Source organism: Dioscorea cayenensis, chromosome 8, assembly GCF_009730915.1.
Source record: "Dioscorea cayenensis subsp. rotundata cultivar TDr96_F1 chromosome 8, TDr96_F1_v2_PseudoChromosome.rev07_lg8_w22 25.fasta, whole genome shotgun sequence".
Taxonomy (NCBI): Eukaryota; Viridiplantae; Streptophyta; class Magnoliopsida; order Dioscoreales; family Dioscoreaceae; genus Dioscorea; species Dioscorea cayenensis.
Genome location: NC_052478.1, coordinates 22,032,136 through 22,086,263, shown reverse-complemented (window position 1 = coordinate 22,086,263; position 54,128 = coordinate 22,032,136). Strand labels below are relative to the sequence as shown.

Genomic DNA, 54,128 nt, shown 5'->3' with positions numbered 1-54,128 from the left:
ATGTGAATGATGATAAACTTGACCCAAGGGCAATGAAATGCATATTTCTAGGGTATGTTGCTAGAGTAATGGGATATAGATTATAATGTACTGAAAAAAATAGATCTCCAAAATTTATTATTAGCATAGATGTTACTTTTGATGAATCTACTATGTTTAGCCAGAGAAAGGAGCTTGATAATGTTGCAGGTAATAAAGATCATGGTGCTAACTAGAAGGTGGATTTTGAGATTGAAGCTCAAAAAGGAATAGAAGAAACTGTTGAATTACATAGTATAGCAAGGAGACCAAGAAGGGAAATTGGAAAGCTTCTAAGGTATGCAGATTGTGTCAATATTGTTAATACTAACTCTATTGCTTATACCTTGGCAGTAGGAGAATATATTGATTCTGATAAATCGAGATCATATAAAGAGGCAGTGCAAAGTAAAGAAGCATCAGAATGGTTGATTGCCATGAATGAAGAGATACAATCTCTAGCAAAGAATGGAACCTGGGAACTAGTTCCATTACCAAAGGGTGTAAAACCAGTGGGATGCAAATGGGTGTTCAAGAAGAAAGAAGGGATTCCGGAGTTGATTCCAGCAAGGTTCAAAGCAAGGCTTGTGGTAAAGGGTTTCTTACAGAAGGAGAGAAGTAATTATCATAAAGTATTCTTACCAATTGTGAAGCACAAAACAATTCGGGTTCTTCTAGCCATTGTAAGTGCTTTTGATTTGGAGTTAGAACAACTTGATGTCAAAACAACTTTTTTACATGGGAATCTAGAGGAACATATTTATATGTCACAACCAGAGGGATTTCTTGTTTTTGGAAAGGAAGACTGTGTATGTTTGTTGAAAAGATCTCTGTATGCGTTGAAGCAGTCCCCAAGGCAGTGGTATAAAAGGTTTGATGCATTCATGGTTTCTCATGATTTTGTGTGTAATGAGTATGATAATTGTGTTTACTCTAGAAAGCTTCTAGATGGTTCCTTTATATATCTGTTGCTATACATGGATGACATGTTGATTGCAGCTAAGAATAAAATTGAAATTGATAGTTTGAAGGCATTATTGAGCAATGAGTTTGAAATGAAAAATTTAGGTGCAGCCAAAAAGATTTTGGGCATGGAGATTTGGAGAGACAAGAAAACAGGGCTGTTATATGTTTCACAATATAAGTACATTGAAAAGTTGTTGCAGGCTTTTCATATTGAACACTCAAAGTCGGTTAGCACTCCTTTGGCAGCACACTTTAAATTTGATGCTAGTACCTTACCTAGTATAAATGATGAGAGGGATTACATGAGTAAAGTCCCTTATTCGAATGTTGTTGGTAGCTTGATGTATGGAATGGTATGTACTAGGACAGATTTGGCTCATGAAGTCAGTGTGGTAAGTAGGTTTATGAGTAATCCAGGGAAGGCTCATTGGGAGGCAATTAAATGGATTATGCGATATGTGAAAGGTATGAGTGATATTTGCTTGGTTTATGGTATTGATAATTGTACTGGTGGTCTTGTTGGTTATACAGATTCTGACTATGGCGGAGACCTTATTAAGAGGAGATATTTTACTTGCTATATCTTTACCCAATTTGGGTGTGCCATAAGTTGGAAAGCAACACTTCAGTCTACAGTTGCTTTTGTTTACCACTGAAGCAGAATGCATGTCAGTGACAGAAGGGGTGAAGGAAGACATGTGGGTGCATGGTCTTGTTGATAGTTTGGGCTTGAATGTGCAAAGACCAATTATTTATTGTGATAGTCAGAGTGCATTAAGCTTGGTGAAGAATCCAGTCTATCATGAAAGATCAAAGCATATTGATGTCAGATTGAATTTCATTCGGGATGTTATTAAAGACAAACAGCTCTCCATAGGGAAAATAGCCACAACAAACAATCTAGCAGATATGTTGACGAAACCTTTATCTACAGAAAAGTTCAAGCATAGCTTGGACTTGGTAAATATCCGCACAGCATGAAGCCCTTCGGGCCGCGCGGATGACCAGAGGATGTTCTTGGTTTTTGATGCATGGGAAAATTCAAGTCAAGGTGGAGATTTGTTGTGATGCATTGAATTTAATTGTGGTGGTAACCCTATCCAAATTATGACTTGACCCGAATTTAGGGAGTTAATAATGTCTATATATATATATGTATCAATTAATGGTGTTTATACACACACATACATACATATGAGGCTGGTGGTAGAAACACCCCCTCCTTTTTACTTTTCTCTCTCTCTCATTTTTATTTATAGTTTTTTAAAAATATCAATCTTTTTTTCCAAACTAATACTATAGTCTAAAATATAATATTTTAAAAAATATTTACAAAAACTTTATTATTTGATCTATTAATATTTTACAAAGTAGTTTATCTAGTAAATTTTATTTTTTCAAAAATCTATTATTTATCCCCTTTATTTTTTTACAAATTAATTTATGCAGTATAAAAAATATATTTTTTAAAAAATTTTGTTAAAATTTATTATTTGGTCCTGACTTTTGTAACTATGATATAACATATAAAAATATTTTTTGAAAAATATTATTAAAATATATTGTTTATTTTTTTTTTTACTTGAGCAATCTTAAAAAAAATTATAACTATCTTTATAGTCTTTATAGCCCTCACTTTTTTTTTTTAAATTGGATGAATCAAACAGTAATGACATGTCATGTGATTAATCTACAATATTATTTATATATATATATTGATTTTTTTTTATAAGAAACATTCAAAAGTTGTTTTTAGTTTTTTGAGTCAAGCACCCCCTTCATATTCCTTCTAGTTCTTCTACTGGATGTATGGCACAGATCCTAGGAAGATGGTCAAAACAATTACTATGTATTTTCATCCATTTTGAATGTTTATTATTTTACACTTTGACATATTGGCTCCTTTGTTCACAGAGGCCAAATTGTTAAGCATGTTGATCGGGCATCCTCTGGCATGATTATGAGGAATGACTATTTGAGCATGTTCGAGTGGGATCATCGTAATAAGCCTATGAAGGACAACCCTGGTTTGTGGTTCAAGTATAAGAGTTACCTATTCTGCCTCATTTTTGGCGCCCCAGCTGCATCTTGAAGCTATTGATTGACTTGAGTGTTGGCTTCGATGTACAAGGTCACCGAATCAAAGTCCAAAGGCCAATTATGTGATTGCAATGGGTTTACTGAATGGACAACTAATCTAGGACAACACCTCTGCAAAGCACGATATATGAAGAAAAGTCACCATGCCAGTAGAGTTGCAAATGAACCAAGCAGCTTGCAAGCTACTCGAAGCTCAACTCGGAGAAAGCTCGTTGATTAAGTAAATGAGCCAAGTTCAAGCTTAACATTTGAGCTCAAATTATTAACATTTGGCCCCAATTTTAATTGACATAGATTTTCTTTGATGACATGTATTAAAAACTAACAATTGGAGGTCCACCTCAGCAGATGACATGTCAAAACTCTCGCCACATCATTATTCTAGTGACCATGTTAATTTATTCCAATTAAAAATGCGCGGGTGCCCTCCCGCTAAACAGAAATTATAGTGTGGTATCTAAGAAGAAACAAATTGAAATGTTATATCTATTTTGAAATATGAGTATAGTTCATTACCCAAACAAGATTATTACCCATTTTGTTCCCTTCCACTTCTTAAAGATGTTTTATTTTTAGCAATTTTTTCGTTCCAACTTTAATTTGATTGCCTTGTGTTGCCAATTTTTTCTTCTTTAATAAATTATGATTTAATTATTTTTCTTTTCAAAAATTTTGGTATATATTAAAGTCTTTGCAAGTTTGCGTGGGATAGATTTTCTAAAAAAGAACATGGGTATAAAAAAATTTAATAATATTTTAGTCATAAAAATATATCTCATGCACATGCAAGTTATTTATCCAAAAAATAATTAAAATACAAAGATAATTTTAGATTTTTAATGTCATGTAAAAAAGAAACAAGTGAGATTTTATAAATATTATTTCTATAATTCTTTTTTAACATATTTTAAGCATTTTGCATATTCAACTGCCGCTCGTTATCTAACTGCATAGTCTGCATCAAAGAAAAGGGCCAAACAAAATTACTAATTAGCAATTGATTTAATAACAGTCACAAAAATAAAATAAACAAAAGAGGAAATAGTAATAATAGTAATAACAACAATAATAAACACTTTTTTTTATTTTATTAACAAAGAAAAAAGAAAAAAATAATAAACAGTGCTGAAGTAGGAAACTTTCCGCTTTGCCTCCATCTCCAGTTTTGTTAATCTATCCAACTTCTCTCCTGCGCTGGTAATCCTTCGTCTCTCCCACTGTTCAAATTTCTTCTTCAAGGTGAGAGTTCTATTCATTAACTTGCTCAATAGTTCTGTCTGTTCGGATTTAACTTCTTTTCACTTTAAATCGAGCAACACTTGTTGATGTAATCGGTGCTAGTTGATGTTTACTTTGTATTGATTTTGACATCCCTCGAGGACCTAATCGTTCCTGATCACTTCACAGTAATTAGTGCGTTTTGCAAGACACTCACTCTCATCTAAAGAGCAGGAGGGTGAATGTTTAAGGAAATGCTTTGAAATCTGAGAATTCAGGTAAAGGGATTTAAACTTCTGTTTGGTCCCTTTTATCAATTTTACGGACATAATAAAATCTTGTTTACTCACCAAGCTGAACATATCTAAATAAATATATTTTTATGTGTTTTTACTTCCATGCCATTTCAGGACAATACAACTTTTAAGTAACCAAGTGATAACATTTGCTAGTTTATTCCATTCATACTTAGGATGCAATCAATAGTAAATTGAAGAGAATGGATAGCAGACTTATGTTGGATAATTAGAGTTTTACTCAAATAGCCTCCTGAAAAGTCTACAATTACTCACAAGCGAATTATCATGAGTTTGGCCTGGTCATTGTTTAAATCATCTAGGTAAAACGAAAGCTCTGAATATATTTTCTCTTGCAACTGGACAGCAAACTTGGAAGAATGTAAATTTGAGATGCTAGTAGGGAATTTATTCTCCAACAATTTGTCATTGGCAACTGCTAATGATTGATTCTTGGCGAATATGGTCAACATACACTATTTGTTTGTGATGAATTTCTGATTAACTAACTACCTTGCTGACTTGTTTTGCTGGATTGTTGGAGTATAATGGAACATGCACAATTTCTGATAGTTTTCTTCCTGTCTGAGCCAAAATAATAATAATAACAAATAAAATAAAATAATTACATTTTTTAATTAGTCCCTATGAATTAGCATTGTCCACAAGCGTAGAGCTTCACATTGGTATATATGCTTGGTTTGTTTGTGTTTTGCATGATTAACTTTTCAACTGGCATTTCAATCATTAATATAGTTGGGTTGGAGTTCATATTAATTACATTTGTAGTCTAAATTTTGAAGATATCATCATGGCTATGCTTATCAATCAGCTTAAGATTCCGAACCTCATGCTATCAGTTACTTAGATCTGCATTAGATGCAAAAATATTGATAGGTAAACTCTTCTCCCTTTCTATGTTATCTAGTCCCTTCTCAGCTGTGATCCCATGTCTGCAAGCCATTTGCTGGAAGAACTAAACTTTCTATGCTTTCACCTGTGGCAACAGATGATGATTGTTTTAAATACAAACTACTCCTTATCCTAGGGTCATGAGTCACCCTACTTATTCCATCTTGTATCATTTTCCTTTGTCTGACTCTTTTTAAATGGTGAAAATCCAGTTTGACCAATTTTGTTAAAGGATACTACGTTCTTGTCCATTATTCTGCAATGACAGTACCACTGGAAAGGCTTTCCTATCAAAGTATCAAATGTAATGGTTCAAAATAAGGGTGAAACTGATGATTCCTCAATAAGTTTGATCTGGTAAATGATAAATGAATCTTAGTTTACCTTCTGCGCTGAGAGCAATTAATTGTTAATCATGCAGCTGTTTGGAGAGCTGGAATATGAGGTTTCCAATTATATGATAAAGCCAGGCAACATTTGAAGGCAACCTTTACCAGTGCAACTTTGAATTACAGCTAGCAAAAGACTGTTATCCATTTTCTTCATTAATTTATTAGAATGGAATAATGTTTAATTATTTGTTCATATAATGCTGCTCTAACATTATAATGCTTGATTTTTCCTTATCAAATGATAATATCTTCTTAGCTATTAGACAGTCTTCTTGGCATCCAATTTATACATTAACAGCTTGTGTAGTGCCACATTAATATAGAAAAAAAAAGAGGAAAAAAGGGAAGAGTTTATGTTGACCATCTCCGACTTCAAAATTACCTAGAGCACTGATAAAGGTCATCTCATCTATTTTTTGAAGAGATTACTCTTGCTCATTTATCTTGTCTTATATAAAATAAGGTGGTGTAAGGAACATGGATATGATAATGCCTTGTAATACACCAAGTCAGGCCATAGTTAAAGGCGCCACATACCACGAGATGTTGTATTTTATATTATGTACTTCTACACAAGCATACCACATTCAAGAATTAAAAGATATGTATCACACCAGGCCAATGCTTGGTTAGGATAATGGAGCAGGGTTAGTAGTTTTCATTGGATTGAGCAATTGCTATACTGTTTTTTCCTGCTTAAGGCACAGAATGTGTAAGATTCTTCAATTCCATATGTGTGGCAGATTTAAATTTTTGAATTTGTTATGTGACAAGAAGGCAGTGTTAGTGACTAATTGCACAACCTTCTATTTTTATTTTAAATTTTTATTTTTTTATTTTTTAAATGTCAGACTTCTCACATCACCTGCTTTGCCCGAATCTTTTGGTGCTGCACCATTCCTAGTTGAAATACTTGTGAAGGAGAGAGCATGATTAACAATTTCTAAACCTTCTAAATTTGCTAACTGCTCAATGCATTATTGGTACCATTATTTAAAGAAACCAAATATCTGATAATTGTTTCAATTTAAAGAATGAAGGGGACTTGATGTTAGCTTGTTCTGTGATAATTGGCAGAGGATGTGAAATGATGAATATGTTTCTTATTGGTTTAGCCGGAAAATAATTATGATGCTATAATTGATTCTCTGTGGTCTAAGAGAATTAACTCGGAGAGTGCTTGACTAACACGTGGAATAAAGCTGCATTTTCTGAGGCTGTGAGACAAAAGAGTCCGATGGGCTTCTTCTGGCTGCTGAACTTCTACCCTGTGGAACGGAACATTCCAAGTGTCACTTGGATTTGTTATAGGAGAGAGAGAAAATGAAACCGTAGGTAAGAAGAAGCAGGAAAACAGGAAAAACACCTTCCCAGTAGATCAATCACGTGGTCAGGTAGGCTTAATCTGCAGTAGCTGTAGGTACATAATGGATTGTTGATTGGTTTTCTGTTTACTTCCCTTTGAAAAATTTACCTGAGCCACGGTATTCGTACGTGATTTCCATGGTCTGCGCCTTATTTTCTACTTTGCCAAGTTACCTAACAGAATCGTTATTGGATTCTCGCTCACCACTGGCACTACCAGGATAATGGTTATGTTGGGAGGGACCCATACGAACCATCAAATGGCAAGCGGACTTAATGGACTTCCTTACAATTGGCATGGAGGTGGCGGTGGTGGTGGTGAAGGTGATCGTGAAAGGAGGTCACGGTTCTTCCAACGGAGCCCAGTAGGAAGATCACTAGTGGCTTCATTGTTGCTGCCTTCTCTTCCTATTTGCTTGTTGTGCCAATGCCACCAGTGGTATACAAATTATGGCGCGATAATGCCTTTTCTTTTTCAATATGTATATATATATATATAATATCTCGAAGTTGACGGATGAAGTCAGTTTCTGTCTACAGCGGGCTTGAGGTTGTTGATTGCTGTTGGTGGTGCTTTGGAGTTTGGACTACCTACCATAGGAGGTAACTCCTGTGAATCTTCATTCTGTCTGCTTATTTTATCTCTTAAAAGGCCAGCTTTTTTTGCAGGAAACCCATTGCATTAGTGAATGTCAAGCTTTGGTCCTGTTTTGCTTGCATAGAAGCTGCTTCTGTTTGATAATCATGTCAGAGTTTGTGTTGTTGTTGCCAAGAGAGGCTAAAGTGTCCCCTTTGCATGCTTTTTTCAAGTTTGCAAGGTATATATACTGCAGACTTGAGCCATTATCAACCCATGGTCATTTAAAATGAACTTTGGCTGAATCATATAGCTGATTGATTTACTCTTTCATGAGTTGGATGTTCACAGGCATGCACTCGACATGGATGAGTTGGGTCTAGAGATTGTGCAGATTGCATTTCCAGCTGCGTTGGCTTTAACAGCTGACCCTCTTGCCTCTTTGATTGATACTGCATTTATCGGACAGATAGGTTTGGCCTTTTCTGTTTTCCTGGAAATGATTCATATTAGCCTCTCTCTAATGACATTATATGTGCAGTTGTCACTCACATTTTACATAAAATTTGTGTCTATCACTATGGATTGTTTATGAATAAACCAAGTAATTTTTGGCACTTCTACATCCAACCCACCTTCTCAAATCAAATGATAGGCTTTAATCAAAATACGACAGCTATTCTAATTGCAGCATTGGAGCTGCTAAATGGTATTCTATGAGATAAAAGGGGCCTTGGTGGACATGATTGTGGATTTGACCAGGCTTCTATTTTTTGCATCTAATAAGGAAACCTTTAGTTGGGCTTCTTATTTGCTAACATAATCGATCTTATAAGACTGGTAGAAATTGCAGCAATACAAACAAAGTCCTAATAGACTGGGTAAACTGTCTGCAAGAGTCAAACTAATTATGTGAACTTGTTTAATTGCATTAAGTACATCTTTCCTACCTCTTAGTTATTGTGTAAATTATTCTTATTGTTTTATTGGTCACAGGTTCTGTAGAGCTTGCTGCCGTAGGTGTATCAATTGCAATCTTTACTCAAGTATCAAAAGTTGCTATCTTCCCCCTTGTTAGTGTAACAACATCCTTTGTTGCTGAAGAAGATGCTGCTTGCAGAATGACCACTGAGGAACCAGAAAAAGGAGATTCAGGAAGTATATCTATTAGAGATGACATGAAGTTAGTTTCTCATGGTGGTATGCCTATGCTAAGTGCTAGTGCATTTTAAGATTATCTTCTCTATCTAAAATCTATATTTTTTGAAAGTTTCCAAACATGAATTTCGTTCGGATATTGTGGTCATTTCAGAAATTTACATTATCTCCATGTTTTGTCATTGTTTATCAGCTTCTGATAAGACTTGGAATGGCTTGTCCTTTTGGACTGGTGTGCGTGTAAAAATGGACAAGTTTGAACGCAAACATATCCCATCAGTTTCATTAGCACTGTTGACAAGTGGAATTCTTGGACTTCTCCAAGCTATTATATTCATTCTAGGAGCAAATCCAATCTTGAATTTCATGGGCTTAACACATGTAAGTACTTTATGTCAATATGCTACTAAGAAAGGTAAATCACATTTCCAACAAAAACTAAGGTGAAATCATGTTTGTGTGTCATATATAATGTATGCATTTTAATGCATGCAGACGCAAAGAACTTGTGCCACATCATGTATTTAGGGGACATTGTGTTGAGAATGATGATTATGCCAGTTTGTAATGCAGGGATCAATATCTTGGCTTTACTCCACTTCTAGAACTTTTTAATTAATTTACAGAAAACTTGACCTTAAGCCCCCTTTGCAAGTGCAGTGGTTAACTATTTCCATCTAAATTAAAATCATACAGGGATAATCTTCATTGAGAACATTGGATCATAAGCTGAGTTCTCAGCTCTCACTGTTCTCTTTCTTAGACACCTTACAAGACCACCTTGAACTGAGCCGCTTGAGGTGCATATAGTTGGGTGCAGATCAGATGCATCTTACTGCTTGCCTATGCAAGGCTTGTGACCAAATTTGAAGTGGTGGCATTGATTAGTTGCAAAGTGTTGACTTGAAAGCCTACTCTAATAGGCTATATATGCTCTTCTTGGATTCTAAAAAATTTTCCTGACAATATGTGCATCTGCATACTTTATTTACCATGTTCAGACCTTTGATACAAAATACTTAAATAATTTGTCTTGTCTCAGGATTCTCCTATGCTCACCCCAGCACGTCAATATTTGAGGTTGAGATCTATTGGTGCTCCTGCTGTTCTCTTATCTTTGGCAATGCAAGGAATTTTTCGAGGATTCAAGGACACGAAAACTCCATTTTATGCTACTGGTGGGCCCAGATATGACTTCTTCTTTCTACTGTACATTTAATTTAGTCGAATGTTTTATAAACTCTTGAAATTTGTCCAATCAAATGAATTAAAGGCTCTGATTTCATCTATTATTATCATCATCTTAGCAACTGTGCAGCACATTCAGTTTCCCAAACATTTTTCCTGCTCATTTGGTGTTTTTGTGTGTCTTGTTATATTCCTAAAAGAAAAATCAGATATCCTTTGCAACAATGTCTAAAGCTTGGGTTAGATATGTGTGTGTGTGTGTTTTTGAAATTTTCTCTTCGCAATCATATGTTTGTTACACTCTGTCATGGTGAGCATTTTCCCTATTAGCTCTCTGATGCCATCCAACACTGGAATTGGTGATATTTTTCTTCTTCACTGAGTCATAATTTTTTTATTTGTATTGCTAGTATTTTTTTTCCGTTCTGTTCATATACGTGCTTTCTTTTTTTTTTTAATGAACTTTGATATACTTTCATTGCTGAATCTAGATTAATAAATTGTAGTCTTTTATTTCAAATTCTTTCGTTTTTTCTGAGCATGAATGCTTTAACCATATCTTGATGCATTTTGCACTCTCTCACGAATTGACTGCTGTAATATGACATACGCGATGTGGTACTCTTATGCTGTTTGGTATTTCTCCTGTGTCAAAATTAATTAGGCACATTGATGCTTTATATCTAAATTTTTTAACTAGTATGTTCATAGCTTTATGTTACCTGATCTAAAGTCAATGGAAAATATTTGAGGCCTTTTTTTGGGTTAATTGTGGAATATAACAAATGCTTAACTTGCGTATATGTCTTATTTTTCAACAATATATCTGTCTGCAGAAAATACTTGCTAAATCTTCTGTCTTATGGTAAAGCAGTGGCTGGAGATGCAACCAACATAATTTTAGATCCAATTTTGATGTTTGTATTCCATCTAGGCATTAGTGGCGCAGCACTTGCCCATGCTATTTCCCAGTAAGTATTCCCTTCATTTTCCTTCTTGATTTTCTCCATTCCTGATAATTCCTATCCTTAAATTTTCATCACATGTAACTATTATCAGGTTGTGGTTTGTTGTAGGTATTTGACTGCATCAATAATGCTATGGAGATTAATTGGAAAAGTTGATCTATTGCCTCCAAGTATCAAAACTTTGCAGTTCCACCGATTTCTTAAAATGGGTAGACAATTCCATACTTTATCATCATTATTCTTGCTGTGTGTTACTCAGTACAATTCTCTATGTTTATTGTTTAATCACATCACAATATTAAATGAGGTATAAAAAACTGTTGCATGCATGCTTTTTAAAAATTTAACAATATTAGGAAACCCTTTTTTGTCAAAGAATTAAAAAAAAACTTAGAGAGTCCTATTTGTGGCCCTTCAAGCGACCTGTTGATCTGTCTCATATCAACCATTTGAGATTCACCTGATCAGAGAATGTTTCTTTGTCATAAAGGTCGGCTCTAAAATGAGCTTTAAATTTTTTATGTATGTCTACTTGCTGAGCCCCTTGAAAAAGAAATCTAATATAGATGAAGAATCTTTGAATACAGTAAAATACTTGAGGAAACAAGATAGTAATGGGGATCAAATTTGGTGGCTGTTTTGTGACATCAAATAAGAGTATTTGCTATATAATTCTATCATTTGCTCTAAAAAAATTTGCCAAATATACTTGCCATGTATTTTTCATCGTGAAATTATCATTCAAATACAAACCAGGCCACTTTCTAGTTTCTACTAAGAACATGTCTTCTGCAAAAATTCACACACATTCAATAGGAATAAACTTCAAAAATTCCTATGGAGTATGGAGTAAAAAAATGGTGGGAATAGAGGAAGATGTAAACACACATTGAATGTGACGTTGCATTCATCCCATGATTGTAGAGACCAAATCAGTAAAATATGATGCTTTCAGCCATTCGAAGGCTTAGAGTGTTAAATGCTTGTTGCTTCATGCTCTAGAATTTTCTCAAAACCCCAAAACCCTCATTGTTTTTATTATTGCTTTGCCATTTCATTCGAATTAAGTGACTGTTGTTTCAGGCTTGTTTTTACTTGTGAGAGGAATTGCTCTGACGTGCTGTATGACACTGGCAACATCAATGGCTGCCCAACAGGGATCAATTCCTATGGCTGCATTTCAGATCTGCTTGCAGATTTGGTTAGCCACATCACTTCTTGCTGATGGATTGGCTATTGCTGGCCAGGTAAGAAAGCCCTCCATAAATTCCATCCTTCTACTCCTTGAAATACTTCTAAAAAAGGGTTACCCACAGAGGAAATTTTTCTGAAAATTAGCCTGAATGCATTTGTGCGATAACAAGTTGTAGATTATAATTAGGTGAGTATATCTCCTGGTTATGTTCTAGTATATGCTTCAACTTATGTAGTACTAATAATTCTGTGTCCATGATAATTGTTAGATTTTATATTTTGCTACTAGTGGGCCCTTATATGGGCTTTATATGGGCTTAGGGGTTTTACACCAAAAAGTCTCAAGACTTAGTGGCTTAACCTCTATACCTATATATAAACCCATAACACTCTATTACACAACCGATGCTAGTACTATATTTCCAACACTCTCCCTTAAGCTCAACTCGGTCGAACTCTGCATGCACTTGTACACCGGAGGTCCTGTTTACATGGACTTGTACACTACTTGTGTCTCAGAGGTCCCTACACACATGGAGGTCATACACACATGGACTTGTATCACATCGGTGGCTCCACTATATTGCTCTGATACCATGTTAGATTTTATATTTTGCTACTAGTGGGCCCTTATATGGGCTTTATATGGGCTTAGGGGTTTTACATCAAAAAGTCTCAAGACTTAGTGGCTTAACCTCTATACCTATATATAAACCCATAACACTTCTATTACACAACCGATGTGGTACTATATTTCCAACAATAATGATCTGACATTCTGACTTCTGAGATTAGTTGATCATGATGCTCATAGTATTCGAAAATGTGAAATTGTAGATTTTACCTTAAAGAGTTAGCAGTATATTGGCCAGGACAACTAATTTACTTGGGATTCATGACTGGTGCCTTCAACTTCATGCAAAATTTGTTGCCAATTCTATTCAGAGAATCATATTAAGATCAAGAATCCAGACTACATACACTGGCCTACATTGCTAAAATCTCCTCCTTGCAACTTTTTTGATTGAGAAGCCAGTGTTTTCTCATTCTGACTAGTAAGAGAATAGCCAATTAGTCTATCATGCTAACTTCTTGAAAGATGTGGTATCTTTCTTTTGTACGCAGAGGACTTGGATGTCAACCTCGTTCTCGTTCTATAAAGTAAAGTCTCCAAATCCTGAGCTCACCTGAATCTAGTGTTTGGTTACCATGATAACACCATAGAATCAATTTCAAAAATCAAATCTTACTTTTGCCTGAAGAGTTGGGATTATCCAAATCTAGGCTAAGTTGAACTCTTGCATTTCCACATTCCTTGGGTAACCCAATACCTCCAACCAAACACCATAGTGTATATCATGCAAGACTTGAATAATAATAGATAAGGTGTGCTGGATTTGCTGATACATGTTTAACTAAACCCAATGTTTTCGGGGGTCTAGGCAATTCTTGCCAGTGCTTTTGCCAGGGGAGATTATTACAAGGCATCAGCTGCTGCATCTCGTGTTTTACAGGTATTGTCCTCTTTCTTGCAGTCAACATCCTAATAATTTACTATGGAGGATATTTTTTTTTTATCAACTTCTGATGAATAAATTTGAATATATCATGCAGTTGGGCGTCATTTTGGGGTTGTTCCTTGCTGTAATCCTTGGAGTTTGCTTGCAGTTCATCTCAAGATTGTTTACTGAAGATGGTTTAGTGCTTCAGTTCATTCAGACTGGGATTCCGGTATTGGTTACTGTAAATTTGAATAAGTAAAATTAAGGAAAAGTTTGCAATGTTTGTTTATATGGGTGGTTACTGTTGGGCAAGTACTCACCCATCTAAAGAAACTTATGATTTTTATTTCTAATGCATGATAGTGACCATAATCAACAGTTTTTATGCTGGCCAATTACATTGATGATAAACTTGACTTTAATTTTGTATTAAATCAGTTTGTGGCTGGTACTCAACCTATAAATGCCTTGGCCTTTGTTTTTGATGGCATCAACTATGGAGCTTCAGATTTTGCATATTCTGCATATTCGATGGTAAATGAAATATAATCCTATGTCTACAAACTGAAGTTTTCAGACACTACTTTGTTTTTTGGTCTCTTTTTATTACATTGCCCTCTATCACCTTTTGAATGAAAATTATATTTTAATGATGATTTTCTGCAGTTTCTGGTGGCCATGGTTAGTGCCCTATGTTTGGTTATACTTGCTACAAGTCATGGTTTTGTTGGAATTTGGATTGCTCTAACAATCTACATGAGTCTACGAATGGTTGCTGGCTTCTGGAGGTCAGTTATGGTTGTTTTTACTGCATTTATCTTTCAAGATAATCTATTTGTGGTACCAAATGTTGACTTTAGCATTGGATTTAAAAGAATTTGCTCTCATGCCACAATTAGTTTTAGCTAAACAAACACAAACTACCAATTGTTTGCCTAAAACTATCATTTTGTCTGCGGATGCCCTTGTGCTAAATGGCCTTATAATTTGTGCAAATTGCCTTCTAGTTGCTGCAAACTGTTTCAGATACATAAAAATATACTTTCTATTTTTTGTTTCAAATATCATTTGGTATGAGGAAGATTCCCTGTCAGTTGGAAAAATGGTGAATAGAAAGACGAAGAGGTCATGCATTCTATATTTCTACCTTTGTGTTTTTTATACTAAACTTCTCTGGGAAAGAATGGGCTTTAGTTGCACAAGAATCAGCCTTCATTTTGTTGCAGATGTGATATGGCGATAATATTTCAGCATTCAAACTGCTTAGTTTCAAAGGTTTATTGTAGTAGGTCCTGACTCCTGACCCCTTGCCTTTGCCCAAGCAACAAAGTACTATCCAGTGAGTTGAAAACAGAAAATGGACACCACCTTCTAGATTTGCTTGTAAAGTTCTTCATCCATTATGGATGCCACAGTGGGTGTGCATTTCATGACACTGACTGCTCTTCCACAAGGACCACAACTGTGATATTGTAAATTTTTTTTTTCTTTTCATTACTTTGTTCTTTTTTCCCCCATTATTTCAGCAAAATACTGTAGGGTTCCAGCAACTATATTTATCATGGGCGATTCATCCTCATCTATAAAGGACTCCAAAAATGTTAAAACCCTATTATATTTCTCATGTGCACAGGATAGGAAGCACATGGGGGCCATGGAGCTCCCTCAGGGTCTGATTGTATACCTGTTCTGTTAGAAGATGAGATCCAATTTGCTTCAGTATTTCATCAGTGTGGTTGCAGTTCACATATCACTATACAAAAAGTCTCTTCAGCATTTTTGGGATTGTACTTGTAACAACCCTAAACTACTTTCTGGAGGTCCAAATGCTTGCTTGTGCTATTTGTCTCTGGAAGGCAACTGAAGCCAATGAGCCACAATTGTGATTTGTAAGACTAGACATATGTATATGAAAGTGAAATTTTTATGCTTATTATCAGCCTACTGAGAGCAGAGGGGAGACTGTATTCCCATTTTGAGTCAGTTGCATAAGCGGTGTTAATTTCTTGCATGTGCCATTTTTGCCTAGATCTGATTAAAGCATTTACCTTAGGTGACTGAACTGAAATTAGGGAGGTCTTTTGTCATGATTTTTGTGGCAAAGAAGTCAAAGAAATGGAAAGGATAAAATGGTAGTATGTTCAGCACCATCTTCTATAAATTCATTCATGGTGCATAAATATAGTCCTTAATCCTTTATGCAATTGTATAGCATGCCCCTTTCTTCATGTTGGAGTTCAACATTAAATAATACAAACTATAAACTGGAGCGTTTTTTGTGGTGTCTTTGTTCTTGCTGGAAGATGACAAGTTTACTTGCCAGTGACAAACAAGTTTTTGCTAAGAAATATCAAATTCAATGATTACAGAAAACTCACTACTTGCAGATTTTTGTATTTTGCCAGAATTGTTGTGCGTCCATCAGGATGCCCTTCTAACATTTTTTTTTTGTTTTTGGTTTATTATTTCTGACCATTTGACTTAATTTTTTTTAGTATAAGCATCTAGAAATGATAGGTTGGATGATGCAGATAAATGTGTGGCTCGTGGATCACCATGTACTTACTGAGTGACCTACCAATGCCACTGTGGATCCCGTGGATCACTACTATGTACTTATTGAATGGTCGTCGACATTATGTAACTAGAGGATCACGATGCGCTCCACGGAATGATCTACGGCATTTTACTTGCAGAAATGCTTTTTGATTCTGTTAACCTGACCATACTAAGTTGGTTTGGTACTGGTAATGGTGTTGGAATGAGTGTCTTGTCTGTCAGCCAATTTATGATATCATTTGGCGTGGCGTGGCCACGGGGGAAATGATACAAGGGAATATCCATAGAGTATTATTCCATGTCGATACCTCCTTATTCTTTAAATATACCGAGTACCAACCATTTGCATCATGATGTCCTGAGGAGTTTGCAAATTGGGAATTGGGATAACTTGCTTCACGGGAGATGAATTTTCTACTTGCTTCTTGTGGAAAAATTCATTCTGTATTCCACAATAATGCTTGGTAATCGATACCAACATCCAAAGGTGTATAACTCTATATATATATATATGAAATATTCGCGGTTGCGGACTACTTACTACAATGCATATATCTATATATTTGAAGTTTTGAACACCCGAACCAAACCCAGACCTCACTCGGTTCAGATTTTGTTGTGCCTGTGGGCAAAACAGTAATTTTATTGAATTGGATCCTGGCATATCCTTGGGGATGTGCTGTTCATCTTTCCATTGCTTAGCCTGTATAAAATTATATATAAAAGCCGTTTCTTCGGGAGGACTAGTAGTACTGACGGCTTCCTTTCTTTAGTTTTTTGTTTTTTGTTTTTTCTTCTTGTTGTTGGCCTTCTAGTCATCATCATCTTCTTCTTCCTCCCCTCGTCCGTGTTCTTGGTATCTCTTGGCGGTGATTGCAATGGGTGACATTGGTACGTGCCAGTCTCTCTCTCTCTCTCTCTCTCTCTCTCTCTCTCTCTCTGTGCTAGATCTCAAGAAGCTTGTTTTGTTATTTTGTTTTCACGACAAATAAATCTGATCGAAAATAAATAAATAAATAAACTCATTCTTTTTTTTCTTTTTTTTTGGACTTGTGGCGAATTTTAGATTCTCTCGCAGAATTCCTGGCCGTTGCCGTTGACGCCGCCAAGAGCGCAGGAGAAGTTCGATTCACAAACTTTTTGTAATTTTTTCTTTCTTTTTTCGTTTACAAAGCAATCTTATTCCTTTTTAACCTCAGATTATTCGCCAAGGGTTCCACCAGAAGAAGAATGTCGAGCACAAAGGCCAGGTTCCCTTTCTGTTTTTCTTCTTGGAAGCTTTCTTGATTTTTGCGGCTTTTACATACTTATATTATACCGGATGCTTGCTTGGGCGTCTTCACCTCATCTTTTCCTTGAAATGTGCGGTTGTGGAAAACATATTTTAGATCTCCCTGACATTCTTTCTTTGTACCGGATGTTAAAGAGCAAGTTTTTTTTTATTTGTTTTCTTTTTCCAATTGTGGATTGTTTTGACCTATTTATGTCCCAATCCTGTTCAACGATGGGCATCCATGACTTCTATATGGACACAATGATCTTGGATTTTCTGCTAAAAAAATTGATAATTGGTAAACCATGATACGTTAATTAGTTTAAATGGTTTATTTCAATCCTTTCATTTGATATGTAGGTGGACTTGGTGACAGAAACAGACAAGGCATGTGAACGCCTCATCTTCGACCACCTTAAGAAACACTACCCTGAGCATAAGGTGAATTCTGCCTCACAAAATTCATTTATCAGACACTTTGAAGTTCATAACTTCACAATTCTTAATATTTAATCCTTTGGTTTTCTTCTGTGGCAGTTCATTGGTGAAGAAACATCTGCTGTATATGGAACTGATGAGCTGACTGATGATCCCACATGGATTGTCGACCCTCTTGATGGAACCACTAATTTTGTTCATGGGTAACTGAAGCTCCTCTTTCAGAGAAAACACAAAATAAAATAAGTAAAAGAAAAGGAAAGAAAGAAAAGAAAAAAATCTTGCTGCCTTCCTCTTGTCACATTTCTTTCTTTCTCAGCTAGTAATCCAAGTATCTTGCAGATTTCCTTTTGTTTGTGTGTCCATTGGTCTTACAATCGGAAAGGTTCCTTCTGTTGGCGTTGTTTACAATCCAATAATTGATGAGGTATTTCGAGTTTTCTTTGCCGCTATCAAGTTCATGGTTTTCCTGTCTATATACAGCTAATAATGTCTGAAAATGTAAAATGCCTAGTTTAAATTAAGCTCATTCATTCTTCAACTTTTAGCTCTTCACCGGAGTTCATGGACAAGGTGCTTACCTCAATGGAAATCCCATAAAAGGTAAGAGTAAATTCCCATTTTTATTTTTAATTATCATTCATCTTTTTATATTTGAAACTATATTTTCCAGTCTAGATAAGAGGAAAATGTCTCCCCCTAGTCCATATGTAGATTGCGGGGTCTAGTTTTCTATATTTGCTCTCTACAAACCCCTTGGCTATGTAAGCCTTGTGTATCAGGATATCATCTACCATTTTTTTCGATATCTTCTGTTGTAACATGTTCAGCTCAAGTCACTGATGTTTGATATGGATATTGTATCAGCATCTTCTCAAACCGAACTGGTGAAGTCCCTTCTCGCAACAGAGGTGAGTGCACAGTCTTTATTGAACCTGCTGCATGCATTGTTGTATGGCATGAACTATAATTGATTTATTGTAACTCTAGCGCCCTTATATATACACTTCATATGAAGTAGCTTATGTTATAATTGATTACATATTGAACTATCCCTGCCCCTACCCCCACAAAAAAAACAAAGGGATCTACTGCTGGTTGAGTGGTTGAGTCAGAATTATATATTTGAGAAAACACTCCAAATCAACAGTGCCTTCACCCATTAGTTCACTCCACCATCCATCCGTGGCACACCTACACACTGGCTCTTCAGCAACTGACAAACCACTTGCCTTTACCCATAGTCTGTTATTCTCATTAGCAATTTCGCCACTTTCTTTCTCAATGAATTCATGATATCATTCTTCTTCCCTTTTGCATATTATTTCTTAAAAGTGGCTGCTTAAGGTTTTTCTGAGGATAAAGATCAGCTTATCACTCTAACTGATTTCACAATAAATGGCCTAGTGGAACATCCTTATATAGGAAGGTTGCCATAATCTGAGAGTGTTTCCTTCATCATGCTCTCTCTTTCCCCTTTGTTGTTCCTACTTTCTAGTTTCTACTTTGCTGCAAATATAATACGAGGAACATGTTCGGTTGGATCATGTCCAACCATGCATGTGCAAAATGCTCTTGCTTCTTGTATCTATCAATCTATATGATAAAGCGTTTCCAATACTCCATCAACAACCCAGGTAATCATTTCTAGAAGCTTGAGGGGTAGAGTATGTGAACTTTCTAAAATCTCTCATTGCATTCCAAATAATAAACCTGCTGTTGTCCTACCACCTTTGCGATGCTAGTTCATGCCTTCAATGGATTGTTTTTTTATTTGAAGAACAAGTTTTAAAACCTCTTGCAGTTGCACTATCATGCTGCAGACCACATAGTTCATCTTCCTGCTTGAGGTTCTATTATAGTGAGAACTTCTGCATGGAACTTTCTAAAAAATCTCCAGTCACAGAAGTCCACCCATCGCCATTTAATCTGTATTTTGTTCAACTTTGATTTCTAAACATCAATTTTCTTTCCATGCCCTCCTACAGTTAGGAGATTGGCAATCATATCCTTTCATGGAGCATCAATTCCTTGTCCAATTATATCTCTACTCTCTAGCACCTTACTTGATAGATCCTCGTCTCCTTTGCACCGGTAGTCTATTCAAAGAAAAATGGTTTTTTTCTTTAGTAGAAGGGATATGGTAACCCAGATGAGTGACATTTGATCAGGTGGGGACTAAGCGTGATGCATTGACAGTAAATACTACCACCAACAGAATTAACAGCCTCCTGTTCAAGGTAAACACTTATTTTTCTGGAATTGTGGCTTGGATCAGACATTGATGAATTTTGTTAGTTTTTACCAACAGGTGAGATCTCTTAGGATGAGTGGCTCCTGTGCTTTGAACCTTTGTGGCATTGCTTGTGGTAGGCTTGATATCTGCTATGAGATTGGATTTGGTGGGCCTTGGTAGGTTTATAAAGCGTTTCATTCTATTTTAGACTTACGTGACAAGAAATTGTTTCCAGAACTATGTGATTAATTTAATGCGCTTAGGGATGTTGCTGCTGGGGCTGTGATTGTTAGGGAAGCTGGAGGTCTTGTGTTTGACCCGTGAGTACTTGAAATATATGAACTATGTGGAATATGGGCATGCGATACAGGGCAATTGCTATGCAATGTTAACTTAGAATTCTTGATCAGAATATGATATTTTTGTTCATTAGGTATGGAGGTGATTTTGACATCATGTCCCAGAGGGTGGCAGCATCAAATGGCCATTTGAAGGAGAGGTTCTCACTTGCGCTGAGGGAGACTATGGAAGAGCATCAATCCTGATTCCTGAAAGAAGGGAACAACTTTGTGAATCTGGGGCTTTGAGTTGAATATGGAGTATTTAATCAGTTAGCTTGTTATTAATTTATAGGTCATGTTCTCATAATATTCTGGCAAGAACTACCTGAAAACATAGTTTTGGGAGAGCCTTGATATGGTGGTATTTATTTTATTTTATTTTTTTGGGGGGGAGAGCCACCATGGACCATGGTATCTATTTATTAAGAGAAGAACGCTATCAGGTTATGTGGTCATGTGATTGGTTTGCCAGAATGCTATCTGTTTGTGAGAGAACTCTGTGGGAAATGGCAGGGCTATCTTATTGTCCCTTGCAGTGTGAGTTGTATAAGTCATTTTTGGGAATGTCTCTTATTCGGAGGGCTATAGAAGGGCTGAGTTTGATCTAAATTTATAGATTTAATTTACAACTAAAAAGTTCATAGCGTGATTTTTATTTTTAAAAATAAATTATATAAATTATATGGTATTTTCAAAATAATAATAAATTATATTATGAATATATATATATATATAACGGTATAATGTATTTATATATTTTGGGCTATTGATTGGCTTGATTTGAGCTTAGCTAAATACCAAAGCTTGGGCTGCTTATAAATAACTTGATTTGTACTTTTTTTTTAAAAATAAAAAATGACAAGGCCAAATAAATCTTTGTATTATAAACTCTGTTGGCAGAAATTTCTTTTTTTGTGTTTTTTGGTTATCTTAATTCCAAGTTTCCAAATTCAAACCAATGTAGAAGGTGATGAAGAGGTTTTCCACCCAAGACTAGAGGCAAATATGTTCTTTTGAATATAATTAAGCATTGATTTTTGAATAATAAAGACATCATCAGCTTCTAAAGCCTAAAGGTGCAGGTGAACATGATATGCGAATAATGTTCAAATATACAATCTCTTAACTTGAATTTTATTTTAGATGGTAAGGTAGTTATTGAATTATTATTAATATCAGCCGGCTGGGATTCATATAGAATTTGGGAATAAATAAAAAATAAAAAATAAAAATATAATTAAAAAATAAAAAATAATGTGGGACCTCAAATTTGGGTTTTGTTAGAGTATTCTACACCATATGGTGTAGAATACTCTAACCCACACTCAAATCTTACTCCAAATTTGGGGTTGTAATAGTGTGACCACATTATTTTTTATTTTTTAATTATATTTTTTATTTTTATATTTTTTTATTATTGTAATGGAAAATATAAAATTATTAATCAATTAATATAATTATAAGTAGTTATTTATAATATTAATTTGTGTGTAATTAATTAATAATCAATAATAATTATTTTTTAATTAATAAATAACATTGTTAATTATTAATATATATTTAATTAATAAATTTAAAAATATAGTTGTACAATTTTTTAAGTTATATTTTTTAATAAATTATTTATAAATTGTAATTAATGTTTAATTAATTTATGTTAACATGATTAATTTTAAATATCTTTATTAAATAATAATAAAATAATATATGAAAAGAATATTATAAGAATATTTTGTTTTTGGGGGTAAAATTTGAGATTTGTGGTTGGAGTAAAATTTTTTGTAGGAAGACCAAATTTGAGATTCGGGATTGTGGGTTGGAGATTGTCTAAATAGCTGACAGGAGAACCTATTTTGGTATTTTTGGGTCTTTTTTATTAACTTGCAACGAGGGAATGCGATTCGCTTGTTCCCTGGGGTTCTTCGCTGGTATCAATTGGTTCGATCGCGTGGGGGCGTTGTCCAGTAGTCAATCCTGAGAAGGAGAAGGAGAAGGAGAAGGAGAGGGATTGGTGTTTGAAGGAGAAGGAGAAGAAGAAAGAGAGGGATTGGTGTTTGGATGGGCTCCATAAGCATGCTATCGCCTTCACCTTGTGGCAACCCTTGCCGTCGTCGTCAGCTCGTTATGAAGCAGAACAATTGTTGCTTGTTTGGTCAAGCATCTCTAGGACTGAGAGGGAGGAGAGGATCACCGCATCATCATCATCATCAGCAGCAGCATCATCATCATACATCTTCCATGTGTAGAGCTCTGAACACGCACGACTTTCCTGACTGGTCTGATAGAAGCAGCCCCCTCCAGGTAACTGCATCATCATCCATCACCGTCAGTATCATCATGTCTCTCGTATCACTATTCTATTTCAGTAGAGTGGAGATCGTGATGGCGCCAGCCACTCATTTCACTGTAATTCATTCACTCATCCTCTTGTAATACTGATACATAACAAGGTGAGGAAGGAGATTGAGAGATGCTACCAACTGATTCACAGGTTGGGGCGTGGGGCCGTTTACTTGGGTTCTTCCAGAGTAAACACTGGCCATCCTCATTACTTACAAGCACTTGAATTGGCAAGGGAGGTCAGTCTCTTATCACCTCATATCTACCTACCTCCAGGCTCCAGCCACCAACTCTCTCTTTTATCATCATGATCATGCTTTGTGACTCTAACCCTGTAACCCACCAGCTGATGTCAATGCTCTCTGTATAAGCTGGTGATTGATTTGATCTGAACCATTGTCAAATTTTCTAAATGAAAACATTATGCTCTGCAGAGAACTCATGTTTACCTCTTCTTGCGAATTTTTGACATGTCATGGATATATGGCCTGTGTTATCTGATGCTTGATGGGTAATTTGATTCATTCTAACTTTCATGTTTTGCTTTTGGATACATATTCATCTTCAATTTCTTGAACTGCTTCTAGCTCTTAATTGTTGCAAGTATGCTATAAAAAGGACTATATCATTCACTAGAAAAGTTAAGATACTGTTAGACTTCATGGTTCAGCTGTATGTGTATCCAAGACACACACCAAATGCCACATTGTTTTTGCCCAATGGAGAGGTAAATTTTAAGATTACACTAGTAGCAAATTCATTATGCCCGTCACTAGAATGCAGTGCGAACATCTCCATGAAAATACACATGCTATTATAAATATTCTACTTGCTTTCTGAATTGAAACTTGTGGTGTTATTATTGAAGATTGCAAAACTACTGAACTGCACCACATGGACAGGAGTAGGTCCTGGTCTCATGGACGCGGCTGTCAAGGGAGCTCTTGAAGCAAAGAAGCCAGTTGGTGGATTCAAAATAGCAAAAGAGGCGGGTGAATGGACAACCTCTAATTTCCACCCTTACCTTCCTCCTGAAACATATCTTACATGCAGGTAAATAGCTACTGAGTGATCCATGGCAAAACTACTGCATGATGAAACTCACAGATCTCCGTAATGTGAAACATAAATAACAGATTCTTCTCAGCAAGGAAGCATGGGTTGGTGGATGCTGCGGTAAGGAATAAACCATCAGATATGACAGCTGTGGTTGCTTTTCCAGGTGGGATTGGCACATTGGATGAGATATTTGAGATCCTGGCCTTGATTCAGCTGGAAAGGATAGGCTCCAACCTACCTGTGCCATTCCTTCTTTTGAATTATGATTCATTTTATTCGAAGCTGCTAGATTTTTTCGATGATTGTGAGAAGTGGGGAACAGTTGCACGAGGAGAGGTTGCATCATTGTGGAAGGTGTGTGATGGAAATTTGGAGGCGTTGGAGTACTTGGCTGACTTCTATAGCCTTCCCCAAAGCAAAAGGGACTTCAATATTGGAGATAGCGTGCAACCTGGGATGGCATCATAGTATTTTGGATGCATAGTCTTCATTCCTTGCAGCCCACCTGCCAACTGATTGATTCCCCAGGAAAGAGAAATCACTCCCCCAAGTTCTTTTTCCCAATATATGCAGTCCTGTGTGACTAATTTGCAGAAACAATTCTTCCGTCTTGAATAGTTGATTTTCACTGATGAGGTGATGAACAGTGTATTGCATGATTACATCCTTTATGTTGGCTCTTGCAAGTCAGCATTTTCAATTTCTAGGTGTATTGACAGATACTGTGTTTTTGAGTTGGTGCTGTTATGTGGGATCTTGAAATTAACAATGGGCAGGCGGTGTGGTTTTGTTCTATTTTGTTTTCTTCTCTCTGATGATTGTCATGCATGGGATTCTTCTGTTTGTATGGAAACAGACCAGTTGATGAGAGACACTTCTGTTATAGTAGGTACTCAGAGAGGTTTAGGTTTGGTCATTTGGACAAGCCTTCTTAATCAGCCTGCAGCAGCTGTTTACAATAAGCAAACGTAATGCCAAATGAAGATCTCTCTAATTCTAGCAAAAGTAGCAGTCACAAGCAAGCTAAGTGGCATACATTTGTTGGATATTATTTTCTCCACAATGCATTGAAAGTACCCTAGTTTATTTTTCTCACAAAAGGAGGTTCTGATGAGTGTTCAGAGGTAGATGGGCTGATAATAAACACATTCTACAGTGTATATATAACTAATATTCACATCGGCATGTCAGTTACCATGTTTCCATTCATAAATGGCACGCACCTGCTCCAGTTGCTAGCAAATCATTCTGAAAGTGGAGCTCAGATAGGCACTTCAACGACTTGTATTCCTCTGGCTTCTTTATGTCGCCGACATATCCAGGCAATATGTCCAGTATCAGTGTATCTCACCCTCCACAACCCAAACCTCTGTGCTATGTCTTTCCCAGTAGCAATCTTTTGATCTTTCAGGAAATCCACGAGCCACTGCTGAGCAGCTTTGATGTCCTGAGAAATATTCCTGCTGTTTATTGAACTCTCTGGGTTCAGCGAACCTCTGCTTTGGGTTCCTCTTGCCCTTCCAAGTGCTGCAGCTCCTCCCACAGCCCCTGCGGCTATGGCTGCTGTTCCATAAAGGAAGGATGAATCAATTAGATGAGCTACTTCCCTGCTCAAATCAGGTATCATCTCTCCCATGCCGGCGGCTAAATGTACCCCAATCTTCAGAGCAAATGTTAACAGTTTCATAAATTTGCTCATGTAAGGGAGCAAGCACTTGAGTGCCTGATTGTCTACTTGCATCAGTTCACAACCCATTTGGTCATCCACCACATGCATTTCTCTCCGGTATTCACACAGCATGTGCAGCCGCAGAGCTGTCATGCCAGAAAACAATTTTGTCACTAGCCTCTTGGTATAATTCTGTACCTGGACGAAATAGAAAAACTGAGGCACCTTTCTCTCTTCCAGCTGGATGTTGTAGTTCACCAAGTAGTCCAACTTCCTGTGAAGCTCAATCACAAGGCGATGCTCATAGTACCTGAGCCCTTGTATTTCCTGCTTCAGATCCTTGATACCCTGCTCTATAATCTTCAATCTCTGTAAAATAGTTTCTACACCCTGGGCAATGCCTGAAAGAGAGGGCTCAACCATGTGATCAGCAGCTGCTGTGGGCGCCTCCTGGTTCTCAGATGGTGCCAGTGGTACTGCCACTTCTCTAGCAAGATGGTGCAGGTCATAATACCGCCGATGCAGCACCTCTCGAAAGTCTTCATCCGAAAGAAGATTCCGGGCATAATCAAATCCTGATCGTAAAATGGTTCTGGTTCCATCCATTAGTGAGACCCAGGTATGCTGATAGTCGTACATGCTATCTGCGGGCATGGAGAGCAGTGCCTGTTTTAGTCGCTGCAGAGGGACGCACTGTGTTCTCCTTAAGCTGGATGGTAGAAGGTATTTGACACAATCTGGTCTAAGAATGCTCTCAGTTACTGTGATGCCTGGGCACAGACTATGGATTGTGGGTATTATGAGTTGGTGAAAGAGCCTCAACATTTCATTGATGTTCTGAGTCTTAGCAGAGCAACCCAGAATGTCTATGTAGTAGTAGCTGAGTTGCTCTCCAAGCTCTACCCTCACGTGGATTCCGTTAATCTCTATTAATATTAGGTTTTTCTCTAAGCTGTAGATTGCGCCTTGCTGGTTCTTTAATCTGAAAATTTTGTTGTGGAGATGCACCTGCAGTTTTTCAGTACAAGTATGGTAAATTATGAGATACTTGGAAATGTTAGATTGGATTGGAATCGTAATTCCCTTGATATCAAAAGTGGGGAACAGAAAGATGGCAATGGCAAATTAAGTGAGTACGATATTGAGTCATGATTAAATTCCTCCATCATCATTTTTCACTCTCAGATGTAGTTGTTAGTTAAGTTATCAAGATACTGTTATTACAAAAAGGGGGAAAGGATAAAATAATACCTGTAGTCTTGGAAAGAAGCCTGCCGTCAGAAACATTTGCCTTGAGTTGTCAAATTCCAAACGCCTTCCTACATAAACACATTCAGGTGTGTTCAGTTGCCATTTCTGAGACTTCCCTCTCCCTTCTTCAAGAAGGCCTGGGATCAGTAGCATGGTATTTGGATTGCCCGGATCTTGCTCATAGCACAGTTCTAGTTGGAGCATCATCTTAATGAGATCACCAGCCTCCAAATTGTCAAATACTTTGGAGCCCATCCCAGGAATTTGATTCTGCAGTCGCCCTCTTAATATCTTCTCCAGTTCTTTCTTGCTTATGAACCCATTGCCTTCTGTTGTACTGTTCTTGGTAGCATTTAACTTTGCCAATTGGCCAAGTACTTCACCACAGAACCAGCCACAGTCCAAAATCAGAAATCCAAGCTCCTCAAAGAAAATGACCTCACCAACATGTTGCAAAGAAGTTGCCACAGCTCGTCTTCGCATGTCCACCGACCCCATATTATCACGCCTTGATCGGATTCTCAAGGCTGGGATGTTAAGCTGGCACAACTCACAAAACTGGCTCCATCTCATGACTGGTCTGTTGAAGTTTTGTGACCTCCATTCTGCTATTAGTTTTATCAAGTCATTGCACAGTTGGTAAACTTGTGGAGCTTTTTGCACTACTGTCCGGCTGGTCATTCTAAGGTGATGCGTGAGTTTGCTTACGGAAACAGATGATCTTGCGTCTACAGTGAATACTGTTGGATAGAAATCCGTGGAATCTTGGAATCTCTCCCTGAGTCTCTGAACAGAACTAGCAATTGTTTGCAAATGCCCTGACTGCTGCTGGGACACCTTATCATAGTGGGTGAGAACTATGGTTATATGTGGTAGCTTGGATCTCGTATCTGCTCTTCTCGAGTTTGAGACTATGAATCTTAACCAGTAAAGGAGATCGGCTTCAACCTCTTCTGGGGTTTTGGGCTCTCTGTTTGCAGGTTTTCTAAACATGCTGGATACTATAAGAAAAAACGAGGGGCTTCCATGGCCCGGAAACATGAGATCGTGCAATGCAAAGTTCTCATGTTGGCCAGCAAGATTCCAGATTGAAATTTTGATGTCACCATCCTGGGAAGTCTTTATTTTGATATCTGAAGATCTTACAATCTGCTCAACTGGATTCACCAAAGTTCTCAATGCATCTGTGTAAGTTAACCTCGAAGAGTCGAGATTATGCAATATGGAGTTGCAGAGAGAGTTTTTACCTACATGACCATACAAATCATTTTTCACCAGGTCTTGAGTGAAAATTAAGTTAAGATTTTAATGGAGAGAAAGAATTAGCAGATTCAACGGTTGCTGTTCTGATGGAGTTAGTTGGTTCTGTTTATGGTTTTGTATTTACGATGATACCTACCACCATGATTGATACATGCTTTACATGAATAAAATTTAGAAGAATGTACTGCAGATATCATATATTGGTGGTTTACTAATATGCGAAGAAAATGTTGTTACCTGCAAATTCTTGCCCACAAAAGAAGACTCTGCAAAAGGTTGGTGTTGTGAGTTGCAAATCATTGAGCAGGTCTTTCTCTGGAACCAGACTGGAGTTCTGGCCAAGCTTCTCATAAATCCGATCTGCTTTCCCTGCATCGTGCAATGGTGTTCCAGTGAGATCAATCTCCTCAATCCATGGATTAACTTGCAAGGTGTCCATCACGCTTTGCAGCACCATCTCGCCTTGAATCCCTCTGCAGCATCTGAATGACAGGCACCTCAAAGTGGCATTTCTTTCCAGGCTCCTGAAGATTTTCACAGCATCTTCCGGTTTCAAGCTGGTATCGTTATAGATGCTGAAATGAGTAACTGTTTGATTTGTTTCCAGCATCTTCAAGATAGCTATGACACCTCCTCTACCAATCTTGGTCTTTACCCCTCCGAAAGAGAGCCAAGTGAGGGTGGTGTTTGCTTGTGTTTGAAACGGGGAGAATCTGCTCAAAGGGCATAACAGATGTTCCACACCAATTCCTGTGAACCAGTTTCCATCCAAATGAAGTTTGGACAAGAAGCGATTTTTGAAAAACCCGGCAGCTATGTATACGATGGCCTTATCTTTGAGGCAAGTTCTTGATAAGACGACCTCCTTGAGGGTCCTGTTTTGCTCCAAAACACATCTGAACTCTCTAGCCCATTTTGATTTAAGCCTGATTCCAGTCATATCCAGGGTCCTCACTGTTGCATTCAATCCCAGAGCACAAGCTATCCTCTGCGAACCTGAATGATCAACATCATATACTCGTAGGGTGTTAGTTTCAGGTGTGAACTCGACTACTTTGGAACTCCTGTTGCCATTGTTGCTCCTGCTCCATATATGAACTTCCATAGCCCTGTTTCTGGCCAAGACAGCTGAGATGAGTGGGGTTGCAGTGATAGAATTGTTGTCTACAACCGTCAGCAGTTTCAGCGTGGAGTTCACCTCTATCATTCTCGAAAGCTCTTCGGCCCCCTTTGAGCTGATGGAGTCCTCCCATACCTGCAGCTCTTCCAGTGTTTCATTCTTTGTTAACGCAGAGGCTAGCAACTTAGCTCCAAGGAAGCCAATCTGGCACTCTGAGAATATGACTACTTCGAGGATGTTATTTCTGCCAATCATTTCTGATAGCTCAGATAGTCCTGATGCACCAAACATGTTCCTCTGGAACTCTAGCTGCCTGATGTTTGAATTATTTTTACCTAGCAACAAGCAACGGAGATTTTGGAGCGGCCCAGGCTTCCAGTCTACACTGTGAAATGACAGGTTCATTGGGGTTGTATGGTTTGTTTCCCGTGCTGCTGCTGCCAGGACAGCCAAAAGCTGGTTGAAATAATTAATTCCGTCATTGTCGTCGTCGTTGTTTGCAGAAAAGCTGATGCTTGAAGAATTGTCCGACTCTTGGAAGGAGCCTGATGTGGATTGTGTGTGAAAAAAGGAAATATTTTGTAGGTTGGTCTTTCCTGACCTTATTGCCTGCAGAGTCCATTGGAGATCTCTGGTTTTCTGGGATGACATTTTTTTTCAGCTAACAAGCTAATGCAAGGGGAAGGGTAGAAGGTCTCCTATGTTTCTGATTATAGACCTTTTTTTTTTAGCCTTGGAATAGAGAAGCCTTGCAGGTTGTTGTTGCAATTTGAGATGTAGGCATATCTGTATTTGGTTGATAAATCACAACGCAATGTATAATAGTAGACCTTGTATTATTATATCCAAAGTGGCAATGGCATTTGCTTTGATGTCCCTTCCTCGAAGAAAGAAAATCATAAAGGAGAAGGGATCAGATTCTGCCAGTGGCAAAGCAAATGCTGAAGGTGACCATGTAGCATGGAAAGCTATCGTATGTGGGCGGTTGTTGCTATCGTCAAACAAAGGTTGTGATTCTTGCCCCCTCTCTTTACTTTGTTTGATTCTTGTATGCCTGCATTTGAGTTTGATCTTGAGCCTATTGAGAATGTGGGTGTTACGTTATATGATTTTATGTATATATGTATTATTAGGCAGGCATAACATGAAACCTACTGGTGGAGAAACCAACAGAGAGATTATAGTCCACCAGTGACAGGGATTATATATGAATAAAAGCAAGAAAGATAGGTCCATGCGGGTTCCAAATGAGGGATGATGTACCAAAACATTCATTGAAGAACGACATAACCATAACCATAACCATAACCATAACGACACTGACCCTGACTGGATTAAGAAAAGATTGGTGCAAATTTCCTGCAAAATGTACAAGCAAACTCACATACATCATAGCAGCCACCTCTATTTGAAGGATGAACACACATAACTACTAACAAATTAAAATAAAAACATAAAAAATTATAGAAAATATATCTTAATAGACTTAGGTGTTCCAATAAAAAAACAGCACATCCTTCATCCTTGATAACAAATGGACCATCCAGTGTCTTGCTCCACACAGATTGCTTTGGCCAAAATCACACATTTGCCAAAACGAAAGAGAGATATATATATATATATATATAGACACACATACATCATAAAAAAAATACGGTGTGGAGAAAAGATAGTGACCAAAAACTTCCTGAAAGTACATGTATTAATAGAATCAAATCTGAATGTTCGGTAGCCTTATTCAAAGGGATCAGATAAACTCCCCAAAAGCTCCACACTAAATCAACCAGATTTCCAGTACAGCTAAGGCAAAAAAAGATCAAAGCAACAAAAAATAAAAAAAAAAAAACCTGCCTGGCTCAAACTATCAAGTTTGCCAGATATTACATCATATTTTCCTTCCCTTCGTTTGAATAAAACTAGAAGTCTATACTCCCTTTCACCAACATAAACCTGAACAATCTTCAGAATATATCCCGCAAACATCTTTTACATCTCAGTCAAACCTCACGAAACAAAACCTACACTCATGTAGAAACAAACTCAAATTTCAAGCCTTAAACAAAACCCTTTTTTATCTCTCTGATTTCCCTGAATTTGAATTTCAGGAACAAACTCTCTGGTTTAGCTCTAAGTAATCAACTAACCCATATATCTGAAACTGTAAACAACAAAATAATTGCAATTCACAACCATGCGCGAGTCACCGCACTCTCCACTTATGATGAGCATTAAACAATATAAAAAACTCTCTAGGATGCGATACCTGTCACCAATCAGAAGGAAAAAAGTATCAGTATATTTCATTCACAGAGCTGTCTATCTCAACATATATCAACAACGAAAAAAATGTAGATGAAAATCCAGCAGAAATAAATAAATAAACAATTTCATTGAGCATTTTTCAGTATATTCATATTCAGTAACCACAGAGAAATCAAACATATAGAGGTACACAAAATAATTGCTAGCCTCTCAAAGTCAGAAAATTGCCCATTCACCATCAGCAAAAAAAATTTCCACCAAAGGATTTGATGTCAATCAAATGCTTATGCAAAGGCAGAAGATAGATAAAATTGAAGCAAAGACTAATTTCTCATTAGCATTACTCTGGAAAAGAAGGCATATATCTGCTCAGACACCAGTAAATAAGCTTATGTACACGTAAAGACTAAATTTAAATGCCGCATCCAGATGGCATAGATCTAAATACGATGACATCTAAATGCCACTTCAAACTAGTGCAACAAGTATCCACAACCCAAAGGAGAACGGAAAAAACATTACAAGATCTAACAGTCCAAGAAGTCAGATGGTAGGCAACAAAGGAAATGCCTCAGGTGACAAAGAACTACAGACTTGATGACATGGATATACAAGATTTGCAAAATCATTATATTTTGCTTTAATCTTTGTTCCATATTTACATACATATCAGCAATTAGGATTTATAAAATCTGTATATTACTGGACCAGGATATTATGAACATGATGCCAACAACTAGGATATCTGGTATGTACTAATGTGGCAACAATTATCTTTGAAAAGAACAACCCAAAGACAAAAATGAGCATAGATCCTTTATCTTAAATGGCATTGAAGATCTTCCTTTATGCAGTAAATCCATGGAGTGAAGTTGATAGTAAGCAGGATGGTTAGGTTTTGGGTCCACTAGTGGTTCAGACCTTACAGAGCTTAACCTCAATAAGTAGCTTTAGACAAAGCCTAGCAAACAAGGGAAATCGTTCAAGGTTCCCGACCTATACCAAGGATCTGTTTAAGTCTTTAGTATTGAAGCAGGCTAAAAACATTAAAAGAATGCAAAAATGAAGAGAGATTTGAGTGAACTACTTCCATGTTGTACAAATTATCACGGGAAAAATTTACAGCCTTCTCTCAACTGTGGATGCATATCAGCTATCCTTTTTGGCACCTTTAATGAGAAAGAGAGCCACATGAGATGGATAGATTTGGATCAAACAGTTCCACAAGAAAAGATTTTGGTTTCTTAAGATATCTTCCATGTAGAAACCCAGTATTAAGAGATTGGATGTTTTCTCACAAAAAAACATAATACCCTCTAATTTTGATTCGTAATGTTTCTTATCTTTTGATAATGGTTATAGGTCATGCGCGATAAACTGCCTAGCACCAAGCTAACAGATGATTTGTGTCCCATGCAAGCCCTTGGTCACTAGGTCTCAGCAGTAAATGTTCGTGCTAGTACAGCAGCAGATAATCAAGCAAGCAAATAGTCACTATATCATAAATTCTGTTTAACCATTAAGTAAATGTTTGAACTCATATTTTGTTTACTCATAGTATAGCTAGCAGTCAAAGTGAAACTATCTGTTCATGCACTATTAGAGTTTGTCTTGCTTTATATCTACATGCATATAAATGTGAACATTATAATTCAATCAAAATTACAAGGCATCTGCATTGTAACAGTGTCTCAATCCATCAGTTGCATGCCAGTACAATGGACATAACATCTGCAGTTCAAAAAATAACTCATCAATAAACAAAAAGCATATCTTACCTCTAGTTCGCTGTCTATCAGAACCAATACACCCACCTGCATAGCCAGCAGAGCCCTTGGTGGTGACATCTGAAGCTGCAGTGCGTAGCCCGTAACCAAATGTCCCAGGAGCATCTAGGTCATTGGATCCTGACCGCCAGGTTGGGTCTCCATAGATCGAACTAGCACCATAAAGATCTGTGAAATTTCCTTCATGCCCATTGGTAGGAACATTCACAGGTGCGTTAGAAACACCAGCTCCAGAGCTCCTTCCAAAACCATTGCTGTCTAAACTGAAACTATTCTCTCTACTCCCGAGACCAAGGTTCTCTGTAGCAAAGACTGCATTATTACCACCAATTTGGGCAGATATAGGAGAAGCAGAACTCCCCCACTTCAGGCTACCATAGTCAAAGGCACCAGGGCTCCCACTTCCAGAGGACATGTAAGCATTGGAATTTGGAGGGTTTATTGTGTAGTTAAGACCACTGCCCCAAACATTGCGACCCATTGAGCCAATACCTGCCCCTATACCAACATTACCCCCACCATAGCCAACAGGGGTTCCATATCTACTTGAGTTTCCATTGTAAAAAGGACTACTGGCCCTCCCAAAACTAATACTCTCATTGTAGTTTAAATTTCCTCCAAAATTTGAGTTGAAGCCAGGATCAAAATTCATCCCCATTCCATAGCCAGGGGAAATTGCTGGGAAACCATTACGTGCAGTAGGAACTGTACCAAATCTAGCATCCATCCGCATTCCATGAGCACCTAAAGAACTTGGACTGAATGCTTGGGTATACCCATTAAGAAAGCTATTGATTCTATTCATACCATAGTTGTATCCCATGGTAGGGGAACGCATAGTGGGTCCTGGAGATAGTTCCTTAGGTACAGCCCTCTTGACCTCAACCATCTTACCATTCAACTCATGAAATGTTTTCAGCAATGCCTTGTCCACAGCTTCTTCTGATTCAAATGTAATGAAACCAAAACCTCTAGGCCTCTGTGTGCTGTGATCATACATCACAATAACATCAGCGATCGACCCAAACTGAAGGAAGTACCTTCTGAAGTCATTGTCCGTTATAGTGGACGGCAGGCCTCCAACAAATATCTTTTTGGTACGAGCAGGGGATGGAGAACCATGAACACTGTTGCTGCTCTTGTTGAGGATATTCTGATCATCCCTGGGAACAGCTTTCTTGGCCTCCACCTGTCCAAGAGTTCATCGGTCCAAGGCAACAGTGAATAAATATTAAGGTCGGGTGTAAGTTTAAATATTGAACATAAATAATACTGCAAATCCAAAATATATTATTCAAAATAAGAAGAATTGAGAAAGAAGGATTGCATTCATAATAGTGTTCAGCATGCTAGGGAATGAATTAGAATTTCAACAACCATTGAGAGTTCTGCCAATAAGCGTGTCTGACAGGAGCACGCTGTATTATGGACGGAAGGAGGAAAGGATGCAAATGGTTACCATGCGGCCATCAATCATGTGTTTGTCCATGACAACTCTCTCAGCAACTGCAGGGTCAGAAAACACAATGAAGCCAAAACCACGAGCTCGGCCGGTGGCCCGGTCCTTCATGATGACGGCCTCTAATACCTCCCCGAAGTGACTGAAGTAGTCCCGGAGACGGCCTTCATCAGTGTCCCAAGAGATGCCACCGATAAAAAGCTTACCGAGATCTGACTCCATCCTCTCTTCTGCCACATAGAAAGCAAAAAAAGAAGAAGAAAAGCTCATTACTTGATTGTTAGATCGCAATCCAATTCAAAAGCACATTCATTTCCGCAATCCAGTGTTAAAAACGCACCAGATCCAATCGAGAGATGTAGAATTTGGGGGAACAAACACAGACACGAATGACAAAGAAGAAAGGGAAAGACAAAGAAGAGCGATAAGAAGAAGAAGAAAAAACGAAACTTTGAAGCATCGGATGGATTAGGTGCCAAAAAAAAGCAAAAGGATTTGTGGGAAAGAAGGTAAAAAAAGAGTTTTAGATCGATCGATCAAAGAAACAGAGAAACAGTTATTTTTTGTCCAAAAGGGGCAGCAACAATCTAATCAGACAGCGATCAACCAACAGTAATACGATGGATAATGGAACGTTGGATTTTGGATAGCCAATTCGGTACAATAGATAGAAAGGAGCATTAGATTATGAGATCGGACAAACCGCTTACCGAATTTCTGAGGATCTCTGCCCGACCACCGTAGCTTAAGAAGATCTCCTAAGGATCGCCATCACCGTCATCATCGCCATCATCGTTGTTATCGATGATGAATCCTCTTGTCCTCCAATTCCGTTCTCTGTTGTATTCGTTGAGGATGGGAAGAAGCTGAAACGATGAATGAGAGAAAATATACCCAAAAAACAACAACAACAACAACAGAGAGAAAAGGAAGAAAAGAGAGTATATATAAATAGAGAGAAAGAGAGGGAGTATAAATATAATATAGGAATGGAAAGAGGAGGAGACGATGCGTTGAGGGTTGTGTTAGTAGTATTGAGTTGGATTTCAAATTTATTTTCCTTTTTCAAAACTTTAAACTTTGATTGAATAATTTGTAAATATTATTTCTTTTTTGGTTTTTTTCCCTCTTCTTTTTTTTTATATGTAAAATTAAATCACAAATGATTGTGAAATTCTGGTCCGTCTGATCTGATCTTGTGGCTCATGTGGATGGTGAATGATTCTTGTCCAGAAAACACTTTACATTTCTTTCTCTTTCAGTTTTAACTATTGATAATAATTATTATAATTATTATTATTATTAATATTATATATATTTATTCTTCCTTTTATTGCCTGCTTCTGCGGATAGAGAAGCATATGCCCATCCATCCCCACCAGAAAGGTAGTTTGCCTGGTGATTTATTGTATTTGTTTATTTATTTTCTGATTTTCTGCTTAATCATGTAGGTTGTAGTCGGTCATTTCATTTTGATTGCAGTGCTAGGCCTTGTTGGGTAGTGAATGGAGATTGATTCCTGAATGTTTCATCCTCATCCACTAAAAAAAAAAATCTGGTATTTCACTAACCAAAAAAACATTTTTAAGAAAAAAAAATCAAACAAACTATACTAGGTAAGGGATTATATATATAAATATATATACAGTAATAACATATAGGCTAGCAGAGCATCCAAATCAATGTGAGCAGTGACCATGTCATGCATCCGAACAATGTGTATAAGTGGGTTGTTATTTCCGATGACACATCCAACATCAAGATATTGGTTTCATCCTTTTGGTACTTGTGCACGCATTGTTTGTTGCAACGTTACCTCCCTTTATGTGGCCACCGCCTTCAACTTCAACTTCAACTTCAACTTCAACTTCACAACTATGTGCGCCTCTCTAAGTGTAGGTGTAGGTGTAGGTGTAGGTGTAGGTATAGGATGATGCTAGTTATTACCATTGCAAATTACTGGGATTTGGCTGGATGGAACTTGCATGATCATCAATCATCATAAAGAATGGCAATGGCCTATTTTAATTTGTGAATCTATCTGTCTTTCTACCAGTAATGGCAGCGGGCACAGACTATATATATATATAATACATGAGCAAGAGCTTGCTTCTCCAACTTATCTATGATATATATATATATATATATTAATTTAAAGATGATAAATAAATCACATTACATAAATTTGTTATTCGTAGACATATGAAATGAAGCACCTTTTGAGTTTGAAAAAGATACCTCACTTATATATTTTAGAAATGAATGTGGCTTGCAGCGCATGTGGCTGCAGCTGGATGACATGCAGCCCAGACTCTTCGGCAGCCTCCTCCTTCCTCCCTATCATTACTTTTTGCCGGCATCTATATATAGATAAGCTATACGTATTATTTACATGCCAGTTTAAATGTATAATAATAATAATAATAATAATAATAATAATAATGCAGCAGAAAGCAGATCATTCATGACTTGCAAGACTGACTGACATGTGCATTACAACGGATTCTAGTCACTTCTTCTCTGGGAATTCCGTTCACTTTAATTCCTGTGAGTGAAGTTGATGGCACGTTGTTAACCATGAAATCCATATTGAATTGAAAGTGGCGGGATCATCTTGGAATCTCCACCAAATTATATTCAATTTAGAACTACTTGCCAACCGCCAGTCCAAACATCTATCCCATCCATATTCTTTCTTCTGAACATAATAATATAAGCGCATGTTGCAATAATTTACACGTAAAGACATCAATTCCAGCTCCATATATGCACACACACACACACACACACATCCCCTCATAGCACCTATGAATGATATAAAAGTTGCGCAAAAAAACCAAGAATCCAATTCTTGTTGCTGAAATTGAGGAAAGCAAGGCAACACAACACATGGACTTCAAGTTTAAGAGCGAGCTCTCATATATAGTAAAGTAAAGCTACAAGACATATATCTGACTTTTCTTTTACTGATGGTTTTCCTATTCCAAATTTCCAATCATCCCTAACCTTCCTTCCAGCCCAAAATAACAAAATTTATCATCAACACATATATCTGAAAATAAATATTCCTTTACAAACACAAGGAACAAACTAGAGGATGAGAAACATAAACAGCAGAAGAAAAGGAAAAGTAAAGGACTACAATATTCCTAAGATGAAGAACAACACCAGTTTCTAGCGGCCTTGTCATCTGTTTCACCTGTGCCCCCTTGCAAAACCACTGTCCTGCCATTCCCCAGTGACGAGCTTTCAAGCTTCTTGTGCTCTTGGGATTGGAAGACCTTCCTCCTCAATATATCATAGATCTCTTTAACAACTGTCTCAAAGGCTGCTTTAACATTGGACGAGTCCAATGCCGAGGTTTCCATGAAGAAGAGGCCTTGAGCCTCAGCTAGTAATTTCCCCTCTGCAGTGCTAACCTCCCTGGCCTCCTCAAGGTCAGTTTTGTTGCCCACCAGAATAGTCACAACATTCATATCAGAGTGAGCTGTTAAAAGTAACAAGACGCATGATGAAATTAAATTAGTTCCTGGATAAAATTGTTTTCCAACAAAATCTTGATCATGATGATGATTCGAGCAAGTAGATATTTCTTCCAAACACGAAACTCTTGCATAAAGAATTAGCCAGACCATTCTATTGTATTGCCCATTGTTTTAACGCAATTTCATTAAAATATCTACTTGCTAGAATAGTCTATTGCCCCATTGTTTCAATGCAATTTCATTAAAATATTCAGAGAACAACAGGTCACAGATTAATATGAATGTAGACATCATCAATCAACACCAAGAAACAATAATTGTCATTTAATTCAAGTTCACCTGTGAGGCAGTTTGATTTGATGCTATTTTAAGGTTAGAGCTTACTGTGAAGTTCATTAAGCCACCGGCCAACACTATCAAATGTCTGCCGCCTGCTGATATCATACACCACCAGCGCTCCAACAGCTCCCCTGTAGTATGCAGATGTCACAGCTCTGAAACGCTCCTGTCCTGCAGTGTCCCAAATCTGAGCTTTGATTTCCCTCCCATCAATGTCCATCTTCTGAGTTTGAAATTCAACTCCAATAGTTGACTTTGAGTTTGGATAGAACTCATTCCGAGCAAATCTGGCGAGTAGATTTGATTTGCCAACAGCAGAGTCACCAATCAGAACAATTTTGAAAAGATAATCCTGGCTTTCTTCCTCATCTCCATAGTAAGCCATCTTCCTATAGCTTATCCCTTTATCAGTGTCTGTGGCAAGTGCTCACAAGAAGGGCATAGGGGACACTGCAATATAGGTTGCTGGTAATACAGCCACAAGAACAAATATGACAACAAAATTTAGAGGATCCAAATGAACATGATAAGCAAAGAAAAATGAATCGGAGATTGTAATGCAAATAAAATATATATAAAAAAGAAAGGTGACAAGATAGATTAGGATTAAATGGTTTGAAATGCTTTCTTAAGCTTGTTAGGGAAAACGTTATCTTCTTTCACAAACAATTTCTACCACACCTTTCTTCCCCTAATGGCAGAGCAGTTCACAACATTTGTCAAGATTTCCAAGCACAAACAAGCCCCAGATGGAACAAACTAATGTACTGCAGTTGAACAGAGAATAAGAAGCACTTCGCAGCACATTGCGGATACATACGCAATTCAAAGTCATGGTGCCAGCGTGACATCTTCCTTCTTGCAGATAAAGATGTTCTCATAAACTAAACTAAATAGTATGCACTTCTAAATAGAAACATCTTAATCATCATTAACCAGAAGTACGATCACTAAAACCATTACCATTATCATCAACCCATTTTACAGCATAAAGCATGGTCAAGAAGATCCCAAAGCAACGAACAGATAAATATAGATAATTTTTTACTTTAAGTAAGACCTTTCAAAGGTGGCACCTCAAAAACAACCCATGCAGATTCATGATGAAAGAGGGGCTTGCCAAAAATATTTTAAAAGTCAGAACCATACATGCAAGTCTATGCCATTGCTGCCAAGATTAAGCATCATGTAAAGTTATGGTCTAGTGCTGGGTCCCAACATCAAATTCAACATGTCAAGATGAATTAAAGATTTTTATTTCCCTACTTTGCCCTATCCATGCCTGTCATAGTTAATTCTTCAAGTCAAATAGGAACAAATTATTTATTTCTTGTTCTTGAGGAACAATTATTCTGCCATGGGCAAGCTTCAAATTGGAAAATCAATATCACTTCAGCAATACTATCTCCCATCATTGTTCCTTAGCCACAAAGCTGAGTAACAATGTGTTACAAAAAATTATTGATATAGCACCCAACCATTTCAATATTGGGCATGCTAGGGGTGAAGTGTCTTCATCTATGATTGCTGAGTCAAAGCAATGCCATTGCCACGGCCACACAACTCAACCTTAAAAGTAAAGAAGAATAACAAGGGAACGAATGAAGGCAGCACAATAAAAATTTCCAACATATGTCACATAATAAGGCTTCTGCCCTTAAACTGATGATATGATCACTTGATGTTCATGATCATATCACCCGTCCACTATGTGCTTCAGGAAGGCCAAAAGGTTTATAATGCCAAAAACCCATCTCATTCAACAAAATCAAGCTAGTTGGAATACCCACCTACTGGCACCCAATACCACAGTATGTTATGCAGGCTATGATCAGCACTAAAAAAGTGTGGTTCGTCCAGATACAAATTACAAAATAAAAAAATGGATCCTTGAAATCAACTACCTTACCTTATTCGGGAAGAAAATATGTGAAACTCAGCTACAGTGTGAGGCCTGACCTGTCAGTTACAAATTTACAAGTTAGAAAAACAGAGATTCGAAATAGCAGCCCAAAATGGCGTCCATGCACACACAATCAAAAAAGAAAAAGAAGATATAATTGACACCATAATGCAAACTGTTATCAAATAAGACCAAAATCTAAACTAGTATTGTTTACACGCTTATAAACTCACTGAAAATGCTATATTAAAAAACAGGCTCTTGATGAAGGAACAATAGAAGAACATAAACAATTTACGTATAAATAGATAACGCTTCTAGACACCAGGCGATGACAAGCTGGCACCCAAATGTAATAAGTCAGCAAAAAAATTGTCAAGAAAGATGCACATTTTTCTTGTCATTGTTGAAATAATTGAGAAAAAAAAAAAAATCCAACCTTCACAGTATGATGCACATTAGTCCATAAAGATAAAGCTCTCATTTTTAAAGCCAGCTTTTCAATTTTCAACTACATAAAAGCAAGGTCATGACGTACATATTCAATTCAACTACAATACGCACGGAAGACAAAGGTTAGCAGCATTCCCTGTATTGGTTGACAATTCTACCAGTTTGTAAAGAGGAAAGATTGGGTATTGGTTTCAAAAATAGGCCCAAATCGCGATAACCCCAAAATTTGGACAACTCCTCCGTGCTCGTGCCAAGATGAGAAAGCCAATGCATGCATTTCCCATCCAACAGCATATAGATTTTCCAGGATTCTTCTTGGGGATGACAACGAAAGCACAAAGGGAGTACAATTGCAGGAGAAGAAAAAAAAAACCCAGAAAAAAGGATAGAAGAGAACTGACTCACAATGAATCGGAATTGGAATTGAAAATGAAGAAGCGGCCTCGTCTCTGGTTGGTTTATAAGATTGATGAAGATGATGACGATGATTGTGAATGAGGTATTCGAAGAAGCAGATGCAAGGCAAGGCAAGGCAAGGCAAGGCAAAAATAGGGCTTTTTTTTATATTGTCGTTGTCTTTGTTTTTGGGTCACGAACTCGTGGGTGGGAAAGAGAGAGAAAGAGAGAGAGTCAGATTGATTACTTTGGGGGGAGAACGGGCTCAGGCATCAAGGTAGACGAGAGAAGGCGGTGTAACCGAAGAAATAAATAGGCACAACACCAGCTAATAATATATAAATAAATTAAATAAATCATTTAATAAAAATTCCTTTTTTTCCTTTTTTTATTTCTATTTAATTTAGTAATGAGAATAAATAAAATAAATAGAAAGGTGGTACCTGGGAAGTGAGATTCTTAATTGAAATTGAAATTGAAATGAATGATAAGATGTGGGAGGGGAGCATGAAGAAGTGGATGATTGGAGAGGGTAAAGAAATTTAAAAGTGATCTCTTCTTCCTTGTTCCCAAGAATGAAAATTGGCTTGTTGTGTTCGTGCGTGGATGATCCCTTGCTTGGCCTTCACCCAAAGATTTGTTTGTCCCTGTCCTTGTCCACTCGTAAAGCATTATGGCCCCACCAACGCACTCATCTATCCACACCGCCCTCTAAATCGGAGGGACGGGGACGAACCATGCCTCACCCTCACCCACCCCTATGCCTTTTGCATTCCCATTTGCGTTTCGAGCCCCACGTCTTTAGCCTTTTTTTTTTTACTGTAATTATTTATTAACATGTTTTCAATTCTGGCATTCTGTTTCAGGACACGCTCGGAATAGTAAAAAATATTATTATTATTATTATTACTACTACTATTACTGCCAGTAAAGATTAATGGATTACTTGTAAATGTAGTTGGTTTGTGTCAGAGAGAAAGAAAGATACGATGGATCCAAGTAAGGAATAAGTATGCACATTGCACACAAACACACACACTATTGGAATAAGGAGGACTGTTGCTCCTCGTGAACCTGCAAACCAAACTGATGAATATATATTGGAAGAACTAATGAAATGGATTGATTCATCTGATGAGTCAAATCATATGGTTGGGATTTGCCATGTGACAATATAACAGTGAAGTAGCAATAGAGTGAAGTGGAGTCAGACATGCTTGACACGTCCTCGCCTTGGAGCTGCAGCCTGCCTAGTGCCTACACCATATCTATAGTAGAGGATGTTTATGTGTTACATAATAATAATAATAATAATAATAATAATAATAAAACATGTCGACCGGGCTAAACCCAAAGTTTGTCCGTCACGTCCCTATGGACCATACAAGAGCCAAATCTGGGGCCAAAATCTCCTGGGTGGATTTTGGGTGGGTGCGCAACCTAGACCCAATAAATAAATAAATAAATAAATAACTATATATATATGGGTAGGCCTGCAACTGTGGTTGATGGAGCTTGTCCTAGCACGTTGGACCACTGCAACTGCGACTGCAAATACAAAGTCTGACCGGATTCGGAACAGTGACGGCTCATATACATTATGATCAAATCAAATGGATATGTGATGATCTCATGCCATGGATTCCTCTTCTTCTTCACGCTTTTCATGTAAGACCCGCCAGATCCATCCGATCATATGGTTCAGATTCCAACATTGGCATTCTATTTCCATGGAAATCAGTGAAGTTGAGACCCAGTGAGTAAGTGAGTGAATGAGAGTTTGATCCAGGTTCCGTTAATTTGCACTAATTAGACTGGAGTCACGAGATCTGTTTTGGTTTTGGTTTGGTAAATTAAAATAAAGGCAAGCATGAAGCATACATTGATTGATTGTTAGTGCAAGACTACAAGTGGGCAATGGCAATAGTCCAAATGGAGTATGGAGTCTATGGACCAACCCCCAACCTCTTCATGGTTGTTTAATTTTGTCATTGAATGTGGTGGTAGACTAGTAATGGTGCAGAGGGGGGACCAAATGTATACTAGGTCCAACCAAGGCTTTTAACTTAAATGAACAGAATGGGATGGGATGGCCACCATTTGTTCCTCCCTTGTGTACGTATATAAACCCTGTCCACCCTTTTGCTGTAGTGTTGAGCCCCCTACTGCTACTGCTAGTGCTACTGCTAGTGCTAGTTCTAGTATTATTATGTTCATGCATGCCCTGTCTCAACAAAACAAAGACCATTATTAACTCGCATTGTCACCATCCTTCCGTTTCCTGGTCTCCCTTGGCGGGGCACGTTTACATATAACCAGATTCTCATCAATGTCCCGAAAAACAAACACAAATTTAATTAGCACAGGACAATAAGTTCATGAGAGGTCCAAGGAAAACAGAGAACCAGGATTCTTGATTCTTACTTGTTAGTATAGTTAATAGTTAATTGTGAGTAATTGTTAATGAGAGGTCCATGAGTTGATTCCATCAGATGGCTCCTGCCTCCTGTCCTGTCCTTGGGGAGTGGGGGTGGCTGCATTTATATAGTGCATTTGAGTGCATGGGGGAAAGGAAGCCAAGTTGTGCTTGGCTTTAACTATTGCCCTGTCTTGTCTTCATACTTCAAGCTTATCAATATATCTGCATATAATTAAAGAATAATAATTTAAAGACAAATGAAAGCAAATGGTGTGAGATGGTAGTGGCCTAGAAATTGGAGGACATGCTGTGGCTAGGGAGGTAGAAAGTGATGGTCCCTAGCAAGGGCCTGAATGATGTGTAAGGGTGGGAAAATCCAAGCCAGAAAAATGTGTCAATGCGCTGCTGCATGTTTCAATCACAAAACACAATGTCCTTCTGCTTCAAATGTTGTGCTAATCGCTGTCTTTTCTTCATCAAGACCAAGACCAAAGCCAAAGAATGGTCACCACTGCCACCAATGCCCTGCTTCTTATCACACATCGATCACATAACACTATGATATTTATATTAATATATTTGCTTGTCCCCTTGTTCTGTAACTGTTGCTGCTGCTGCTGCTGCTGCTCGTTCTTCTCCTTCTTCCTATACTCTTTTAGTTTTTGCACTGAACTTTGATGGACTTATCGAACTATGGTTTTGAAAAAACCAGACAAGCAAGTACATATGTAAGCGAGCCAATATATCACATAGGAACAAGGTGGCAGATGGACAGCACCTGTTGCGCCGCGCGTTCAACTTGGGTTAATTCTCAGCAGTGTTTAGAATGCATTAATTACAAGATATATGACCAGAAATCAAAACAACAGTTTTTTTTAGATAAACTGGTGCTTCACCAGTGACCAGCCTATTTCTTAACAGATGTTTTATTTGCTGCCGGTTAAGGTTTTTTTTTAAAAAAAAAAAAATGAATAAGCAACGAATTTGTTAAGTGTGAGGAAAGGATCAATGATTATACATGAAAAGGAATAGATAAATATAAATAGCGAGCTGCGAGCAGCAGCATCATCATATGATGAGCTCAACTTTTTTTCAAAATAAGCTTCAGATTTTTCAAATGTTATCCTGTTACCGGTTATTATTTTACCTCCCAAAAGTACTACAAAAGCATTTATGTGAAAAATGTAATGTTATGTTCAAGAATTCCACATTGCATGCGTGACAAATCTGAATCACTTGGATGTTTAGATGAGCAAACGAGAGACCGGCTCATGAGTTCAAAGTTTAAACGAAGATGATTTGGAGATAATAATAAAGACAACGGATTTATTTTTTTTTATTTTTTTTTTATTATTTTTTTTTTTGGTATTTAATGCAAATGCAAAGAGTGCAAATTCAGACAGTTTAATTAAAAAAGGGAAACATGAGACAGAATGGAAATTATTGCTTTGAATTGGGGCTGCAACCAGGAATAACTTAACGAAGGCCTTGTAATGTTATCTGCTGCTAAGAAGATCTTTGCACCCTAATGTTCACATCTCAATATTGACTGATGCATCTTGGATTGATAGAGATTTATTTTGTGGTCTAGGTTTCCATTATTCTGGGAGGTAAAGAGTGTCAAACATCCTCACAAGTCACAAGAGCTTCAAGTGATATTAAACATTCAAGCCTAGAAGCTGAGCTCGCATCTATTCAATTGTATCTTCTGTTTAAGTTTGTTTTTGTTGTCAGCTAGCTCCTTGGGAATTCTTTTGTAATTTTAAAAAAATAAAATAAAATAAAATCTTTGCACCAATTTCACCAGAATGTGCTAAAAGAACTGCAGTTTAATGGGTATGCATATGGCTTTGGATGTTACCTTCTCTCAATTAATTGTGGATGCTGATTGCATGTTACTAATCTCTCAATTATGGAACTTGAGTACTTTTCTAACACACCTCCAGTGTGTTTGCTAATTGAAGACATACTTTACCTGAGGAGATGTTTTACATCTTGTTCCTTTGCTTTTGTTAGAAGAGCGAGCAATCAATTAAGTGCTCCATTGTCTAGCTAAGTGGGATTTTAGTCTAACTGATTTTGTATGTCTTCATTAAGGGGTGTTCTTCCCTAGCTCGTCAAGTTATTCACAGGGACTTGCCTTAATGTTTATTTGGAGGCAAACAAAATTTATATCGTTAATTTGCTTGTGTTTTTGAAGAACCTCTCCAACTGGGGAAGCTATGTATTAAAAGTAAACGAAGACAAAGATACTAATCTGAGAACTAAACACAAAACTAGAAACATAATTAAAAGCTAAAACCGAAACTACGAAATGATTTCATAATCCAAAACGGAAGGTCTTTGCCGAATAGAAAAAGATTGAGCTGATGATGTATTAGTCCGTAAGTTGCGAGGTTGGCTGCCGGATATCCGTCCAGCGAGGGTATAATGTGTATTTGGGGATGACCGCATGCGTCGAGTAAGAACTTAAGGTTGCTAACTTGAGCCTCGAATCGCCACGAAGAGATGTGATCCGAGCAATTCAGGAGTTGTATGACGGCAGCGTGATCGCAAAGAACATGCTTCACCGGGATGTGGAGATCCAGCGCGGCTTGAAGAGCGACTTCCACAGCAATAATTGCGTCCAAATGCCGGTTAGAAAATTGTCTGGAGGAGCTGCCAGCAAGAGAAATTTTATAATTAGCGTTTGAAAAAAAGAATCCTGTTGAACTTACCCCGGTGGATTGATCAGATGCTGCATGAGAGAACAAGAAGTAGTCATCCTCGGAAGAGAAGTTGGACAGCATGAGTTTTCTACCCAACATTTTAGAATTACACCAATGGTATTCTTCAACATGAGCAACAGCTTTGGAGACAATGCTGGAAAAGATGGGACGAGTGTCCCTGAAAATATAATCACAACGGCACACCCAAATAAACAAAGCACAAGCAGCAATGACTGCTAAATTGAACTTGGAATGCTTATGCTCAATAACCCAATTACCAGAAGAAAAGCCACCAGAGAAATTAAAGGAGGATTTAAGGATTCTGTTTACATGCTCCCAAATTTCTCTAATTCTATCGCATTGATAAAGAATGTGATCAATAGTTTCATGATGGATACCACAGAAAACACAGGGATTGTCAGGACCAAGGTGAATGCTGTGCAGGAAAACAGAAGTGGATAGCCTGCCTCTCAAACAAAGCCAAATGAAGTGTTTTATTTTGGGAGCAACAGGAATGCTCCAAATAATATTCCAACCAATCCAATCATTGTAACAAACAGGATGCTTATTCAACGTGTGATAAACAGCTGAAGATATTTTGATATTAGAAGCATTAGAGAACCAAATCCAATGATTCTCAGAGTTTTGATTGATAGTAACTGAAGGCAACTCCAAATTATCAGCAGTATTACCAAAGATATGACTAAATTCATAAACAGACCAGTGATCAGAAGAAGTAAAATCAGAAAGAGAAATCCCATTCAAATCAACATTCATGTTAAGATAAGTAGGCTTAAGTGCAAGTGGGATCTCAAACAGCCAAGGGTCCCAGAGAAAAGAGGTGTTTAGAGGATTAACATTATTGATTTTGCAATGATTTTTGATAACAAATGCAGATTTGCATAAACCCCTGAAGAACCAAGAGCATTTGGCCGGGACAGGATCAAGCCAGAAATTCATTTCACCATATTTATGAAGCACAATATCAACCCAAAGACAATCATGCTTGTTTAAGTATTTGAAAATGTTTTTAGACATAAGAGAATGCTTGGCAAGGTGAATATTTTTGATACCTAAGCCCCCATCAGACTTACCTTCGGATATAATACTCCAACTCACATTGTGGATGCCCTTTCCATTACCATTCCTGGACCAGAAGAACTTTCTCACAACTTTGGAAATGTCAGTCAGGATTGAATCAGGGATGGGATAAACTATAAGAGTGTAAACAAGAATTGCTAACATGACAGAATTGATCATGATCTCTTTGGCAGCAGGGGAAAGGTGATACTTGGACCATTTAAAAGCTAAGCAAGAGACTTTATCAATCAGTGGCTGAAAAGTAATCGGAGCTAACCTTTTAGGAGAAATAAAAACCCCTAGATACTTGAAAGGGAAAGAGTCTTGCCTGAGATGCAAAACGTTACAAATCCGACTGATAATATGCTTATTCATCCAAGAAGGGAAGTAAATTTTGGATTTAGTATAGTTAGGAAACTCGCCAGAGTAATTGCCGTAAATTTTTAAGCAAGTGCAAACGTTTCGAGCAGACTTTTCACGGTAGCATGGGTGATAAGAATTAAATCATCCGCATACATTAAGTGATTGAAATTTTTGACTCGAGAGAGTTATTAAAGCCGTGGGATGAGATTGCGTCAAGACCCGAAGTTGAGCAAGGTAGTGAGAGTTTGAGACACAATAATGAACAAGTAAGAAGAAATGGGATCACCTTGCCGCACTCCTCTAGAAGAACAGAACCATGGAGATGGGTTACCATTAACTAGAAGAGAAAATGAACAAGCCTTAAGACAAGATTCAATCCAAGAGACCCAGAGTTGGGGAAAATTCATTTTCCTAAGAATGGTAAGAATTGCACTCCAATTGATGGTATCGTATGCCTTTTCGATATCAATTTTAAGAATCATCCTAGGGGGGCTATTAGTATCAGACTCAATCGAATGAACAACCTCTTGCACGGCAATGATGTTATCGGAAGAGCACCTAGAAGACACAAAACCAACTTGCTCTCGACCAATGATGCTTTGGGAAGAACTCTTTTGAGTCTATTAGCAAGCAACTTAGAAAGAACTTTGAAACACACATTGCAAAGAGAAATGGGACGAAAATCTGAAACCGTTTTAGGACTATCTTTTTTATGAATGAGAACGACGAAAGTTTTACCCCAAGATGAAGGGATGAAAGAAGTTTTGAAAAAGTATTGAATAGCCTTAAAAAAAGATGGATACCCACGATAGACCAATAAGCTTTGAAAAAAACTCCACATTAAAACCGTCGGGTCCGGGGGACTTACGCAAGGAAGATCAAGCAAAGATTGATGGACTTCCTCGAGAGTAACATTGCGGATAAGGAAATCGCTATCAGAATCGGAGATTCTGGGAATATCAGGTGGAAGCTCGTCCAAATTGATGCAGATATTATCCGAAGGGCTGCTCCAGAGATTTTTATAATAATTTGTAAAAGCTTGTTCAACGCCGTTGGGATCCCTATAAACAATACCATTAACATCCTCGATTTGAGAAATGTGATTGAAATGAGAACGGGTTCGATAAATAGCATGAAAGAAGCTAGTGTTTTTGTCGCCGTCAGAGACCCAGCTTAAACGAGCACGCTGAGCCCATTTAATGTTGCTCTGGCGTTGAAGAGCGGAAAGTTTAGCATAATTTGCTTGTGTTGATCCAAAAGCAACCCTCCCTCCCTGGCATAGGTAAATTTATTGGAAACATTTGATTTTTAAGAAAAAAAAATATATATGTATATATATTTTTGCAAATTTAAAAATAATTGAGTATTGAGAAAAAATAGATATATTTGAAAATATTTTGAATAATTAAATAATAATTTATAAGCAATAATTATAAATTTTACCAATAATATTTTGGTTTATGATATCAGGTCCTTTCTATCAGGTATATAAATTATACTAAAAAAAATTTACTTATACAGTTATACAAAATAAGAGCAAAGATGTGTGAGATATTAATTCTATACTTACACAAATCACAACGTAACCTGTAGATTTTGTTAAAAGTAAAACAAAAAAAATCACAAAAGTTTTCATAAAATTCACTTACTTGAAAGCTTAATCAAATATTTTATTATATACTAGAATACTAGTTGTTAAAAATAACATTGTTTACTAATATTTTCTTAATAAGGTATTAATAAATGCTAGAGTCATAAATAGAAGTGGAAATTGTCAAAAACACCCCCTAAATTTGCCATATTACCAAAAACACCCCGTTAGTTTTGTACTCCCCAAATACCCCTGCCTTTTTAATTCTATGTTTTTCAACCCAAAAAAAAAAAAGGATGTCAACAGAGTGAATTTCAAATTTTATGGACGGAAATGCCCTTGCATGGGGAGTCATGACTGCAGCCATTTCGGCGGTATAAGAGGAAGTGGGTGGGGGGGGGTTTCCGTATGGTAACCCCAAGAGAGGAATTTCATCGAGTCAGCTATCGAATTTTTTTCTCAACTCGCGTCTTCGCTTTTTCCATTTCCAAGCTGCCTCCGAGTTGTCTCTCATCGCGCAACCTCCGTAATTGCAGACTTTTTTTCCTTTCCACCGGTATCTCGAAGGAGAAGTCCCACGCAAGTAGTTGGCATTTAATCTGTTTGCAATCTAAGGTATTGAGTATGGTTTTATGGTAACTATTCCATTACAAAAGAAAGATTTTTTTCGGTTTCGTTTTGTGCTCATATTTTTGTTGGAAGATATTGAAGTCTGCAGGGGGATTTCTCGGCTGGGGTTTTGTTAGTCTGTAGGGCAATTTCTCGGCTAGGGTTTTGTGTTGTTTTGCGCTTTCGTCTGTATACACTATCGAAATAGTTATTTCGATTGTTATGATTTGTGTAATATTTATAATATACATTTCCCCTTTCATTTGATATGGTTGCAGTTTTGCAAATGAGGTTTACGTTTAAGAAATGAGATGTTACAGTTTAAATTTTCTTGTCTCTGTTTAAGTATTATTGTCTCTGTTTAATAAACTAGGTCTCTGTTTAACAATTGATATCTCTATTTAATAACTGAAGGTTACCATTTAAAATCTTATATTTTCTCTTAAACATTTGTCAATAGTGCATGTTGAATGTGTTGTTATTGTCGCAGGCTTGTGACTATGGCGGTCAACCTAGTTAATGGGCGATGTTATTTGACACCGGTAGTGGAGACCTTAGCTGAATTGAAAGATAACATGACCCCTCGACACTGGGAGATCATCCGAAGGACACCGTTTGCAGCATTCACTGAGCTGGAAACTATATACCAAGAGAGGGCCCTTCTTGATCCTCTACTGCAAAGGTACGATGGTCGCACCAATAAATTCAGGATCGGGAAAAGCCTGCTGAGTTTCAGGCCTCAGGATGTGGCCCTCGTTCTTGGTCTGCGTTGCGATGGCGACGAAGTCGTGTTTCAGAAGAAGAAAACCCGCTCAGCGTTCGAAGGGAGGTATTTATCAAAAACCTACGAGAGACACAGAGACTCCATCTAGAGCACTCTTGTTCAACTTGTTTGATAGAGGGGGGAAGAAGATAATTTTGTCAAACTCCTAATGGTGCACCTCATGGGTACAGTCCTCTTCCCAAATAAATCATGCTCGGTTCCGAACTGGATCGTTGATTATGTCGATGATCTACCCGCCATGGGGCGATACGCATGGGCGCAGACGACGCACAAGTGGCTGATGGAGGACATTCCACACGCAGCCGCTCGAGTACAAGATAGATGCGCCGGGAAGAAGACCAACACAGGATATATTAAGGGGTGCTCGGTCCCGCTTAACATATGGTTTTACGAGCTGACCGGAACGGGAAAGAAAGTCCGTTTTGGCAAGATCCCAAGGATGCTGTGCTACGGTGAAAGTAGTTACATGAAGCAAGCGACGGTAGAAACCAATTTGTTATCGCTCGAAGAAAAAGAGGTAATAAATCATGGACAATGTTTAACAGAAGTCTTTAATGTTTAACCATTTTATTTAGCGTTTAACTTTATTATTTATAGTTTAAAATTTATTCATAAAGGTGTAAATATTTTGTTCTCCGTTTAACTTTAAAATTTACATATGTTAGTTTCCTGAGCTGGTTCTGGCGAAAGCTGAAGAAGAAATATTTGTTGGGGCCAACCGACGGATGGATGCTTTTGCTCCGGAACCACTTGCTCGAAGGCAGGATGAGAGGGTAGCCTCTATCGTGCGCGCTCAACGCCGTTCTCCTACTTTCAGCCCACCACGCGCACGCATTCCTCGACGTCGGATAAGCACTCCCCCACCCCTACCACGACAACGATAGTCCCCCCAATTGTGGCAGCCTCCCCGACCATGGCAGCCCCTCCGACCGTGGCAGCCCCACCGACTATCTTAGGCGAAGATGTCACTGCAACTCTTATGCAGGCGTGCCAGATATTGATGACCGAGTTTCCTCGCTTGTCGCTCGTGTTGAGGCACTGGAAGGACGTTCACAACCGACTGCGTCGTCCCTCCAAAGAAATGAACCACCCGGGACGGACGAGCCGTCGGAATTTGACGACGATGACATCATCGGGGTGGCCATTCCAAGACGGCCACATTCGAAGAGACTTGCGAAAAAGAGGAGAACAATACTGCCTCTGTCTCCACCGCCGGGTGACGATGAAACAATAGCAACACCATCGGGCGATCGATGTTATATCGAGTCTGCCGTCGAGATGATATGGCCATGACGGTGGAGGACATCGTAGATGATGTGGCCGTTGCCGCGGTTGAGAAGATCGTTTACTCCCTTGTTAACGAAATCCCCGACCCGGTGGAACCGGCTGCCGAGATTGCGGCATCAAAGATGGACACAATCCATGAAGAACAAGAACAAGCTAAGGGTGTGTCTCCCGTTGATGTTGTTGCCGTGGCCACGGCTGAGAAGATCGTTGAATTTGTTTCCGTGGCCGTGGTGGACAGTACCGCATCGAAGCCAGACACAATCCAACAACAACAACAACCATGTAAGGATGTGTCTGCGGTTGATGCTGTCGCCGTCCCCGCATCGAAGGAAGATGCTGCTGGTGCTCAACACCGTGAAGGCTCAACGACAGTGCCCCATGAAGACCCCGACCGAGCAACGAGGGAGATGATCAAGGCCAATCAAAATTGTGACAAGACGGCTCGGCAAGTCTTCGTTCTGAAGAAGAAAAAATAGGTTGGCCAATCGCGTCTTAACAAATACGAGCAGGAGTTGATAAGGATCTTCCTTAACTGCCGTATGGACAGGTAAGTTTAAAGTTTTCGTGATAGTGTTTAAAGTTTTTATGATAGTGTTTAACTTTTTTGTGATAGTGTTTAAATGTTTATATGTTATCATTTAATTTATATACTTAACGTTTATTTATTTATAATATCATTTGAGCATTGATAACATCATTTAAATATTTAGAATATGGTCTAATTATATCTGTTATCGTTTAATCTCAGCACTGTCGTGTGGAAGAATGACGCTGTCAGCACCACACGGGACAAATTATACACGCTGCTTGAGAGTAAGGAGATGGTGACAGATGATGTGATGGACGCTTTTGTATGCATAATACAAAAGTCGATGAGCAAAGTGCCATATCCCTACAAAAAGCGCGCCTCCATCACAAGACCGCTGGCACTGTTTATGTCAAAGCAGGATGACGCACATGAAACAACTATGGTTATGATCGGAGATGTTGTGCGCAGCTTGCATGAAGTTTAAATTGTCATCCTCCCGATAATAATGAATGCCCACTTCCATGTCGTCGTCCTTGACAATGACAAACAAGAATACATGCATTATTCTTCATGCGTGGGATACGAAACAGACGCGTTGGACATGGTAAGTTCTTTAATTATGTCAGATTGATAGTGTTTGTTATTTAATCGGTATCTTAATCTCAACTTGCATATCTCGACAGCGGAATCTATTCGATACGGCTGTCGATATGCAGTTCGGCGAGTCGGCGACCGCAAAGTACCCACTCGTTTACGACATGGAAACCCCACGGCAAAAACAAGGAAGCGTCGATTGCACCGTCTATGTCATGCGGTTTATCGAGCAATTACTTTAGGGTGAGAAGCTACGGCTACCGCAGACAGACGTCCCTTACCTGAGATTAAAGTATGTTACCGGCATACTTAAGGAGCGGAGGGCAGCCGGCGTCCATGAGAAAGGGGGGTCATCCGAAGCGGGTTAAATTTTGATTTCGCAGGACAGGACTTGTATATGTTAATGTCAATTTTGTTTTCGAATGTAAACCAGGACAAATTCCATTCAAATTCAATTCATTTTTTAATTGTAAAGTTAGACTAAATTCCATTCAAATTCAATTTATTGTTTAATTTACAATGTCATTGTTTACATTTCAGTTTAAATGTTTAACTTTACCATCTATCGTTTAAATATCAGTTTGAAACATTTAACATTACAGTTTCTCTGTTTAAAATAACACTGTCTCTGTTTAAATAACCGATAACACTATAAAGAATAAGAGTTTAAGTATGAA

General features: G+C 37.8%; 6 protein-coding genes across 20 annotated transcripts; 3 read left to right on the top strand and 3 right to left on the bottom strand.

The window, feature by feature from the left end:
* Positions 1–4,209: 4,209 nt before the first annotated feature.
* Positions 4,210–15,837, top strand: LOC120266975 (protein DETOXIFICATION 42-like). Of its 8 annotated transcripts, none has more exons than XM_039274638.1 (18): positions 4,210–4,323; positions 5,723–5,814; positions 5,932–7,296; positions 7,488–7,706; positions 7,808–7,870; positions 7,937–8,085; positions 8,196–8,317; positions 8,841–9,044; positions 9,196–9,383; positions 10,045–10,180; positions 11,065–11,161; positions 11,267–11,367; positions 12,242–12,405; positions 13,795–13,866; positions 13,967–14,083; positions 14,293–14,388; positions 14,521–14,642; positions 15,488–15,837. In XM_039274638.1, exons 6-18 carry the CDS (start codon positions 8,012–8,014, stop codon positions 15,528–15,530), a joined length of 1,536 nt encoding a protein of 511 aa, XP_039130572.1. In that variant the 5' UTR covers positions 4,210–4,323; positions 5,723–5,814; positions 5,932–7,296; positions 7,488–7,706; positions 7,808–7,870; positions 7,937–8,011; the 3' UTR covers positions 15,531–15,837. The 8 variants fall into 8 exon arrangements, with proteins under 8 accessions (XP_039130572.1, XP_039130576.1, XP_039130574.1 ...); XM_039274642.1 differs by having other exon boundaries at positions 7,795–7,870; XM_039274640.1 differs by having other exon boundaries at positions 7,449–7,706.
* Positions 15,838–17,052: 1,215 nt separating this feature from the next.
* On the top strand, positions 17,053–21,229 carry LOC120267646 (inositol-phosphate phosphatase). Its single transcript, XM_039275318.1, has 12 exons — positions 17,053–17,304; positions 17,480–17,535; positions 17,613–17,663; positions 18,047–18,127; positions 18,224–18,327; positions 18,467–18,551; positions 18,673–18,727; positions 18,992–19,035; positions 20,296–20,364; positions 20,436–20,536; positions 20,624–20,680; positions 20,794–21,229. The coding sequence occupies exons 1-12, from the start codon at positions 17,292–17,294 to the stop codon at positions 20,903–20,905; spliced, it is 828 nt and encodes a 275-aa protein (XP_039131252.1). The 5' UTR covers positions 17,053–17,291; the 3' UTR covers positions 20,906–21,229.
* A 1,311-nt stretch (positions 21,230–22,540) lies between these two features.
* LOC120267529 lies at positions 22,541–24,895 on the top strand. 3 transcript variants are annotated; one of them, XM_039275205.1, is made up of 4 exons: positions 22,541–23,002; positions 23,071–23,280; positions 23,910–24,094; positions 24,178–24,895. In XM_039275205.1, the coding sequence occupies exons 1-4, from the start codon at positions 22,760–22,762 to the stop codon at positions 24,566–24,568; spliced, it is 1,029 nt and encodes a 342-aa protein (XP_039131139.1). In that variant the 5' UTR covers positions 22,541–22,759; the 3' UTR covers positions 24,569–24,895. The 3 variants fall into 3 exon arrangements, with proteins under 3 accessions (XP_039131139.1, XP_039131140.1, XP_039131141.1); XM_039275206.1 differs by having other exon boundaries at positions 22,546–23,002; positions 23,152–23,280; XM_039275207.1 differs by lacking the exon at positions 23,071–23,280 and having other exon boundaries at positions 22,546–23,002.
* A 43-nt stretch (positions 24,896–24,938) lies between these two features.
* LOC120267404 (protein TORNADO 1) lies at positions 24,939–30,054 on the bottom strand. The gene is made up of 4 exons (XM_039275039.1): positions 28,521–30,054; positions 27,021–28,267; positions 25,324–26,777; positions 24,939–25,040 (listed from the first exon to the last, which is right to left on the bottom strand). The coding sequence occupies exons 1-3, from the start codon at positions 30,052–30,054 to the stop codon at positions 25,362–25,364; spliced, it is 4,197 nt and encodes a 1,398-aa protein (XP_039130973.1). The 3' UTR covers positions 24,939–25,040; positions 25,324–25,361.
* A 1,022-nt stretch (positions 30,055–31,076) lies between these two features.
* On the bottom strand, positions 31,077–35,824 carry LOC120267117 (heterogeneous nuclear ribonucleoprotein 1-like). 2 transcript variants are annotated; one of them, XM_039274819.1, is made up of 4 exons: positions 35,622–35,824; positions 34,912–35,141; positions 33,444–34,641; positions 31,077–31,666 (listed from the first exon to the last, which is right to left on the bottom strand). In XM_039274819.1, exons 2-4 carry the CDS (start codon positions 35,131–35,133, stop codon positions 31,653–31,655), a joined length of 1,434 nt encoding a protein of 477 aa, XP_039130753.1. In that variant the 5' UTR covers positions 35,134–35,141; positions 35,622–35,824; the 3' UTR covers positions 31,077–31,652. The 2 variants fall into 2 exon arrangements, with proteins under 2 accessions (XP_039130753.1, XP_039130754.1); XM_039274820.1 differs by lacking the exon at positions 35,622–35,824 and adding an exon at positions 35,252–35,405.
* Positions 35,825–37,794: 1,970 nt separating this feature from the next.
* On the bottom strand, positions 37,795–42,029 carry LOC120267406 (ras-related protein RABA5a). 5 transcript variants are annotated; one of them, XM_039275044.1, is made up of 4 exons: positions 41,931–42,029; positions 40,645–40,694; positions 38,781–39,185; positions 37,795–38,398 (listed from the first exon to the last, which is right to left on the bottom strand). In XM_039275044.1, the coding sequence occupies exons 3-4, from the start codon at positions 39,118–39,120 to the stop codon at positions 38,061–38,063; spliced, it is 678 nt and encodes a 225-aa protein (XP_039130978.1). In that variant the 5' UTR covers positions 39,121–39,185; positions 40,645–40,694; positions 41,931–42,029; the 3' UTR covers positions 37,795–38,060. The 5 variants fall into 5 exon arrangements, with proteins under 5 accessions (XP_039130978.1, XP_039130977.1, XP_039130975.1 ...); XM_039275043.1 differs by lacking the exon at positions 41,931–42,029 and adding an exon at positions 41,497–41,797; XM_039275041.1 differs by having other exon boundaries at positions 37,796–38,398; positions 38,781–39,200.
* Between the last annotated feature and the right edge of the window lie 12,099 nt (positions 42,030–54,128).

Coding starts and splice junctions, on each gene's coding strand:
- LOC120266975 (XM_039274645.1), top strand. CDS start 8,012: ATGTCAGAGTTTGTGTTGTTGTTGCCAAGAGAGGCTAAAGTGTCCCCT. Junction 9,384..10,044: donor ATTTCATGGGCTTAACACAT/GTAAGTACTTTA, acceptor GTCTTGTCTCAG/GATTCTCCTATGCTCACCCC. Junction 14,084..14,292: donor TCATTCAGACTGGGATTCCG/GTATTGGTTACT, acceptor GTATTAAATCAG/TTTGTGGCTGGTACTCAACC.
- LOC120267646 (XM_039275318.1), top strand. Junction 18,328..18,466: donor ACCACTAATTTTGTTCATGG/GTAACTGAAGCT, acceptor AGTATCTTGCAG/ATTTCCTTTTGTTTGTGTGT. Junction 20,365..20,435: donor TTAACAGCCTCCTGTTCAAG/GTAAACACTTAT, acceptor TTTTACCAACAG/GTGAGATCTCTTAGGATGAG.
- LOC120267529 (XM_039275205.1), top strand. CDS start 22,760: ATGGGCTCCATAAGCATGCTATCGCCTTCACCTTGTGGCAACCCTTGC. Junction 23,281..23,909: donor CACTTGAATTGGCAAGGGAG/GTCAGTCTCTTA, acceptor TTATTATTGAAG/ATTGCAAAACTACTGAACTG. Junction 24,095..24,177: donor GAAACATATCTTACATGCAG/GTAAATAGCTAC, acceptor CATAAATAACAG/ATTCTTCTCAGCAAGGAAGC.
- LOC120267404 (XM_039275039.1), bottom strand. CDS start 30,054: ATGTCATCCCAGAAAACCAGAGATCTCCAATGGACTCTGCAGGCAATA. Junction 28,268..28,520: donor TTGTGGGCAAGAATTTGCAG/GTAACAACATTT, acceptor ATGGTCATGTAG/GTAAAAACTCTCTCTGCAAC. Junction 26,778..27,020: donor GCTTCTTTCCAAGACTACAG/GTATTATTTTAT, acceptor GAAAAACTGCAG/GTGCATCTCCACAACAAAAT.
- LOC120267117 (XM_039274819.1), bottom strand. CDS start 35,133: ATGGAGTCAGATCTCGGTAAGCTTTTTATCGGTGGCATCTCTTGGGAC. Junction 34,642..34,911: donor ACATGATTGATGGCCGCATG/GTAACCATTTGC, acceptor ACTCTTGGACAG/GTGGAGGCCAAGAAAGCTGT.
- LOC120267406 (XM_039275044.1), bottom strand. CDS start 39,120: ATGGCTTACTATGGAGATGAGGAAGAAAGCCAGGATTATCTTTTCAAA. Junction 38,399..38,780: donor GTGGCTTAATGAACTTCACA/GTAAGCTCTAAC, acceptor TACTTTTAACAG/CTCACTCTGATATGAATGTT.